The 72089-nt window shown below is 41.4% G+C and overlaps 1 protein-coding gene and 2 long non-coding RNA genes across 4 annotated transcripts in view; 2 read left to right on the forward strand and 1 right to left on the reverse strand.

Annotated features, from left to right (window-relative positions):
- Positions 1 to 10229: 10229 nt before the first annotated feature.
- On the reverse strand, positions 10230 to 24044 carry LOC115296102. Its single transcript, XR_003910726.1, has 3 exons — positions 23686 to 24044; positions 22638 to 22744; positions 10230 to 10331 (listed from the first exon to the last, which is right to left on the reverse strand). It is a non-coding gene; the product is annotated as an uncharacterized LOC115296102 (long non-coding RNA).
- Positions 24045 to 63821: 39777 nt separating this feature from the next.
- RFPL4B (ret finger protein like 4B) lies at positions 63822 to 65000 on the forward strand. The gene has a single exon (XM_029945523.1). The coding sequence runs from the start codon at positions 63845 to 63847 to the stop codon at positions 64655 to 64657; it is 813 nt and encodes a 270-aa protein (XP_029801383.1). The 5' UTR covers positions 63822 to 63844; the 3' UTR covers positions 64658 to 65000.
- A 2832-nt stretch (positions 65001 to 67832) lies between these two features.
- The window catches only part of LOC115295460, a 5249-nt gene continuing 992 nt past the window's right edge, over positions 67833 to 72089 (forward strand). Inside the window, exons 1-3 of one of the 2 annotated variants that reach the window (XR_003910408.1) lie at positions 67833 to 68016; positions 69498 to 69675; positions 70841 to 70975. This is a non-coding gene — a long non-coding RNA (uncharacterized LOC115295460). The remainder of the gene's footprint in view (positions 68017 to 69497; positions 69676 to 70840; positions 70976 to 72089) is intronic. The other variant, XR_003910409.1, reaches the window with a different exon arrangement.

Here is a 72089-nt window from a genome sequence, read left to right on the forward strand (position 1 = left end):
TCTCAGACACTGGGCCCTGTCTTAGCTTCACAGATGTGTGCCTTGACCTTAGGAAGAATGGTTATTGCAGAACTGAATGATGGTTTGCATGAGGAAATTTAAAAAACAAGTCCCTGAGCATGACTGCTGCAGCACTTTTTACAAGGTACAGAACTGAGTGGGTGATAGTGGCCTTCTTCCCATCTCTACTGAGAATACAGAATCTCTGTATACAGCTGTCTGTGGCCTGGCGAAAAACTCTTCACTTTGGGAGCAGGAGACAAGAGATTCTTGGCAAAATGATCAGTGGTCTTGCAGAGTGTCCAATAGTCAGGGCTAGATTGAAATGCTATATAAATCAGAGGTCAAGAGCAAGGGCTAGAGGAAGAGTGTGTTTTTTTTTACATGTTGGCCCTCTACTTACCTTGTGCATGCTCCGGACATCCTTTGATACTCAATTTTCCCATCAGTAAAGTGAAAATAATAGTACATACCTGTAACTTACCATGAAGATTTAATAATAATATCTGGTAGGGTAGAATGTATAGTGCCCAGCCAGTAGATTTTAATGCACCCTCTTACTAGGTACATGGACAAAAGATATCAAAGAGAGCAAAGACATTTGGTCAGGTCCCTAGAAAGGCCATAAGAGGTGCAACTGAGCGGGGACTGTTAACACACAGGGACTCTGCCTCCTAATACATGGCAACCAAGTCAATATCCATGATCAGATGGGTCAGTTTAACAAGGGCCTTCATTCTTGAGAGAAAGTTAGAAAGGAAATGAGCTAACATAGAGAAAGAAGGGGGTTAGATGGTGAATTTTTTAATAAAGGCCTGGGTCATTAAAAATTAAAATGATTCAAATGTCCTCTTTTTATGAAGACATAGATATATGCACATATTCAAAGAGTTCCATCCAGAAAGGATTAACAGTCACACACAAACAAAACTGGTATTTAAAGTGGTAAGTTTACAACTATTCCCACAGCTGTGCTCTGCAGAAGGCTGGCTTGATGGACCCAGAGATGGACTCTGTTTTCTCTATAGCACATCGGAAGCCCACCAACATCCATTCTGGGTGTGATCATGGCCCTGAAACCCAGTCCATTTCAATGCATTCGGCACAACTTCTTCTGTGAAGGCTGCCGGAGATAAAGAGCTACATGATAAGCAACAGCAAAGTTAATTAGCACACGCCGTGTACTATTTTTTTCCTGGGGATTATCTGTGCTTTTCTCGTTTGGAATAGACTCTTTTTTAAAAAAATATTTTTTTATGTTTATTGATTTTTGAGAGAAAGACAGTATGAGAGGGGAAGGGGCAGAGAGAAAGGGGGACACAGAATGTGAAGCAGGCTCCAGGCTCTGAGCTGTCAGCACAGAGCCCGACGCAGGGCTCTAACCCATAAACCATGAGATCATGACCTGAGCTGAAGTCAGACACTCAACTGACTGAGCCACCCAGGCGTCCCTGGACCAGACTCTTTAATCCAAGTTTTTAAAAGGATTTTACTTTCTGAGTATACTTCCGGATAAGTCTCAAGAGTCAGCACATTATGCAAAGATCTAAGGAATTGACATTTTGCACTATCCAAAGTAGAGACAATGCTTTGTCTTTTTACCTCTTTCTATAATTTTTGAGAGTTTTATTTTGAATTTTTTTTCTTAATGTTTTATTTATTTTTGATACAGAGACAGAGCATGAAAGGGGGAGGGGCAGAGAGAAGGAGACACAGAACCAGAAGCAGGCTGCAGGCTCTGAACTAGCTGTCAGCACAGAGCCTGATGTGGGGCTTGAACCCACGAACGTGAGATCTGACCTGAGCCGAAATCGGAGGCTTAACCGACTGAGCCACCCAGGCACCCCGAGACTTTTATTTTGAAGTTATGACAGCCAGAGCAGTCCTCTAGACCTCTGGAAAGAAATGTTTCTGCTAAAATAGAGAGAAAGGACTATAGGATAAAGAGAATGAGGACCATGTAACCAAGATTCAGCTCTTGGTTAAGTCCTTCCATGTCCCCACCCTGTGCTGCTCCATCCCTTGTGGTGGTGGGGGCGGGGGGAGCTGCTAGAGCAAGGCCCTGTCCCTTAAGCGGACTTAGCCTGTGGCTTGGCAGCTATTTTTCCTGTACGGCACATTTGATTTACAGGATTTGGGACTAAAGTTCTATCTTTTCTCTTCTCCACCCAGATGAAATCATTTCCTTTCACCATCCTGCAGCTTAGTTCTTATGGAAGAGAAGGGTTTGGGTGATAAAAAAGATGGGGAGGAAAGGGCAAGGAAGGAAGAGGCAGCTTATACTCTTGCCAGGCTTTCGTATGTGAGCTTGAATGACAGGACAGCTCACACTTGCAGAGAGACAATCAATGGTGCTTGAATGTCTGAACTCGCTGCCTTGCGGAGGATCACCACTCCCATCTTTGCTGAGCCAGATCCTGGAAATCGACCATGTCATTTCCTGAAAGGAATCCTTGTTAATTAGCTATATTTTGTTGTTTCTTTTTAGAAATGATTAGGGCTTTACCACATCAGAACCTTGTTGGGAGTCAATGGCCAGTTTTCAAAGTCATAAGAAATCTTGGGATGGAAAAAATACTCCCTGATCCTCATAAACTTTCAAAAATGGAAAATGGCAAGCTTTGTCTTTTCTCCGCAGCACATGAAATTTGAAAATAGCACGAAGACTGTATCCAAACCCTCTCTGCCCTAAAAATGGCATAGCAATCTAAGGAATGAGTACATGTAGTGACATATGTTGTCAGCTGTCTCAATAAAAGGATGTTTCCATAACATGATGTTATTTCTTCAAGCCACATTCAATATTCTTGGCTGTCAAATGACAAGGAGAGAAAGAACAAGACACTTTTAGGGCAAAGGACAAAGACTCAAGGACGGGGGGAAGAGGAGGGGAGTGAGTAGGGGAGGAATAAGCAAGTTTGAAACTTGGGGCTCCTCTATCCATCCTATTTAATTTTTGAGATGGGTGGAGAAGAGCTACATAGGAGTTTGGGGAAGACCAGTTGCCTCAGTGCTCATAGTAAATGGAGGATATGTTTATCTATGTATCTATTTATTTATTTAATTTTAAAAAGTTTATTTATTTTTGAGAGAGAGAGAGAGTGGGAGAGGGCCAGAGAGGGGAGAGAGAGACAATCCCAAGCAGGCTCTGCACTGTCAGCACAGAGCCCGACATGGGGCTCAAACTCACAAACTGTGAAATCATGACCTGTGCAGAAACCAAGAGTCAGACGATTAATGGACCAAGCCACCCAGGCTCCCCGTTTTATTTATTCTTATACTGAATGCTCAGTTAACCAAATGGTCCAAGCTGGGTGAACGTGGGCTGATGGCAGGAGAGAAAGGCCCTGCTGCTCCCTGGTCGTGCTCAGGAAACAGCCAGGGTTGCTGTTCTTCTAAGAGCTGGCTGCTCCCAGAGTTAGCCTCCAAAGAAGGCGGTCATGAACGCAATGATTATTGGCTTAAGCTATTTAATAAGGGCATGCTATGAGCTCTTTGGTGCTGTAAGCAAGCTCTGGTCTTTCTCAATTTGTGTGTGTGCATGAGTGTACCCCCCCTCGCCTCAATTCTGGTTAAGAGAGTATTGTTTGTAGTTCTCTTATATCAAGTGCCAAAGGGGAGCAGCTTGAGAAGCTGGCCCACAGGGCCTTTTTCATATCCCCTTCTATTCATTACAGACTTCTGAGCCTTCAAAGGAGGTACAAATAGCTGGTGGTAAAAAAAAAAAAATTGTTGAGGATATAAATTCTTATCCATGGTTCCTACGTGTTCAAAGATCATTATTCCTTCGGTCTTGTCTTCATCTGTATCAACATGGTTTAGATGTAAGTCAGTTGAGGGTAGGAGCAGTGAATATGTATGCCCTAGATTTTCTAGATAATCCTGATTTCAGATGTTCTGCTCTGTGGTCTCTAAAATACCTTCAAATTTATCAGAAGATCGTCCCATAGCTGCCCAGTCTGAACATGGCCTCATGTTCAGACAGGTTGTTGGTTAAAGTTTTGTGGTGAAAGCAGTGGCGCCAAGTCCTGATTCATGTAGCTGGTGTGTGGTGACATCCGGGCCAGGGTCTCCTCTTGCAGAGCTGCTCCCAAGAGAGGGCACCATGGCTTTACTCTTTTTAGAGCTCCAGAGGAAGGAGAAAAGTCCCTCTATAGCATGGGGAGAATTGTTATTTAAAATTGTGAGCCCAAAACCGTTTTGCCTGATAAAGTGAAATTTACTCCAGCATTGGCAGTCACTGTGTGACTGTCCTATTTTCAGGAAATGATCTGTAGCTCATACATTTTGCCAAAACATGAATAAAACTAAAATATCCCTAAGTGAACTTAAATCCGTTCTGGAACAGAAAAGCTCCCCTGTGAGATGAGACTTGCATTTTTCTTCTTTTTTTTTTAATCTGCGAAAATAAAATTTTTATTTAATTTTTTCCCCCTCCACTTTTTCTTGGTTACTTTCTCAGCGGCTCAAGTGCAGAATCTGTTTCCTTTTGATTCCGGCGCAGCAAGTCCTTCAGTTCGGATCCCCCGTTTAATCCCTCCTCTGCCCCCGTCCCTACCCACCCCCACCCCGCACACGCGCACACCGACACGCACGTACGCACACGTACACACTGCTGGGAGAGCCCCTTCTGGGAGCCGCCAACCCCAGGAGCACGATGACATCTGCTGTGGACACTCAGCAACACAATTGACACGTGTTTGAAAAGTGAAGTGTTAGTGTCACGTAGAGAGCATTTCCTCCGTCCCAGATGAACCCTTCGATTAAGAGAGAGTCCTTAGTTCTCATGGGAGTTAGCATCTGAAATAAGTGTCAGAGGCAAATCTCTTGACCCCTAAGTTGAGGTCAACCACTCCTGGGCAGGGTCAGAAGCTTAAAAGAAAGGTTGTTAATAGAGTTTAATGGGGTGAAGGCTCTTTCCTGCAGAATCTTCAAAAGCCCTTCAGGCTATAATTAGAATTTACTGTTTGCTTAAGAAAAATGACCCTACCCATTCAGAGTCATTGATTCTTATTTATTGATAGTACTTTATTTGCAACGTTAAGTTAATATACTTAAAACATTCAAACATCCCATGTTTATCTTTATTCCTTTCTCTTCCTGCTCCAGTCATACCAAAGGTTTTTTAATTTTCTGAGCAAGCCATATCATTTGGTGTCAGACTTTAAACATGCCGTTTTCTCTCTTAGTGAAACTCTCTCCTTTCCTCTGCCTCTCTGCCTGGCTAATTCCTCCTCATCCTGCAAGTCCTGAGTTGCATCTATCTCTGTACCTGGGTGGGGTGCCACTCCTGTGAGCTTCCCAGAGCCCCCATGCTCACCCAACCACGTCACACTTGAGCTTGTCTGTTCGCACCTTTCACCTCTGCACCAAACGCTATTCTCTTTACTGCCTGGCACATACTAGGTTCTCAATTAGTATTTGTTGGCTGAATGAATAAGTGAAGGCTAGAGGAATGGACAAATAAGTAAAGCACTTTGCAACTAGTAGAAGTATAGTGTCTTTTATTTAGTTAATTTTTTTTTATGTTTTTTATTTATTTTTGAGAGACAGAGAGAGACAGCGTGAGCAGGGGAGGGTCAGAGAGAGAGGGAGACACAGAATCGGAAGCAGGCTCCATGCTCTGAGCTGTCAGCACAGAGCCCGACACGGGACTTGAACCCACGAACTGTGAGATCATGACCTGAGCGAAGCTGGCCGCTCAACCGACTGAGCCACCCAGGCGCCCCTATTTAGTTAATTTTTTAAAAATTTATTTATTTTGAGAGAGGGAAGGAGAGAATCCCAAGCAGGCTCTTTGCTGCCAGCATGGAGCCCCATGAGGGGCTTGATCCCACTAACTGTGAGATCAGGAGCTATGCTGAAATCAAGAATTTATTACATAACAGGCTAAGCTCCCACCCCTCCCTGGGTACCCTGGTGTAGTGTCATTTCAGGGTCATTGTGCATCGGGATCACTTGAAGTACTTGCTAAAGAAGCACATCCTCAGGTTCTAGCTGCAGGGATTTTGCATGAGACATAGTACATGTGGTGAGCTACAAAGAATTCGTTACTGCCAGAGCATAAAATGTGAGGCAGAGGTGGAGGCCAATGAAGCTGCAAGAATGGGCAGGGAGCAAGATTCGGAGGATGTGCCAATAAGTGTGAATTTTATCTACAGTACGGGTTATGGGCAAAGGGTTTTCAGTATGATTGGATTCCTGTCATCTATAGACATTAGATTCAACACTGGTTCTCAACCTTGGCTGTGTATTAGAAATAACCAGGTAATTTTAACAAATAAGCAATAATGCCTGGGTCTATCCTGAGAGATTTGAATTTAATTGGTCTGAGGTGTGGCCTGGGCTTTGGGTGGTTTTAAAGCTTCCCCAGTGATTCTAATATAAAGTCAAAACGGAGGCCTACCAAAATAGAAGAGAAAATTTGTCCATACAATTTGGCCATCAACTATCTTGCAACGTCTCTTAAAGTGTAGCTGTGTATTGACGAAAAGCAAATTAAAAACCACAGTGAGATATCACTGTACACTTACCAGAATGGCTACAATAAAAATAGTAGTAAGACTAGTTTGTGGGGAGCATGCAGAACTTTTGGCTCTCTCACACATAGCTGGTGGGAACATGATGCAGGTGCTGGGCTCTATGGTGATTTCTTACAAAGCTAATGATGCAGCTACCATACAGCCCAGAACTTGTCCTTCTGGGTATTTACCCCAGAGAATTGGACACGTAACAAGAAAATCCTTGTATATAAATGTTCATAGTGACTTTAATGATAAAAGCCCCACATTGGAAACAATGCAAATATCTTTCATGGGCAAATTAGATAGATTAAATAGTTAAATAGATTCTGCATTGTCCATTCTGTGGAGGACTTCTCAGCAATAAAAAAAGAACAAACTCTTGACACATGCAGCAACTTGGATGGATCTCAAGGGCTTTATGCTTAGTGAAAAAAGCTAACCTCAAAAGATTACATACTATATGATTCTACTTCTTTTTTTTATTATTATATAGTTTATTGTCAAATTGGTTTCCATATAACACCTAGTGTTCTTCCCTACAAGTGCCATCCTCCATAACATTTTCTTGAAATAAGAAAACAATAGAAATGGAGAACAGGTGAGTTGTGCTCAAGGACAGGGATGGGACTGGATGTGATTACAAAGGGGTCCCCCTGTGATGGCAGGATAGTATCCTGGTTGTGGTGGTGGTCACACAAATCTATACAGGGGATTAAATTGTATAGAACTACATGCACACACAGCACATGGTTGAGTGACAGATAAAAACTGATGAAAACTGAATGAAGTCTGTAGTCTAGGTATCAGTGTGGTATCAATGTCAAATCCTTGGTTATGGTATTTGTGCTACAATCATATATGGTAGCATCATGGAAGTTGGGAGAAGGGTTCATGGGACTCTATGTACATTTTTGGAGCTTCCTGTGTGTTTGTTACTATTTCAAAAAAGTGGTAACTATGTAATGTTATTCATTCATTGTATTATTTAAAATTTCATGCATTTATATTTTCTTTTTTAAAAATATGTACTTATTTTTGAGAGAGTGAGAGACAGAGCATGAGTGGGGAAGGAGTAGGAAGAGAGGGAGACACAGAATCTGAAGCAGGCTCCAGGCTCTGAGCTGGGGCTCAATGTCACAAACTGTGAGATCGTGACTTGAGCCACAGTTGGATGCTTAACAAACTGTGTCTATATTTTAATTCTTTAGATAAGTTGGAGATTTAAGTATAATGGCAGTGTATCATAATTGTCCTAATTCAATCAATATAATAGTTCAATGCATTTAAATTCAATTCATTCCAATAAACATTAGAGGGCCTACTCGACACAAAATTAATGTTTTAGTCTTCTCACCCTTAATATCATACTGCCCATCCAGCCTATCACAGTGATGTGAATACAGTGAAATCTCAAAAAAATGTAGCTTATTAATTTTTATGGTGATGTGTGGTAGATCTCTTCTCTACATAAACACTGTTATTTTCTTTCTCTGAAAAGATGAAACATACTGTTAGGAAAATACATTTTCCAAATTAATTTCTGGTATTTACATTTTTAAGCCACAAGCACTGGTGACAATATTTATATGATCCATACATTTATTTTAGGTTTTAAGTTGCATGCATGTCTTAGTATATTGTCTCACATCCAAAGGCATAATATACATCTCTATCCTTACCTTGAAATCAGGACAAAACAGCTTACGCTACCAAATGTCATTCTTGGTTTTATTTTTTTTCTTTAATAATCACTAAGCTTAAATTTGTGGGAGGAGTGCAATTTTCTTAATGTTTTCTACTTGTTTCAACATTCCCAGACAGCAATTACAAGCCAAATATCATTTCAGTAAATGAGAAATTCTTGTTTTCATGTACTGATTGGCTTTATTACACATGAAGGTTAATTGGGAGGCTTCTGGAGCTTATCTGGGTAATGATGAACAGCTGCAACAGATTGCACCTCCCCCCGCCCCCACCTCATTTTGACCAAACTGCACCCAAACAAAACCTCATGCAATGGGAACATCATTAAACTACACTGCAAACCCGGCTTGCGGTTGTATCTGCGTGAGCGGCACAGGAAGCCAGAGGGAAACAGAAAGCATGAGAGGAAAGGCTCAGTTTAGCAGTGGTTCCCCGCCCCCTGCCCCCCACCCCAGACCACTGCAGGATTTGACTACAGGATTTCCAAAGTCCTGTGCTTAACTTGATCTTTATCCTACACGATGAAGTGGGGCCACTCATGCATGTTACACAGGTGCTAAATGGCTGAGTTTTCTAGCTTCAACATGAGAGTAACATTGTTGATTTCAGGAGCAAGGAGAAAGGCTGCCTCTGACGTCTTTGAAGACCTTATAGAGTACATTGCCTGTCTCCTAACCTCTTTAGTAACAACAGCTCATGTGGTTGAGCATTTTCATGGGCCAGGCATTGTACTAAGCGTTTCGTCTGTATCACCTCAGCTAATGTTCTCTATAACCCTAGGATAGATTAATTGTGTGTGTGTGTTACAGATGATGCCTAGAGTACCCGTGAAGCTTCTCCAAGGCCACAAAGCCAGTAGTTGTTTGAGCCGGGACTTAAGTCCATGTCCATCCTTCTCTAAGACTCACTCTGCTATCCAGAGAGCTCACTGAGAGAAAGTTGCTCATTGAGAGAAGTTATCAGGGCAATAGATATCTTTCTAGTTTAGTTACTAATAGACCAAGTCACTGAGTGGATAGCTAATACTCTCTCTGCTTGTCATCTGCATGTGTATTTGGGGTGGCCTGCTTTCTACTGCGTGGTGTTGTGACACTGCAGTGTTTGTTAGGGAGTGGAGCAACTTGCTTAGTAATAAAGGAAACGTTTGTCAGTAACGCTTTAGATGGCAACTGGATCTATGCCATTGATGCCCGCTCTTGCTGACTGGCTTCCCCTCATCCAAGGCTCCTCTAGCCTGTGCAACCCTTCTTTGACCTCTTCTACACAGGTTAGTCCCACCATGATCGTCATCTGAGGCATTAAGAGGCTTAGTAAACAATCTTTCATCCCACTGTCTGTTTTTAAAATGATTCCTTCTACCTCTCTTATCTCTTCAGTTTATGACAGCAAGGAAGTAGAGTAATAGCTGAAGAGGGCAGGTTTGGAATCCTACAGACCCAGGTTCAAATTCCAGTGTAGGCACTTGATGATATTTAGACACACAGTTTCAGTTTCATTGAGTCACTTAATTTCTCTGAGCTTCCGTTTTCTTGTCTGTAAAATGCGAGCAATGACCCAATATTTTGGGGTGGTTGTGGGAATTACATGAGATGATTCATGTGAAGTCCTCTTCCCGGCACAATGGAAGGGTTCAGATGTTAGCCACAAATAATTGTCAACAATAAGAACACTTCAACCCCACCCCTTTCCGATCCATTATACCTGCTCTTCCGATCATATGGAGTTGCTTTTCTCTTCACTAATATCTGAGCTTCCTTAGGCTCAATGTGCCAGTTAGCAAACATCCAGACCATGCATATGTAGATTTGTGCAATTTCAAAACTTACATTGCTCTGTGTTCTAGCTGCCAAGCACTATAATAACCACCACTTTCTTAATTTTTCTTTCCCTGATACGTTATTTAGCACCTGTGTAAACCTATGCAGCTGTGCTCAGCTATGTATAAATGTTTGCTTACGTGCTTCTGTTATAATTATTTATGTGATTCTGTGTACAGCCAGTTTCTCCATTAAATTATAAACTCCCCAGGGCCAAGGACCACATTTTCTGCTCTTGCAACAGGTCTGGGTGTCCTTCCAAGAAGAGATTTCAGGAAGACTGAAACTAAAACATATAGTACTACTTTAATGAGCTGTTAGTGGAAAGTTTCCAAATGTGTTTTTATCTAGGGCACTCTTTCTTAAAGAAATGTCAGTATGAACCAGCATTCTATAGAAATGCTCAGCCTGGGGGCCTTCAGTTGGTGACTTCTGACTTGAAAAATTGAAAGAACAGTCTACAATTTGAGAAATAAGTCATCATTGACAAATAGAAAAAAAAAGGTTTTGTAGTTGTTACTTTCAAGAAAACTTTAGACCATATTTCCTTTGATCAGTGAAGTGATTGATACATTGGATTAAGAAAATGTCATCATGCATAATGATCATAATTGTAATAGCTGCCTTAAATTTTTAAAAAAATATTTATTTATTTTTGAGAGAGAGAGGGAGAGAGCCAGCATGAGCAGGAGAGGGGCAGAGAGAAAGGGAGACACAGAATTTGAAGAGGGCTCCAGGCTCGGAGCTGTTAGCACAAAGCTGGACGTAAGACTTGAAATCACAAACCATGAGATCATGACTTCAGCTGGAGTCAGACGCTTAACCAACTGAGTCACCCAGGTGCCCCAATAATAGCTGCCTTTTAGAGCACTTAGTAGGTGCTGGTGCCTTACTAGGAGATTGTCTGGCTGTCTCTTCATGTATAGAGAAACTAAGCTTAAGAAAAGTTAACCCATCATCCAGAATGCAGCCAAAAAGTGATGGAGTCAGGCCATGTTGACACTAAGTATACTGCCTCCTTCACGAGACCAAGACCGGGGTTTTACAGTTGAGCTATAAAGATAATTCCAACCTTCCTCTCTTTGTCTTCTTCCATACCACCACTTCCTGCCCCTTCCCCCCACCAACAAAGGGAAAGAAAATTCTATTAGTATATTCATGATTACTTAGTGTAAATAAATAATGACAACTGCAGGAGTTTTGGATGGTATGCAAGAAAAACTGAAGAAAGAAAAAGAAAACTCTCCTGGGTTGTTTGCCTTGGTATGCTCCTGCTCCCCAGTGGGCTGGCTCTCCATTCACCGCCTGCTGCTGAGTCCACAAGACACCCCACATCAGAATGAAGCCATTAGGGACACTGCCTCACTGCCTTTCAAGAGGACAGACAGGAAACGTCTTTTGCTCTCTTTCTTTTACTCTTCTCCTCTCCCTTTTCCTTCCTCAGCTCTGTTCTTTTGGAATAAGTAACAGCTAACTTCACCAGGGCATTGGGTAATGTGAGCACACTCCCTACTCCTCCACCCACCGGGGCACAGTCTGAGAACTCTGGCTCCAAACACACACACACACACACACACACACACACACACACACACACACACGCACACCCCCGTAGGCAGCTGCTCAGGGCCCTGCTTTCTGGCAGCCTCTCCACTCTCATCAGCTCCTTCTGGATCACAGGACGCAGTGGTTACAGAGCCGGCCTCTGCGCCTGCACGTAACGCATGCTTTAAGAATAAAAACATCCAGTTGGGCTCTTCCAACTTCAAACATTCTGTGAGTCGCTCAGCCTTGAGTCCTAGGGGATCCAAGAACCTCTCATTGGAGTCAGGGCTATGCTGTGGCTGGTTTGTGAAAGAATCCTCTCATTTGTTGTATTTTACAACAAGGGTACTGAGAGAAGGAGAGAGAGAGAGAGAGAGAGAGAGAGAGAGAGAGAGAGAGAGAGAGAGAGAGAGAGAGAGAGTTAGTTTCCAAGCCACAACAGCACGGTATACATACATGACAGTGGAGGAGGAGGTCGAGGGGGAGCATCGGGCTCCTTAAATTCCTGGATTCTGCACGCCTTCTTCACGGTTCTGTGCTCTGTTACGTAGAGGGCCTCCCAAATTATACAATTTTTAGGCCACTTGAAACTCAGATCTGCCCCTGGCTGGGTGACTTTTTGAGCAGTGGTTCAATCTCTATCACGTTTGACTCAGAAAGTTTAAACCCTTGAAGGTTAACTATGAAAAGTGCAAATAATGTGAACAACTAATATTTCTTGAGTCTTTACATGTATTAGGCTCTCTTTTAAGTATTTTTCTTATATTAAGTTCTTCAATCCTCACAAAAATCCCGTGCAGTAAGGTCTACAATTAGCCCATTTTTTAGGAAGGGAATATTAAATTACGCACCCTAGCGTTCCAGCTGGTTAGTAACAAAGAGCCTGGGCAGTTCGCATTCAGAACAGTGCTGTTAGCCTCTGTGTGCTGCTGTGTGAACTGAGTTTCTATTCAGTTCTTTTTATTTTTTAATTTTTTAATGGTTATTTATTTTTGGGAGAGAGAGAGAGAGCAGGAGGAGAGCAGAGAGAGGGAGACACACAATCTGAAGCAAGTTCCAGGCTCTGAGCTGTCAGCAGAGCCCAACGCAAGGTTTGAACTCAGAACCCATGAGATTATGACCTGAGCTAAAGTTGGCTACTTAACTGACTGAGCCACCCAGGCGTCCCTACTCGTGGCTCTCTTGAGGTCCTTGTTCTTGCGTTCAGTAAGTCAGTGAGGTTTTTTTTGCCTTGATTTCCTCATCAGATTTTCTCTCTCTCCTTTCCAGGGATGGAGATGGATTTGTACATGTTTGATACTGGAGATTGAAATCAAAGAATACACAAAATGTACTTCAACCAAAGTCCAGAGAAGGCAAGTGACTTGACTTGCTATTTGGCAACAACAGTGGGGAGGGAACTTCAAGGCTGTATTTCTCACTCTTCATTGTAAAGGTTCTTCTGCAGAATATACTTAATTGTAATAAGTATAGAGTATAATATAGTGTAGTTGTAAGTACAGAGTATAGAATAGAATTTCTATCTGTATTCAAAGTTTGATGTAAATCAGCATCCTTATCTTAATTTTCAAAATTAAAAAAAAAAGTTCTTGGAGCTCCTGGATGGCTCAGTCGATTGAGCTTGCCAGGGCTAAGAGGTCATTGTCTCATGGTTCATGAGTTCAAGCCCCACCTCAGGTTGGGTTCTGTGCTGATAGGTGGAGCCTTCTTGGGATTCTCCATCTCCATCCCTCTCTGCCCCTCCCCTGCTCATGTAATCTCTCTGAAAAGTAAACAAATAAACATTTACAAAAATTTTAAAAATTCCTCTTATTGTACTTGTAAATAATCCTATCTTTGTTCACATCAAAAGAAATTCCAGGTCACATTACAAAAGGAAGCTGTTAACTTCTGCGACTCACACTATCCTTACTTTTTAAAAAGAGCCATTCATTCAATAAAGAGTTCCTGTTCTGGTTCAGTGTTGTTTATGTTTGCAATACATTCTTCTACAAAATCTAGCATAAATATATGGTGAACTTGTTTGTTTGGAGGAGCCCCAAACATTTACTTTTACATGAGGAAAGAAATGTAGGTTTTTCTTTTGAGGTTTAGATGTTTCTTACAGTATTATGTGGTTAACCACAGTTTTGTGCATACTCAAGGTCACTACATATCTTCAACCCTCCGGAAACACATTGTATTATTGTTCTGGAACCCCTTAGCATTATAGATTGATTGAGTTTTTAAAAAACCATATACTGGATAAAAAGAACAAAGTTGTGTGATTATGGTTGACTTCATGGAATGCCAGAATGTTTAACTTTGCTTTCAGTGTGTAAATAGCTCTCTCAAACATCACTTTAAACAAATGACCTCTATTATTTCTTCTTGCATTCTCTGTGTGTAACACGTGAAGGCTCACAAGATTCTCTGCCCTCACCAAACCCATATTAAGAATTTCCACTCTTCATATTTTGCAATAATTCCTTACTAAGCCTTTGGGCTAGAAAGGTAACTTAAGTGACAGGAGACCCAACTTGCTCAGTCAGACATCTAAGACTTCTCCCCTCCAACCCCTGGGTCTGTCAGTCTCCCCACTCCTAACTAAGGACAGAAAGAGAGGAAGCAATGCCTCTCACAGGCTCTAACTTCTTAAGAGACTACGCTGTTTCTCTCTCTCTCTTTTTTTTTTTCACTTTCACATGGTTGGAAAGAGATTTGACACTCAATGCCCTTGCCTTTCTCAGACTTTGGACGCCTCCTCATCTCTGTGACTGGAACACTGAGCCGCTTGGTCACTCCATTTTCTGAACTCTCTCCACTCTTTATGTTCTAGACACTATATACTTTTGGTTCTCTTCTTACCTCCTGGCCCACTTTTCCCCTTCTTTGTCCCTTTTACTGATTCCTCTTTCCCTTCTCAAATCTTAAATGGTATCTAAGTTTTCAATTGTATTTGTTGTGCCTTTCTTCAGCTTTACAAATCTCTCGAAGTGATCTCACCCAATCTCTGGGCATAAAGTCTGTCATTTTTTCCTCCAAGTTCTGCCTCCTCCTGCTCAATCCTCTTATCTCACCACCAGACACAAACATCCAATTGACCTTGAACTGCTCCAGCTGGAAGAACTGAAGCACCTTAAGCTCAACATGTACAAAAATCAAACAATCATCTTCTCTTTGCTTTGTGTTCTATATGGACATGGGTGAATGCCATCACTGTTGATGGATCTACTCGTCTTAAAACGTCGGAGTTCTTCACCTCCTCGTCTACCTCACTCCAGTAGCCAAGCATCGCCAAACTCTTGACAATTCTATCTTGAAATGCCTCTCCAATTCATTTACCCTCCTCTATTCCAATTGTTGTTCTTTTAAATGCGTCACATATGAATAATAATAATCTCTTAGTCTAGATAGTTCTATCTTCCCAGCGAGTATTTCTGATTTCAGTACCTCCCTCCTTCCTTTCACCTCCACTGTGTTCTCTGTAGGCCACCAGGATGGTCTTCCCAAATATGCATCTCATCAGGAGATATCTCTGTTTACAAACCTATCATTCCTTAAAGTTCCATAGCATTAGGTGAAAAAAAAAGCCCATACAGCATAACATAAGAAATAATCCCCATATTAGTAAAAATAACACAAAGGCACACACACACACTCACTATATCAAAATGTAAGTAGCGCTTCTCTCATTATTGCTGAGTCATGAAACCAGGATGAGTTGTATTTTCTTCTCTTTTGCTTGTTCTTATTTTCTGTACTGAGCATATGTGACTTAAGTCACAAGGCAAGAATATTATTTAAAAATAAACTGATGGGGCACAAAAGGAGCTAACTTAAGTAACTTTGGAAAGTAATGTTTTAACTAGATATTATAAGGCTCAAAAATCAAAAGGAAGGGGCCCCTGGGTGGCTCAGTTGGTTAAGTGTCTGACTTCAGCTCAGGTCATGATCTCACAGTTTGTGAGTTCGAGCCCCATGTCAGGCTCTGTGCTGACAGCTCAGAGCCTGGAGCCTGCTTCTGATTCTGTGTGTGTGTCTCTCTCTCTGCCCCTGCCCCTTTCATGCTCTCTCTCTCTCTCTCTCTCTCAAAAATAAATAACAACAACAACAAAAGAAAACCCCAAAAGGACTATACATAAACACTGTCCTCTGGCTGGTAAATTCATTTCTCACAGCGTTATGGAATAGCAATTCTGAAACCCCACAAGCACACAAGGGCTGGATGGATATGTAAATAAGTTGCAGATAATGGAATCCAGGTTTCCCACTGTCAAGGTTAGAAGTAACATGTAAGGAGGTGGGGAAGACTAGAATAAGCTCTGTGGTGCAGGACTGGAATAGGAAACATCAGTTAAAACTCACATTTAGTTTCTTATTTAGACAGATCGATAGCTACAGAAATATTATAGGTATGTGTGTGTGTGTGGTTGGTATACATGCATATATCTTCCTGCTCTGTCCTTAGAGAGGACCTAGAGCAGTAAAACAGTCATTGCAGCAAACATACCCAGCAGCTAGAGCTTGGATTCCAGATGTCATTTTCCAACAAAAAGAGCCAAGTCTCCTTGGAGAAATGTCTGATTTCAGTCCTGGGTCAGGGAAAATCCAAGGTGAGCCTGGGGCATCTGTGGTGCCAGAATGAAAGGAAATGCATTTTTTAAAAAAAGATGAAGCACGTCCAAAGGACATAGGAGCCAACTTGAAAGAGCTTGAAATGGCCAGAGGTGGAACAATTTGAGAAATAAAAAAACACTAGAATTGGATACAACTTGAAAAACCAAACCAAACCAAACCAGGTTCCATTCTAATATAAATAACTGATTGATTGAATAAATAAATAAGAGAGAAGAGGCAAATCTTTCTTAAAGAAGAATTCCAAGTAATATATGTGGATGCTCCTTCCCTCTTGGGGGCTGGAGCGTAACCCACCTCTCCTTCCGTGCAGGCTGGACTTAGCAACTCTCTTCTGATGAATTGACATGACTCACAGGCTTCTTGTGAAAACTGGAACACTCTAAAGTTATTTCAGGGACATGGCAATTGATTAGAACAGGGGAGAAATTGTCCCTGCTTCATGGAGAACCCTGGCAGACAGCACCTTCACCAGGCTTGACACACCACTAGTGATAAGCAATTTTGACAAACATGTCCCTCGATATGATGTGACGAATGGGGCACGTCACCTCTGAAGAATTCTTTCCCAAATCATGAGAAAATCTCAGACAAACCAAAATCAAGAGACATTCCACAGAACACCAGACCAGTGCTCATAGGTCTAACAGGAGAAACCTAACAGAGGACCATAGGGAGGGGAAGGGGGAAAGAGAGTTGGGGAGAGAGAGGGACACAAATCATGAGAGACTATTGAATACTGAAAAGGAACCGAGGGCTGAAGGGGGAAGGGGAGGGAAGGAAGGGGGTGATGGTCATGGAGGGGGAGGCACTTGTGGGGAGAAACACTGGGTATTATATGGAAACCAATTTGACAATAAACTATTATTTAAAAAAAAGTCATAAGCAAGGGGAAGAAACTTTGACAGATTAGAGACTAGGGGAACACAATGATTAAACCCGGTGTGGCATCCTGGATTGGGTCTTGGGACAGAAAAAGGACATGAGTGGAAAAAAGCGTGAAATTGGAATGAAGTCTGCAGTTTAATTAATGGTACTGTATCAATGTTAATTTCCTAGTTTGGACAAATGTTCCGTGGATATGTAGACTGTTAAGATTATGGGAAGCTGGGTGAGAGGTATATGGGAACTCTGTATACTAACTTAATAATTTTTGTATAAATCAAATATTAATCCCAAATAAAACAAACAAAAAAAAGGAAAATAAAAAACATGGCTTCCCACGGTTTATGCAGGGCTCGTCTTAACTCTTCTTGGAAGTTTTTCAAAATCGCATGCCTGGGCTCCGCCTGGAGGATTTTGATTCACTAGGACTGTCACTGAGCCTGGGATGCCATAATGTAAAGTGGCACAGGGGACTTTCATACATTCCAGGTGTTGCTGAACCACTCGTCTGTGGGACAAACAGCTGGCCAATAACTTGTCCCCTATGCAGACTCCAACATTTTTTATAGTCAGCAATTGCTCAGAGACTAAAGCCAGAATTGCCTTCTACAGTTATAGTTAAGAATATACTGGGACACCTGGGTGGTTCCGTCGGTTGAGCATCTGACTCTGGATTTCAGCTCAGGTCATGATCTCACAGTTTGTGGGATCGAGCCCCGTGCTGGGCTATGTGCTGACAGGATGGAGCCCGCTTGGGATTCTCTCTCTCTCTGCCCTCCCCTGTTCACATGCACATGCTCCCTCTCTCTATCTCAAAAATGAATAAACATTAAAAAAGTAAAAAAAGAATATATTAATTAATAAGACATACATGATTCTGAGTATGAAGAATACTATTAGTAAATTGAATTTTTACTCAGAGAATTTTATGAATTCTGTGTATTTCATTTTTAAATATAGTATACTGTTAAGTTTGCCACTTGACAACCATAAGCCAAAAGCCTATTAAATATTTATGGACCTATGGGGGCTCCTGGGTGGCTCAGTGGGTTAAGTGTCTGACGTAGGCTTTGGTGATGATCTCACAGTTCATAGGTTCAAGCCCATATCAGGCTCCTTGCTGATAGTATGGAGTCTGCTGGTATAGTCTCTCTCTCTGCCCCTTCCCCATACTCTCTTTCTCTCTTTTTCTCAAAATAAATACATAAACTTAAAAAAGTATTTATGGGCCCAGGAATTATTTCTACATCTTCATTTTGCATTCTATTTACTTTGAAGTGAAAATTTACACATGATAGATTTCCAGCAGCATTTTTATCTGGCTGTGCTGTTCTTACGAACTTTTGGTGAAACTGAAACACTCTGAAGTTATTTCAGTAAGGGCGCCTTGGGTGGCTCAGTTGGTTGAGACTCCAACTTCAGCTCAGGACATGAGGTCCCAGTTTGTGAGTTTGAGCCTCCTGTCGGGCTCTGTGCTGACAGTTGAGTGCCTAGAGCCTGCTTCAGATTCTGTGTCTCCCTCTCTCTCTGCCTCACCACCACTTGCACTCTGTTGTTTTCTTTCTCTCTCTCTCTCAAATATAAACAAACATTAAAAAATAAAAGTTATTTCAATAAACAGAAATAACAACAACAAAGCAACAAGAACAGCAAACCAAACTGATTTGGCAAGATGTAGGGGAAAGTTTAAAAAAAATATACTGGTTAAAAAAAAGTTTGAAACAAGATTAAATCCAGAAAGGCCATGTAAATTCAATCTCAAGTGAATGTACATGCCTTTGGAGTATAGTGTGCATGAAGCCTCTTACTGAGGTCCACGAATACCCAGAGATTCATGAAGAAGTATCAGGGGTTCATTGGACTCTTTGAAACTGCAGGAGAATATATGTATGTACATTTCCTGGGGATTCTCAATGAGGAAATGAAGACAGTGAGCCAAAAATAATGAAGAGACACTGACCATGGAGGTATTCTTTGAGAAATAATAGCATACTTACTTCTATGCTAATTAAATTACACTTGTAAATCAAATAGTGAAAAAAATAGATGCACTGTGATCTAATCTCATAACAAGAGCTATTGTTAATGTAGATAATCTCTTTTTCCTAACAGAGAGTTGAGAAAAATCTTAGAATGTCATGAACGTTCCCCGAACATTAGAAACCTCAGTCTAAGGATAGGTCGTTAATACGTCCAATGTTGGCAAAGCTTTACTATGTGCCAGACACAGTGGTAGGGGTTTGGAATACGCCCAGTGTGGAGCTTGATCTCATGAACTGTGAGATCATGACCTGAGTCGACATCAAGAGTCAGACGCTTAACTACTGAACCACCCAGGTGCCCCAGGGTTTACTTTCAAGTAGGGAAGATAGACATCAAAGAACAAACAAAATAAGTAAATCACATAGTATGCTAGGGAGTGATATAAATTGTGATGGGAAAAACATTGAGCAAGATGAGGGGGGTTGAAACTGCTAATTGGGGGTGGGGCACAATTGGCTATTAAATAGAAGATGGTGGGAGTGTGCCTGGGTGGCTCAGTTGGTTAAGGGTCAGATTTCAGCTCAGGTCAGGACCATTCTCACAGTGTGTGGGGTCAAGCCCGCATAAGGCTGGCTGCCTTCAGCACGGAGCCCGCTTCAGATACTCTGTCCCTCTCTCTCTGACCCTCGCCCCCTGCTTGTACTTTCTCTCTTTCTCAAAAAGAAAAAATAGAAAAAAAAATAGCGTGACAGGGAAGCTCTCATCAAAGAGGTGAGATGTGAGTGAAGATGCTAAGGAGGTAAGGGGTCAGCCAAGTGGATCCTGGAAGAGAACTTGCCAAGCAGAGAAAGTAGCACAAAGGCCGTGTTTGGGGAGGCACAAGGAGGCTTCTGGCATGAATGACCTGAACAGCCAGACAGGAGGGGAAGGACAGGGAAAGGGGCAGTGGGGGCCTTGCAGCCACATAAGGACATAGATGGGAGCCACTGCAGGTTTTTCTCTCCCTTTTGCTTAGATGTGTTTTCACAGGTTTTTAAGTAGAAACCTTAATGGGTGTACCTTCCTCAGAAGTTGATAGATCAAGCCAACACAGAATATGGAAGGCTAGAGAGCATTTGAAAAGCCAAATTAATGTATTACCAGCTCTAAAAGCAGTAAATGCATTTGCTTTTTAAACACACAGGAAACAGTTATAAACAATGTCCATGTATTAGATCACAAATGAAATCTTAATACATTCAAGAAAGAAGAAACCTATACTAATGTGTCATTTCACAACAGTGCAAAAACAAAAGAACAGGCATTAACAAGAAGACTAATTTTAAAAATATATATGCATTTAGAAATTTAAAAGTACCCTTTCAAACAACTCTAACAAGGATATCAAACCCAATTACAAACAAGGGAAGAATTAATGACAAGAAAAACACTGTATATTGAAACCCAAGTGATACAGTCCATATGCTACCTAGAAATAGTAAACTAAACTCAAATCCTCTTGTGATCTCTTATATTGAAGTTATAGCATTGACTGGGAAGTAAGAGGACCCTAAAATCAGGGATAGAAACACGCAGGTGGATCTAATGTAACTGAAGAAATTGGGGCTCTAAATTCTGCTTACTTTGCCAGTAGAAGGAGCTTTTCCTTTCTAATCAAGAAAGCTCGTTAGCCTGAAGAACCAGCCCTGTGGCCTCCCCTGAAGTAATTGTCTTACAGGGAAATACTAAGAACGACATGACTCTAAGCAGAGAAATAGCAGAGCTTATGTTTCAGATTAATTACTCTGACCGTTGTGTGGCCATGGACTCTCAATGGCAATAATGGGTGCCAGAGACTATTTAGGGGGCCATTATGATAATTCAGATGAGAGTGAACAGGGACTGCGCTATTCTGAAAGCAGTGCAGGTAGAGAGAAGTGGTCAGAGTCTTGACATATTCTGAGGGTAAAGTCAGCATGATCTTCTTATGCTGTATGGGGGATGTCAGGGAAAGTAGAGTCAAGGATGACTCCAAGGCTTGAACAAATAGAAGAATGGAATTTCCCCCCAAAATATAGAGGCACCTGTGGGTGGAGAAGGTTTGGGGAGAAGGTCAGAAGGTCAGTTTAGGATCTGTTAAATTTGAGAGGTTAGATATCCTAGTGAAGATATGGAGGAGGCCGTTGACTGTAGGAGTCTAGAATTTGGAAGAGAGGTCTGCCTTGGAGATCAACATTTGGGAACCATTGGCATATAAATGGTAAGGTAGTCACAGGACTTGGTGAGGTACTTAAGGGAGTAGCAGTAGATGAAGAAGAGAGGGGCCAAGGACTGAGCTTGAGAAGTCTTCAGGAAGAAGTGCAGAACTAAACAAGGAGACAAGGAAGGAATGACCAGTAGGGAAGAAGGAAGACTGGGAGTGTACCGACCTGGAAGTAACTATAAAGAAACTGTGTTGGGGCACCTGGTTGGCTCAGTTGGTTGAGCATCCAGCTTTGGCTCAGTTCATGATCTCGCAGTTCGTGGGTTCGAGCCCTGTGTTGGGCTCTGTGCTGACAACTAGCTCAGAGCCTAGAGCCTGTCTTCAGATTAGGTGTCTCCCCCTCTCTCTGACCCTCCCCTAATCAAGCTGTCTCTTTCTCTCTCTCAAAAATAAATAACATTAAAACAATTTTTTAAAAAAAGAAACTGTGTTGAGGAGGAGTGAGTGATCTACCTTAACACATGCTGAGCTGACAGGCAAGTAGGATGATCATTGAGAAGTGGCCATTGGATTTAATAACATGAAATTGCTGATGACTTTGTCAAGAGCAGTATCAGTGGAGGGGTGAGGGCAAAAACCCAACTGGGTGGATTTGAGACAGACTGAAAAAAAAAAAACTGGAGATACCCAAGCAATTTGCTGCCAGGGGGAGCAAGAGAAGGAAGTTGGTACAGAAAGTAGGGTCAAAACAGGTGCTTTTTTTTTTTTTTTTTTTAAGATGGGACATATCATAGCAATGTTTGAATCCTGAAAGACATGATCCAACAGGCAGCAAAAAATTAATGGTGTGCTAACGCTTTGGTTAGGCCAGAGTGATGGGATCTAGTACACAGAGAGGGGCTGACGCTTAGAATGGAAATTTCATCTATGGAGGAAGTGGGAATGCAGAGTATGTGGGTAGATATTTTGGTAGAAGCCTGTGGACATTTTCTTCTAATTGCCTCTTTTTTTTTCTCAGTGAGGTGAGAATTAAGGTCAGGAGCTGAGAGCAAGGATAGTCCATAAATTCTATGAAGCTACAAACATGTCAGAGACTCGTTACTTTTGAGCTCCTTCTATTAGGCAGTGTTGACTTGCCCGAGTCTCACTTGAATGGAATCAACAGAGGCAAGCCTTCAGTTTGGTACGTGCCGTAATAATGTGTACAAAGAACATGGGCCATGGACAGCCATGTGTCCATGTTTGATGTAGAACTCAAAGTGATATTCTTCCAGAACTTGGCACAAGTGGATGAAAATTGCAAGGCTTCAATCCCTTGGAACATGTTCCAAAAGAAGGGTAACCCATGGTAACTGCTCAAACTGCTCTTAGATAACTCACCAGAGAGCTTACGAGTGGAAATCCCATGGAAAGAGGGTAGATGGATTCATCTTGACTCCAGAGGTCTGGTTCCATCCAAGGTTAAAGTGTCTTTCCTCTTCTGCACCCTGAAGCAAATATTGATGATTAGCCTCATTGTCTCTTCCCATTTGGCTGTCAGGTCCATTTATGTAGGCAAAGCCACTCAGTTCTCACTGCCTTTAAAATTGGATGGCTTTCCCCCCCAGCTTCTGTCTTCTGAGATGCCTCACAGCAGTGCGCCTTTGTGCACACCTTGGAACAGGGGACCTCCTGAGAGAGCGCGGCACTTCTAAACAGAGAAACACATTAGGAGATGGACCTCAGTCATTGAATCATTCATTCCTCTAATGTTGGGATTTAAGAGTCCCTTCACTTACAAAGGAATTTTAAGAAGGGAGTGTTAACAAATTGTTTTAAAAAAGAAAAAAGAAAGAACACCGTAGCTCTGCAACTTTTATTTCTGTCTTGGATAGTTAACCTACAGAGAAGATTAATTTATCTTATTAATAATGTGTGTGTGTGTGTGTGTGTGCGCGTGCACCTATGTGAGTGTGTGTTTGAAAATATGGGCAGACCATGACCTTTACTCACCTTCGCATAAAGGACAATTCAACATGATCTTAAGTTGGGTCTCAACTTCTGTAGCCAGTCTGGCTGGTATGAATCAACACTTCCATCACTATTCAAGGTTAAGTCTTTCCACCCCCTCTTGACTGACTGGGAACTTACTGTTGAAGGTCAGGCTTCTGCTTTCCCCACTCCTCCCCAGGCTGGCTGATTCCCTCAGGGTGGAGGAAGTGCAGGAGACCTGGTGTGTTAGACAATGACTCTCATTATAGATTATTATAGCTGATTATTCTAGATCAGGAAAATTATAAGCAAGCTGTTAAACTGTTGGTAGCTTGGCTTCAGTCATGGTGGGAGTCTCTATACCACAGAAATTGGCAAATACTATAAATCAGGCCTTTACCCCCTCTGGGTAGCTGTTTTGCTAATGCCCTACTGGGTTAGGGAATGGGGGACTCACCCGGGCTCTCAGTGGCTTTGAGCTCTCTAGACTTGTCACATGGTTCACCTCTCCTCCTTGACCTGCGAGTTCCTCAGAGACTCCCTTCATCATCGGGTACCTCTCATGTGACGTTGTACTTTGGCAGGCCACTGACGATCCTCAATCAACTTCTGGTTTTAGATGGTCACCCTGCAGACTCCTGTTGGGGGTCCTTTTGTACCCGGGGAAGGATCCTTTCTGATATATTAGTTTTCTATGGCTGCCTTAAAAATTACCAGAAACCTAGTAGCTTAAAACAACACAGATTCATTATCTCAGTTTCCAGGGGTCAGGGTTCTGGGTCCTCTGCTCAGGGTCACTTAGGTTTCCAGGTAAGGTGTCTAATGGACTGTTTCTTTCTGGAGCTCAGGGTCTTCTTCCAAGCTCATATGATTGTTGGCGGAATTCAGAATTCGGTGGTTGTTAAGACTGAGGTCCCTGTTTCCTTGCTGGCTGTCAGCCGGGGGCCTCTTTTAGCTCCCAGAGGCTACTTGAGTTTTTTGTCTTATGTCCCCTTCACAGGACCTTTGCTAGCATGGCGGCTTACTCTATACATTTTTTTAGCAGTTTAATGGGTATATTTTAGAGTTTTCCATTTTGTATGGAATTAGATCCTCCTCTTCAAGTGCTATAATTAGGGGCACCAGATTGACTCATTTGGTTAAACGTCCGACTTCGGCTCAGGTCATGATCTCATTGTTTGTGGGTTCAAGCCCTGCATCAGGCTCTGTGCTGACAGTTCAGAGCCTGGATCCCGCTTTAGATTCTGTGTCTCCCTCTCTGCCCCTCCCCTACTTGTGCTCTATCTCTCTTTCAAAAATAAATAAACATAAAAAATTAAAAAAAAACATAAATGCTGTAATTATCATCACTTAAAGTAAAACTTAAACAAAATGTTGAAACCTCAAAAAAAACCCCAACAAAAACCCAAGTTAATGCTCTCTATCCAGTTTGCAAAGAGAGTCTTACGTGCTATGATGAATGTGAAGATGGGGTGGGGGAGGGTGACTATCCCATCATCTTTGCTTAATCTAGGGAGTGACATTCCAATACTTTGCCACACAGAACTGCATCACCAGGGGAATGCCATCTAATCATCTTTGCCATATTCTGCCAGCGAGAAGCAAATCACAGGTTCTGCCCACATTTGATGGGAGGTGGTCGTGTAGGATTGTGACTCACTGGAGATGGCCTTAGGTAGTATCTGCCTTACCACTATATGCTCTTCATCTGACCCTGTGTTCCACAGACTTTTGACCCACTGTCAGAAGGGAGCACAATTTCCTCTCAACAGAGTCTCAGCTTTCTCTCTCTCTTGCCACCAAAGCAGGCTGCTGGCTTCTCCTTCCCTCGGGATTTTCTGGGCAGGAGTCAGAGACATTTCTACTGTGTTCCACTGGAGGGAAGATGGGTGTACTTCTTTGCTGGTCACTTGGAAGTCCATTGTCTTTGGACTTGAAGTATTTTAGAGCCAGACACAGATATTGGAACAATGTCCATTACTTGGACTATATATGATTACATTTTCTACTAAATATCAGTTCTCCTGAAGCCAGCAAGCACATATTTGAAAACAAAATGCTTGAGGGAATGATACTACATTCATCTCACACTGGAGTTTGATGTTTCAGTGTACCAAGGGGGAACATACATTTTGCTGTGCTACTTCATTCTTTTTTTATTTTTGAAATAAACTGGGCAGACTGCATGCTGCTTCCAAACCGCTGGAAGCTCTTAATCTTTTCTCAGTGGCATTAGCAGAAAACTGTTGTCTTATATGGGACATTAGTGCGAGCACAATGCCATCTTTCAAGAAGAGGCATGCTCTTTATTTCATGGCTCTACACTCCCAGGTTAGCTCTAAAGGAAGAAATTAGTCTCCTTCTCTCTCAACCTCTCTCTCTCTCTCTCCCCCACGTTTCCTCCCTCCCCACCCTCTCTCTCACCTCTATTTCTCCTTCCTTGCTGTCTTCTTTCTTCTATTCCCGCATTGTTGTTTTTATCTTTCCTAATAAGATAATGGATTCTCTGGTTCTTTGTATTAAATAAGACTAGAGACTTGTAAAAGAAACGTAGTTAAAATTCTATTATTCCAGGTCATAAGAAAGCTCTTTTGAGTGTAGCAACCTCTATGGTTTCTGCTTCATGTTTTAAATGTTGTAAATCTGCAGGTTATCCCTGCCAATAACATTGTGTCTGGACAGCTCCACCCTTCTGTGGAGTCTTTTCTTGGTGGCCTTGTGTCCTTTTACCAGGTGTCATGGATCATTTAGTTCCTGTGAGCAGGCACTTACACACTCAGGTTGCCTTCAGACATTTATTTTTTTCTTTCATTCAACCATTTGCTGATCACCTCTTACCAAGGGAGGAAAGATACATCTATAAATGGGGAATGCATCCTCTAACTGCAGTGACGTACTTAATAATGACACTTTAACAGTAATTCTTGAACATTCTCTAGGACTCCTTCCCCACAAAATTGAATATTGGGAGAATGGCATGCTAATTCCACTTTAAAAAGCCATAAATGAAGACTACAAACTCAGGGGCTAGAATTACCTTTATCTTCTCTGCCCCCCTTCCTCTCTTGCTCGCTTCTTCTCTTCTTTCCTTCTTCCTTCCTCTCTTCCTTCTTCCCTTCTTTCCTTTCTTTAAAAAAATTTGGACTGGGATCTCAGCTGACAGCTCAATTAAGTGAAGCAAGCAAAGATTTCCCAGCTGTTGCCAATTCAAAAGGAGTTATATCCAGAAAGAAATAGCAGTCTTCCTAACCAGAAAGCACAAAAGATCTTGAAGATACGCAGCACGCATCAGGATAATAACAGGGACGGACAAGGAGTCAAGAATTTCTCTACATTGTGCCTTTAGCAAAAAACTGGAAAGAAAATGTCCGGCTCACAGAGAACTTCTACTGAGTAATGAAGTATAACCCCTGCACAGTGCTCAGCGCAGAGCAGGTGCTCAGTAAATACTTATTTGCTGAAGTAATGTTTGATTTGAATTGACTCTAAAATGTCTTCATCTGACTAAGTGCAGTCTTACATCAGCTTTCGCAGAGTAGTGTTTTCATACAGGCAAACCTTCCAATCCCCAGTAAAAGAAAACATTACATAAATATTCAGTAACTTGAAGTTTTAAGTAAATGCCCAACATCCTACCTCTAAACATGTCTGCAGATGATCTTGGTTTGCTCCTTGGAGAAGAACCAAATACTTTAGATAATGGGGGAATATTCTCTCTCTATGCTTGTATAGACCTGGCCTAACTTAAAAATAAATGTTTAGTCAAGATGATCTCCAGTTTGACCTTTCTGAAGGCACAGGAACCTGGCTTGAGCGTAGCTGTCTATGGCTATAGATTGGAATGTCTGAATGTAGGTGGAGCAGTGTTCTTAAGCAAAGTTTTTTCTCATTTACTAGCTGGTTATGTTAATACCCTTTGGTATTTACCTCAGTCTTCAGCAAGTCAAAATCTGTGGGGTAATATATACAGTCAATAATTCTTCTCTTAAACCAACATAACACACTGGGATGCTTGTAACTGATGAGTGAGTTAGGCTTAGCCTTCGGCACTATGATTAATCATATTAATTTGTACAAGGGACATAATGGTAAGTCACTGAGATAGACTGATAACTTTGCTTACGGAATGTGCTTGTTCCCTGCTATTTTCCTGGAATCTTTTAGCTCAAATGCTTTTGGGTTATGGATAGGTAAATTGCATCTATCAAGAATCAGTGGAAGAAGTATGATGTTGGTATTTAAATCTCATCTCTCATTTAATATTGGGCAAACATCTTCCTTTCTCCAAGAATTAATTTCTTTAGCTTGTAACAGTGCAACATCAAGGGCTGAGTGGGGATTTTTTATGTCTCAGAATCCTCAAAGACTCAAAGCTGAATAGGTACCACACCTACTGAGCCCTGCTATCTCCTTGCAGGGCTTGACGAGGATTGTTCCAGCAGACTGGGTGTTACTACTCCATTACCTCTCACCCCCTCCTATTTAAAAAAGAAAAAAGAAACAAAACTGAGAAGAGAGCGTTTTGGGGGAACAAGGTGTTCATTTTCTCTCTTTATGTCTTCCATTGAAGGAAAGAGAGGGAGGTCCAGGAGAATATTTTATGAACTTGGGAGTGGCTAAGGAAAGGCAGATTGACAGTGGTTGAATATCTGCTCATAGAGCAGAGCTGATGAACTACTGGGAGCTGTCGGGTGTGTATGTAGGGTGTTTACAGAGGTGAGGTACTTGCATTTGCGTGTTGGGGAGGGGACTGTCAGGTGGAGATGGCATAAGATTTCTCATCACTTGCCCCAGTTGACACGTGCCCCTTTCCATGATATACTGAGATGGTGCCACGTGTACTTGTTGCAAATCTAGAAACTGGCCAAGAAAAGTAGATGAGTTTGGGGGCAACTGTCTCTGGAGGAATCCTGAAGTGAAGGACAAAATCAAGTGACATGATAATGCTAGCTGGGATCAAAGGTGTGGACAAATTTAATTAGGAACTTCCTGTGTCCAGAGTTGTGGGTTGGAGGGGGCATGTTGGAGAGCATGAAGCACGTTGGAGCCACAGGCAAGCAGGGAGGTATGCAGCCTCACTCTGCCCTGCTCCAACTCTGGAGGAGATACTTCTGGAAAGAGGAGAAAGAGGGATCCTGGTAAAGACCATGCCTCTGGCTGGGGCAGGGCGGGGAGGGAGAAGAATATGATGAATTAGATGTAACATTAAGACTTAACCAAATAAAGAGGTTAAACCCATGGACTAGGGCTAAGATGTGTGTGTGTGTGTGTGTGTGTGTGTGTGTGTGTGTGTATGTGTATGTGTGTGGTGGAGAGTTGATCTAGCATAATTGGGGACAGTTACTGGAAGAAAATAAAAGTTTCATATTTGTAGTCTAATGAGTTTAGATTTTTCAATACCCCTATTTGCCTTCTTGACCACCTTCATCCTGCCAATCTCAAAATACAGTCTCTCTCACAATCCGATACTGTTCGTAACATATGTGACGCCACCTCCCCCTTGCATCTCAGTTATATAGATCCTTGAGATTTGTGTCAACTCCTGCCTCTTTCCAGAAGTCTTCCTTAACTTCCAGAAGTCTTCCTAAACAACTCTGGTCCCGTTTTCCACCCAACCTCTTCTCCATTGCACTCTGTCATTTTGGCTTTTTTTTTCTCCCTTGGATCCACCCTGGCTTTTCTCATTCTTTTCATTCCAATGGACCACACGGTACTTCGGGACCTCATGTAAGCTCACCTTCAGAGTATTGCCACATATTGCCCAAGCACAACTGGCAGAGCCCCTGCTGAGTTTGGTGAGCCATGCAGTCTGAAACAGCACGACAGCAGCCCACAGGAGTCTGTTTTTCTAAATTGCACAAGGTCTCTGTCAGCTCACCAGGTGTGTGAGGTCATGAATACTGAGCTAGAGCATCCTTTTCTAAGTTGTACAAAGGTGACGCTGCACTTTAACCATCCCTTGCCCCCGCCCTAGTCTCTTTTCACTTCAAATTATTTGGTACATGGCTGACAAATCCATTTTTTTTTATCTTCAGGAAATTTCTTTTTGTATATAAAAAAGCCACCCTCGGGCACCCCCCAGGTCACATATATTGGGTATTGCTGAAGAAGGGCTGAGCAGAGACACCTGGACATGCAGTGAATAAAATCTTCCTAGCACCATGATTCTCGAGCTTTAATGTGTATACAAATCACCATCAGATCTCATTAAAATGCAGATTATGATTTGGAAGATCTGGATGGAATGTGAGAGTCTGCATTTCTAACAAGTGCTTAGGTGGTGCTAATGATGCTCCTCTGAGGACTACACTTTAGCTAGCAAATCTCACCAACTTCTCACAAAGATCCCTATGAGGTTGGTTTTATTGTTTTTAATTTTTTTAAGTTTATTTAATTTTTTAGAGAGAGAGAGAGAGAACAAGCAGGGGAGGGGCAGAGAGAGAGGGAGACATGCAATCTGAAGCAGGTTCCAGGCTCTGAGCTGTCAGCACAGAGCCTGGCCACATAGGGCTGAAGCTCACAGACTGTGAGATCATGACCTGAGCCAAAGCTGGACACTCAACTGAGGGCCACACAGGCCCACTGAGGTAGGTTTTATTCTTAATCCTACTTTATGAATGACAAAACTGATAATCGAACTGACTAAACAATTAGTTCAAGCTTGCATATCCTATAAATAAAGGAATAAGGACTCAAATTCAGTTCTGATTTGAGCAATCTCTCTTTTTTAAAGCTTATTTATTTCTGTGTGAGAGAGAAAGAGAGAGAATGAGAGGCACAGAGAGAGAATCCCAAGGAGGCTCGGCACTGTCAGCACGGAGCCTGACATGGGGCTCACACCCACAAGCCAGAAGATGGTAACCCCAGCTGAAGTTGGATGCTCAACTGCTTGAGCCACCCAGGCGCCCCAAGCAAGACCTCTTTTAAATCACCATGGTGGATTCTTTCTAGAAGGGTTGGACAGAAGAGAATTAACTTCAGGAAAGACTTCTAAAGTTCAGAAAGTAAAACAGGCAAACTTGGTAATGGATTGGCCTTGAACTTCTCAGTTGAGTGGTCAGGGAGTCACGTGCTACAAAAAATGGAGAACAGGGCAGCGGGAACAAGAGGCTTGGGAGTTTGAAGGGTTTAGGGCAGCTGCAATGGGCCATCTGTTGTGGGATCAGCAGGAGGTCAAGCCCAGGGGAGGCTGAGTAGATTGAATTTGCCAAAGTACCAAATTAGTGGTTCTTAAACTCCATATTAGACTCACCCATGCATGTTTTAAAGCTTTCAAAGCTAAGGGCATCCCCCAGACCAGTTAAGTCACAGACTCTGAGACTGGGAGACAAACATCAATATTTTCTGAAGCTACCCAGTAAATTCCAAAGTACAGAATTTCGGGAACCACGGCTATTGACCATTTGCTTCTAATATGAAAGGGGCAAAGTCTTTAATTATTCATAAAGAGCCCAAGAAATGCTAAATAATGGGTTTGGGTTTTGGCATAGTTCAGGGTTTGGCAAACTTTTTCTGTATAGAGCCAGATAGTAAACAAATGCTTTAGGCTTTGTGGGCCAAGAGGCAAATTTGAGGATATTATGTAAGTAATTATGTAACAAGAAAGAAAAGAAATTTACACAAATTTTCTGATGAAATTCAAAGGTTTATGAATGCTAAACTTGGAATTTCATATAATTTCTATGTGCTATAAACTCTTATAGTTCTTTTGATTTTTCTAACCATTAAAAAATTTTAAATTATTCTTACCTCGAAGGTGGTACAGAAACAGGCAGCAGGCTGGATTTGGCCCCTGAGTTGAAGGGTTGAAATTTGCTGACTCATGGTATAGTTAATGATGTACCTTGATGAAGCCAAGCAAGTCATCGGACATGTGTATTTAAATAAAAATATCGGTATTCAAATGAGTGCCGTACCTGACTAGCAGTAAAACTAGCCTTTGAAAAATCGTGATCCTTTCCAAGGACAGCATACAAATCAAATGACAACATTTTGAGACAAAGTTTATTTATTCTGTTTTTCATCATAAGTTAAAAATAGCTGGTTGAAAATATAGCTATAGTCGACTACATGTTTTGTATGCTTGGTAAATGATTCCAATACTTTATTTTTAAAATATCTTTTGAAAAATATAAATAAGATTTTAATTTGATTTAAAAACAGCTCGGTGTTTAACCCAATGTCCATTCTTTCCAGTACCTGATTTGCTAAAGGACCCTAGTTGCAGAGTAGAGCCCTCTAGGGGGCCGATTTTGTGTATTTGGATACAGGGATTATAGGTCAAAAATTGCCATTTTATGGAAATGTCTGTGTCATGAGACATGACACAGACATGAGAAAGTCTGAAATACATTAGAGGTTATAAAAATCACTCTTTTCTTTCTTTCTTTCTCTCTCTCTTTCTTTCTTTCTTTCTTTCTTTCTTTCTTTCTTTCTCTCTCCCTCTTTCTTTCTCTCTTTCTCTCTCTCTTTCTTTCTTTCTTTCTTTCTTTCTTTCTCTCTCTCCCTCTTTCTTTCTTTCTTTCTTTCTTTCTTTCTTTCTTTCTTTCTTTCTTTCTTTCTCTCTCTCTTTCTCTCTCTCTCTCTCTCTCTCTCTCTCTTTCTCTCTCTTTTAATCCCTAAGTGAATTTCAAGGATTAGTTAACTCCTCCAAAGTCACACATCTGGTAATGATCAGGGAGAAACTTGAGCCCACATCATCTGCCTCAGACTGCAGATTTTTGTGCTTCGTCCATTGCAACCTTCACACTTTGCAATATTCTGCAAAAGGAAAAGCCAAGCCCTGAAGACACCACATGTTAGAAGGTGCTGTGCAACTGGTCTGCTCACTCCCAGCACCAGAATGTTCACCATGTCAGGGGTACTAACTGGCTTAAATAGAGCTATCTCTCTCTCTCCTTAATGACCCAACCCACTCATTTCTTTTATTTGTATTTATTTTTTATAATCTGATTTCTTTTTCACAATAATTACTTTTTCTATCAATTCTGAATATTAAAACAAAATATGATGAATTAATAATTATATTTACACTTCAGAATGTACTATGTCCATTTTCCCAGTTAAATGTAAATACGTATAAATAAATTTAAATGCAACATAAAAACACACAAATATAGATATGACCATAGTGTGCTTCTGATGTTCATTATCAAACCCTACTTGTGTCTCCTTACATGTTTTCTGTGTTATTCATGGGATATTTCCCATGAGTCATTATCAGTTGTCCTTCAAGGGCAGCAATGTGGTTAAAAATGGTCATTTTGTTGCCGCACCAAGGTTTTATAGTTTAACAGTGTCATTTCCACTTAAATAAAAGTTATGTGTAAACTGGCCAGGCTACTTATTTCACACTGCTTTGTTTTTCTTAAAGTTTTTTTTTATCTTGAAAACTAGCCCAAGGAGTTAAGTCACAATACAAAAAAGTGATTTTAAGTGAAGAGACATTACAGTTACATAAAAAGAACATTTGGAATGTGCCTAAATTTGGTTAAGTACCTATATTGGTTAAGTACCTCTACTCATAGTATCGAATATTATGTAATTATTAAGAGTTATGTATACAAATGAATTTATAATGGAATATGAAATGTTTTGTTAAAATATAGATTATTTAAGCAAGATGAAAATTATAAATCCTACACATAATACAGTAATCAATCTGACTGTATATTAACATGAAAACAAAATTATACATAAAAGAGACTGAAAAAAATAGACTAAAATATTAACTAAGAATATATCTGAGGGGTAAGCTTACTTTTATTTTTCTTCTTTCTATTTTTACTTATTTCCCATATTGAGCATGTATCACTATTGTGGAAATCTTTACATTCATTTTAAAAGAAATCCTATCAGGTGATTATCACAATTATTAATACTTTATTATTCTGGGTTGTAACTTGCTGTTACTCTATTACCTTGAAGCATTTTATAATAGACCACCCTGAATTATTGCATTAATAACTTCAGATAGTTTCTCATTAACAAAAAAAAATACAGTTAAAAAATGTAAAGAACAGAATCTTAGGACCTGAAGTGCTAAAAATTATGTTTGTAATCCAGTTATTTTATTTTATCTTATTTATTTATTTAGTTGTTTTTTTTCCCCTTGTATGTCTGAAAATGTTTAAGGCTGGTAGAAGTTACCAGAAGATAACGTCCTCCCCTTAAGCGTTTGTCTGCCTTGAGAATTTGCCAGGCGTTGAAGGGAGCCCTCTGCTGTTAGTTAGGTTTATTACAGTAAACTTTGATTTATATTGTTTTATGTCCTTCCTTGAACCCACTCAGGTTTTTAATGTTTCTGTTATGATTGTACATTTCACATAACAAAGAAAACATAAGTAGCACGATGCCAGCTGGCACAGTTAATAATCCGTCAATTCTGCCCTTTTTGAGCTACACCGCAACATTGGAACATCTGGCAGTTTCCAATTTCCATGTTAGAGTGGGGTTTTGACCTCGATTTCACTTTCAAATGGGTCTCTTCTGCAGAATAATTTTGCTTTATCCATTAACTTCACTGCTCACACTCTTGACAGTGCACGTGAGGCTTTACACCTGATGTTTTGGGAGGTACTGCGCACTTGTCAGAGGAAACTACCGTTCGGCTCTGCTCCCTTAATCGCCTTTGTTCGTTGCTCTTATCCGTTAACTACCAATGCTCCTTGACGCTTTCTCTTTGGGCCTTTAGTTTTTAAAAGCAGCTCCCTCTGTTGCATCTGAAGGCTCATCCATTTCCACAAGCTTAGTTATCACGTCTGAACTAATTACTTCAGCATTGTCCTCTCCAGGGCCCTGGAAGAGGAGCAGGCAACAAGGGGCCTTTGGGTGCCTGGTCCATGAGCACAGTGGTGTGTGTGTGTGTGTGTGTGTGTGTGTGTGTGTGTGCATGTGTATGTGTGTATGTGTGCATGAGTGCATGTGTGTGCGTGCGTGTGTATGTGTGCATGGGTGCATGTGTGTGTGCATGTATGTGTACATGCGTGTGTGTATGTATATATGTGTGATGTGTGCATGTGTGTGTGTGTATACACATAAAACAGATAAAAAATGGTAGAAAAATATATATTCTTGCCTATCTCCCTTCACTGGCATCAGGTAATCAGTCGCTGGGACTGAACTCTTGGGAAGACGTTTCTTCCCCATCTGTGAGTCCGAGTCTGCCGCTCTGCTTGTCTAACCCCCACCACCATCAGGAAGACATCTCTTCACATCTAATGGTGGTTTATCTCCTTTTTTCTAGCCTCTCACACTGTTTCTTTCTGTTTGCTCTGCATGTTCTCATCACACAAGTCTTTCTAAGAAACACATCTTTAACCATTTCCCTCTCCTTTGAACATATCTGTCATGCTTCTCTTTTGCTGAAAGGTTTGTTCAGTTTCAAATGTTTCAGCCTGATATTATAGGCCTTTTAAATTTTGACTTTACTTCTCCAGTAAAGTATCCTGCTCCTAAAAAGGCTATTCTGACTGTACTGTCTCTGGCATTTCTAACCCAGGTCTACCATTCCTACCCAAGTGTTTTCTCTTTTCATTCCTGTCCAAAATGCTTTCTTTCATTAAAAAAAATCTTTTTTGTATTTATTTATTTTTGAGAGACAAAGAGAGACAGAGAGTGAACAGGGGAGGAGCAGAGAGAGAAAAGGACACAGAATCCGAAGCAGACTCCAGGCTTTGAGCTAGCGGTCAGCTTAGAGCCCAACATGCGGCTCTAACCCAGGAATCATGAGGTCATGACCTGAGCTGAAGTTGGATGCTCAAATGACTGAGCCACCTAGGCACCCCTAAAACACCTTATTTCAATGTACTTGTCTTAATCCAACTCCCATTTGAAATACTCATATTTCCACCAATTTTTCTCTAATAATCAGGCAAGATTGATACAATCTTTTCTCAGCTACCTGTTCAGCAGTTATTATGAATTCCATGCATTATAGTATTTTCTGGTATTTAATTTGATACTAGTGTGTATTCTCTTGGGTGCTCTTAAGTTTTCCTTTTATATCTTGTCTTACAAGACATATAATCTATGCATAACCTGGTATTTCACAGAGAAGGACCATGATGGGCTTTATCAATTGCTTAAACTCTGTGCAATTCATTCTCTTCTGTAAAATGGAAATAATGATGCTTCTCTACCTATCCCTTTTTGACATTAGAAGCTAAAATGAAATAATTAGAAGAAATGCTTCAAAGCTTTCAAACTCAAGTATTACCACAATTATGATGATGCATAACTTCCTTTCACCTCCTGAAATACCACAGGGCATGGAGTTTCCTTCTGAGGACAGAGTTAAGCACCAAAGAAAGTCACAGCCATCATGAGGAACAGACATCGTCTCTCTGAAGGTGTAGCAGATCTGCCAGAATAAAAGACTGAGGTCAGGAACTTCAACTCAAGTCTTCATGTTTCCCATCCATAGATGTTGATAGTATTTATTTGCATTTACACCACGGTTCTTGTAATATTAGTCTGTACTTACTGTTTTATACTCTAGCAATTAGGGGTCAAAACTTATAAGTATACAGAAATTGCTTTCTAAAAGTGACCAAAGACATCCTAATTATTTGATGAATAGCTGCTCTTCATCCTTATCTTCTATTTCCATCACATTAGATGCCATCAAGTAGAGTTGTAAAATAAGGTTTGAAAACATGAAGATGTTTCAATACGTGAGATCCCAAGGGGGAAGACAGATTTGACTGATTATAATGGAAGACATGTCTACATCAATAATTAAAAAAACAAAATGAAAAGGAAAACAAAAAACTTGGAAAGTATTTGCTTTATATTTGACCACCCTATTAATATCCTCAGATTAAAACCTTAGGCAACATGGGAAAAGATAAACACTGTAATAGGAAAGGGGGCAAATGTTGCAAAATACAGATCACAGAAGGGAAAATATAAATATTACCCGATAATGCTCAACTTCACTAATAAAGTCAGTGGCTAGTTTTAGGTCCCATTATTTTTCCTCTTTGAAATGTTGCAAAATTATAAACTTCTTTTGAATAGACTCTATAAAAAATTCTGATTAACCTGCTTGGAGTTCTTCATGTTCAGCCCAAAATGGTGGGTCTCGTCTGCACTGTATTTGCCTGAGGGAATCAGTCGGGCACAAGTTTTCCTTTTTCCCAGAACGTTATGGCCACGTGCATCCTAACACCAATCTTGAAAAGAGCATCAGCTTGCAAAGCGTGTTTATATCAAGTTATGCTTTTAATAAAGTGTATCTTCCATTTCTCCTCCAATAAAGAATAAAATCTGAGAATGACTGATAAAATCATGTCCGGTCTTGTTGAAAGAATGAGGGATGGGTTGTTTAAGAAGGCAAAAATAAAAAAGGAAATTTCATGTCCATCTAAACTGCTTTGTATCTATACTGTAGGTTTGTATCCTTGGTTCAAGGTTACAGATCTTCCCAATGATACATTAGCTGTCAAATATAAAGTCTTAGCTCATGTTGCCAAGAGCATTCTTACTGCCTTGAACATCATTCTTTTTCCCTCTACTATATTAAAAAATACGCTATGGGACATGGGTCTGGAAAAGTGTTCCTTTTTTTAGAGCTACTAATTTCAAATGGAACGGACATTGCAAAGATTTTACAAATATTCTCTGCGCTCACAAATTAGTCACCATTATCAAGTATAATGTGCCGGACACTTTACATACACAATTCATTTAATATTATGACAATGCTAGATAGAATAGGGTGTTTTTGTTTTCTTTTTGTTTTTATCTTTTAAAAATTTATTTACTTATTTGTTTGTTTGTTTACATTTTACAGAAGAGAACTAGAATCCATGCCTCAGTTAAAATAAATAACATACTTAAAGTTTAAGCTACTGAGAGGCCTCCTCTCAAGCGAACTCAAGTTTGTCTGGCTCCAGAGTCCATGTTTTTCTACCTAACCTCATTTTGTGATGCTTCTTTCCAATTCTGTAACTTTCATACTATGTTTGGGTTAAAATGAACACAAAGCTTATCATGTATCCTCAGTGGTAGTTGATTGGTGTTCTGTTTAAGGTGCCTCGGAATTCTGTAGATTGTGAGATTTTGTGATGGTTTCCACTGACCCTATAAAATGATTTACCTACTGCATCTGGAAACATCTAGAAGTTCTTATCAATCATGAAAAAGTTGAAGAACTCCCATTCTGAAAAGAAGAATAAAATAGAGCTTCTGTAGGACCTTGTAAAGCAGTGTGATTTTAGGCTAGTTATGGTCATAGCAAGATCGCTGTTATAAAATTTATTTTTATCTTCTGAGTTCTTGGGGGGTTTTTATAGCAAGCTTGAACAGAAGTCTTGTTAAGGAAGATTCCTGTCTGGCCATCCATGCAATTTATTTTGAACACTCTGTCTTGACTGTCCACTTGGGAGTTATCTTTAGTGTATGTATTCCAATATCATTTGATTTAATGACATTTGGACATGGTGGGCTGCCTAATCAGGATCAAGTAGAATACAAGAAAAAATTTCTTCCTTTTTCAGAGCTCACAATTATGGCAGGGAATATACCTCTCTCCAGGTTCAAGTTTTGGCTTTGCTACATGACAGCTAAGTGATCTTGGCAATTCAGTTGACTTCTCTGAGCCTCAGTCTCTTCTTACCTTGTGTAATAATAATAATAATACCCATAGCATTGAGTTGTAAAAGATATTCAGAATAATAAACATAAAAGACATTTTGTAAGCTTTAAAAGTATTTTACACAGGGGCACCTGAGCGGCCAGTTGGTTAAGCATCTAATTCTTTTGGCTCAGATCATGATCTCGTGGTTCTTGAATTCAAAACCCACATTCAGCTCTGCACTGACAGTGAGGAGCCTGCTTGGGATTCTCTGTCTTTCCCTATCTCTCTCTGCCCCTGACCCCTCTCTCAATAAATAAATAAACTTAAAAAAATAAAAGTATTGTACACAAAGATAAATAATTCAATTTAAAAATGGACAAGTGGGGGTGCCTGGTTGGCTCAGTCGGTTGAGTGTCTGGTTTTGGCTTATGTCATAATCTCGTGGTTCATGGGTTCGGGCCCCATGTCAGGCTCTGTGCTGACAAGCTAGCCCAGAGCCTGGAGCCTGTCTTCAGATTCTGTGTCTCCCTCTGTCTGTGACCCTCCCCTGCTCACTCTGTCTCTCTTTCTCAAAAATAAATTTAAAAACATTTTTAAAAAATGGGCAAGTGATATGAATAAGCATTTCTCTAATGAATACTAAAAATGGCCAATAACTACATGAAAGATGCTCAACATCATTAGTCATCAAACCCACAATGAGATGCCACTTTACACCTATCAAGATAGCTATAATAGATGCTCAGGGCTCGCTCCCAGCATGGATCCGCTGCCTTGGTAAGGTCTGTGAGCCCGAGCTTAGGCCCGGCCAGCCTAAGCCCGTAATAAAACCGCCCTTTGCTTTTGCATGCGTGGAAAAAAAAAAAAAAAAAGATAGCTATAATAAAAAAGTCAGATGAGAATAGGTCTTGTTGGGGATGTGGAGAAATAGGGATCCTCATACATTGCTGGTGGGAATGTAAAATAGTACATATTTTTGGTAAAACAGCTTAGCAGTTTCTTTAAAGTTTAACATAGTTACCACATGATTTAGCAATTTTTCTTCTGGTTATATACTCCAAAGAAATAAAAGCACATGTCCATACACACACACACACACACACACACACACACACACACACACGCACACTCACAAACTTATATATGAATGCTCATGGGCATTATTCATACTAGCCAAAAGGTGAAGACAGCTCAAATGTTTATCAGCAGATGAATAGATAAATAAAATGTGGAATATTCATAGAATAGAATATTACTTGGTAATAAAAAGAAATGAAGTACGTGTTATTACATGGACGAAATTTGAAAGCAGGCTAAGTGGAAGAAGCCAGTCACAATGAATCATATGCTGTATGGTTCAACTGGTATAGAATGCCCAGGGCGGACGAATCCATAGAGACAGGAAGTAGGTTGGTGTTTGCCTATGGTTGAGGGTGTTGGGGGAAAATGAGAAGTGATAGCTGATGGATATGGGGTTTCTCCGTAGGATGATGAAAATCTAAAATTGATTTGTGTGATCGTTGTACTACTTTGTGAATACACTAACAACTATTGTACATTTCAAATGGGCAAAATGTGTACTATGTATGTGAATTATAGCTAAATAAAGCTGTTATTATAAAAGTCTTGTACTGTATAAGTCATTGTTACCATTTATTCTATTTTTATATTTGTCCTTTATCACAGCCATAATATACTGATATTCTCAGCTTTTGGCTCTAAGCTAGAGACAAAGTACACTATACATTTCTTGTGAACTCTCATATCAAAAGTTTTTTTTTTAATTTTTAATGTTCATTAATTTTTTAGAGACAGAAAGAGATGAGCATGAGCAGGCAGGGGCAGAGGCAGAGGCAGACACAGAATCCAAAGCAGGCTCCAGGCTCTGAGCTGTCCGCACAGAGCCCGATGTGGGGCTCAAACTCACGAGCTGTGAGATCATGACCTGAGCTAAAGTCGGAAGCTCAACTGACTGAGCCACCCAGGCGCCCCTCAAAAGTTTTTCTTAGGTAAAGTAGTTCACAAAGGAATCTCACCAGCTTAGTTTTACTGTAAGAAGTCCTGGGAAAATCCTGTAAACATTGCTGTCTGTAATTTGACTATAGGATAGCATCTGGCTATGGAGCCTTAGGTCAGTTCCTCACCTGCTTAGTCCACACTTAGTATCATCCCATGGAGTCTGTTCCATCAGTACAAAACAGCGTCAAGGTAAACCCTTCCCAATTGTCAATTTCTCTAAAATAATCTGCCATGGTTCCTGGAGAACCAATCTGTTTTATGTCCAGGATTTTGCTCTTAGAATCTATTTTGCTTGCAGGCTTTTCATTTAAACAAAATGTTATCCTCCCAAAAAACAAAAAACAACTCTGGACTATAGCAATTTGTTCACCAGATTGTAATACATTTTTATTCATCTTCTCTTAGTACATTACATGGTTCGCAAGGATAAGAAGTTCTGTTTTATTTAATTTTGTATTCCGTGGGCTTGACACATAGTCAGGGCTCAGCAAATGGTTTACTGAATGATGAATCAATAAATGAATGCAGAAAACAAGGTGAGCAGAAATATGGACATTTACCTGATACGTGGGTCACAAAGACAACCACTCCGATTCGGGGGAATATTACTCAGGGCCTTGGAAGACTGAACATGGAGATTTTTGTTGTTCACAAGTTACCTTTTCAGACCATGGAAAGTAGACGTTTGTAGTCAATTTGAATTTCATAGGCTTTGACAAAGGCGGGATTGTGGGATCATCTCTTAGCGAGTGAGTGAGCCTAACTGGCCCCCATCAAGGGCATTTAAAGTTAGTTTGCAAATAGCTACTTAGCTTCTCATCCAAGAAAGAGAGGGGAAATAATTACTTGCTGTCTTCCAGAATTTGAAGATTCTAGAAGTCCTTCAGAAGCATCCCTTGAGAAATATCCATGACCCACATGGCCAAGAATAATATTAAAAAAAGAACTAATGGAGGGCAAATATAAAACTGGGATTGGGCTAGAATTGAGTAGATGAGGAGAAAACGACCTAGGCAGGCTGCTACGAGGCAGGGTGCTCCGGCCTCTGGAGAAGCCACCAGCACTTTGCATCACTGCTTTTACTTGGGTTTACCCAGCTCTGTACCCCGCCCCGGGGCCATTGTCCGCTGTACCACCTCCAATCCGCCACCACCAGGAAAGTCTGCAACTTGGTCCACAGAAGATCACTGAAAAGGGTTAAATCCTAAAGGCACACAAGTCTGGCAGTAAAAGGACAACTTGTAAAGCAGCAAGTGACCCCTGCCTCTCTCCTCATTTTTGCACCTCAGACGGCAGGATGATGTGTGAGGATTTCTTTCTCTTTAGTTTCCCTCCTCAAGAAAGAGCAAAGCTTTATCTTACATCCTGTATTACCTGGCTCGGGGTTTATAGATAAGGCCAGTGTCCGCTCTCTGCAGACCCTCCCAGGCTGATTCTTTCCTCGCTGTACATCCTCACTGATGGTGGGGGAAACCGGATTGTTTACTCTCACATATCTTAGTCAGATCGCACCTACTGTCCTAGTAACTTATTTACCCGTTGGCACAATGAGGAATTTGAGTTTCTCCAACATGGATTCTGGTTTATTCCGTTATAAATGCCTAAATTTTATTAGGATGTATGCTAGGCAGCCTAGTTCTTTGATCATTTCTTTCTTATTCAGAGCTGCTTCTCACTGAGCAGGGAAGCCCAAGCCACAGACTGGAAATTAGGACGTGTTTGGATGGAAGAGATGCCGAGCGCAACCGTCCGTCTGCCTCATCCTCTGATGTAAGAGAAGTTACCTCAGTTCCATTAGCTGAAGTGTCCATTAGCTAATCGAGAATTTAAGCTGAGTATTCCAAAGAGTGGAGACACAGGCACGGCTGGGGCAGGACCGGATCTTATGTATCCATCACTCAACAAGTGTCTGCTATCTTCCTAAGCACTGGGAATACCAATTAAGAGTGAGATGAATTTTTTGCCCTTGAGTCATCCGTAATGTATTGGGGAAGACAGACGAAAATCAATGAGTGCCAGGTGCCGTGAAAGAGGCAAGCTGTGAGCACTGACGGGGGCAGGGGTGGTCTGGAAGCACCTCAGGCTCCAGATCCGGGAGACTGAAAGGGGGGACAATGCAAATTCAAAAAGCCCCCACCACCATTTGGTGGTTAAGATGCAAATCAAACATCTTTAACTCAAGCTTTAGCATTTGGAGATATTGCAGACTTGATGTCCTTGAGGCTCAGAGGTGAAGCCTTCCCAGCTGATTCAAAGGAAGCCAACTTGAACCCCATGAAGCCTTTTGATGTGGGGAGCAATCACTGTTTGTTTTCTCTGTGATCGTAAAGAATTTAAGCAAAGCCTTTTTCAGAACAATAACAATAGCTATTCTTTTAAATACTCCCTTCCTTTCCTATTCTGTTAGGTCCTTGGCATATGATTTTTATAGAAACCGTGTAAAATAGTATTTGTTTACCTATTTGGCAGAAAAGAAAATAGAGATATAGAGACGTTAACTTAATAAATTAGTCGCTCAGATAGTAAGTTTTGGAGCAAGGGTTTTAGTCCATGATGCACTGCCTCTAGAAATCCCCGTGTTTAGTTATATCAAATCTGCAATTTATAATCTTAATCTAATTTATCAGTGCCTGCAAATACTTCCTGAACGATGTCTCTAAAAGGCTTTAAAATGCTTATTTTTAAGTTTTTAAGAAGAAGACTCATTAAACAATTCTAAAGAGAGGAAGCAAACAAGAAAGTCCTAGCTGGAGGGACAGCAGGCTATAGGAGCAGCATTCGGCTCTCCTGATTCTTGTTACAAAATACTTTACCTCCTTGAACTGCCGTTGCTTTATCTGGAAATGAAAAGAAGTGAATTAAATGATCTTTTACCTCTCTGCTAACTCTAAGATTCTCTCTCTCTCTCTTTTTTTTTTTTTTGGGCAAGGACATGTGACATTTCTGCCACTGATGTGAACCAAGGGAGGTCTTGTTAATGTCAGAGTGATTGTCAAAACTGGACACAGTCTTAGCTGTGACAGTCAGGGGGAGAAATTCTTTTGGAGACCACACTACAAATATTGTTTGGAATTTGAGTCATAGCCATCCATTTTCTCTGCAGGATGCATAGAGGTTAGTACACATTTCTTGGTTTCTGATGTTTTGCCGTAAGGTTCTGATTTAAAAGTTCATTTCCTTACACACCAGGAGCAGTGTTTGTAGGTCAGGCTCCCATACTGTGAAATACTTGAACTCTCTAGGAAATATCCTGGGCCTGTGATTTAACTTTTGGCTGACTAGGTTTTGAATGGGAACATTGGAAAACAGGAAACAGGGAGAGAGGACCTCCAACCCCTGGTACAGGGACCTCATTTTATAATTGGCCTGGATGGCATAATTAATAATCTTCATGGCTTTTTGGCAGTCATCTTACTTCTTGATGACGACATCCTTTCACTGCTTCTGCACAAAGATAAATCCGGAGTGGATCTGCTTTCTCTGTTCCTACGCTCAGGAGAGTGAACACTCTGGATGAAAAGCCATATTACCTGCAGATTAGGGACACTGCAGACAGTTGGTCTCTAGTTTCAGCTGGGTCCTCAGAAATTCTTGTCAGTGCTTCTACTTGTTCAGAGTGTCCAGGTCCCTAAAAGATTCCTCACACTCACCAAAGTCTTTCTGACCCCCTTTAGCGCCCTCTTCTTCTGTCTCAGCAGATGACCCTGCTGTCCACACACTGTGGACATTTGGGTCTCGGGGAAGCCTATCATCAGTCAGCAGCTGAGTACCTAATGCTTCCTTCCGTTCACACGCACCACACAGGTTCCCAAGATTTGTCTTCTGGTCTCAGAGAATGGCTCTCTCCTTTCTCAAGTCCAGGTCCTCTAGGACACTACCTATGTCACTGCCCCCAAGTCACTCGGAACTCTACGGCATCTCATTTCTAAGTCATCGTCCTACTCTTCTGCCTCTCCAGCCTGGCCCTCCCCAACGCTCCTAGAAAAATAAACTGGTCATTCCCTCTTCAGCCACCATCAAGGCTCTCTCTTCTTTGAGAATTCAAATGTTCAAGGGAGTGGGCTCCACTCCTAACTTTGCTTTCTTGCCTCTTACAGGTGTCTGGTTTTTGTCCCCACCATTCCTTACCTTCTCTCACTATGTCACCAAAAGTCCCTCATGGCCAAGATGCAACTGACTTTTTTTGGTCCCACTTTTTTTGGGCTGTGTGTGGCACTTGGCTAAGCTGCCTACTCCCTCTCTTCAGAAGCATTCTAAATGGTTGGTTTCTCCAACACCTTATCCTTGTGGTTTCTCCATTCCAGCCTGGTTGTGCTTCCTTCCATCTTCATCACTTAAAGGTCACTGAAGGTAGCATTGCATGGTACAATAGTGAGAGTTTCTGAATTAGAGTGTCTCTTACTATTTGTGCTTCCATAGATTTTTAACCCCTCTCTGTCCCAGTTCCCTCATCTTTTACAATAAAATTAACATTATTTCGCATCGTTATGAGGATTGAATCAGATAAATGCCTGTAAAGTACTTTGTATAGATTTTTTCATTTCAAAAAGAAAATTCAGGTGCTATGAGCTAACTTAATCATATTGAGAAACATTTCAAATAAAATATTAAGCTTTCCAATCTGCAATAGCAGCTCATCAAGATTCCATCATGCTTTAGGATTTTCCAACTGTAAATGTCCTAAGAGCTATTTGGACAATGAAAGGTGCTTTTCTGAATTTGTCGTGATAGAACCAACTCAAATTTTCAGTTATAAGGAAACACTTAGCAGGATTTCAGAGCATCTATGACTGTTATAAAAATAACTGTATATCTAGTTTGGGTGATTATCTGAGGCTTTTTTTTTTTAAATAAAGCTCTTATTACTAAAAAGAAGATTCAAAAACCACAAAAATCTCCAAAGCATTTTTGGAATCACAAACAAATTTTGTTTAAACTGTTTTAATAATTAAAGCAAGCCATTATTAAATTTTTGAAAAAACAGGTAAATTCAACCTTTCTTTCCAATAAATCAATATAATTACCAGAGATTTATTGGCTCTTACATACAAATATGGTTGATTTCAAACCTATGTGTGGAGCCCATAATAAAGTAGCACCACTAAAATGCTCCTAAAACTTGAGATACATGAGTAACAGAAAAATCTGATAGTTTTGACCTAATATTTCTTCTTTTTTTATATTTGACTATATCAATATTCCAGATATCTGAAATATTCAGACTTATTTTCTGTAAATATCAGCTTAACTATCTTTGGTCAAAGTTTACAGATTCTCCTGAAGGTGCAGTAACCATTTAGAATGCTAAGATATTGTTTAGTGAATTTTTTTTTATTCCTTAAATAACAAGTATTTGGTTCTCTGGATTCTTTGATCTTGGAACATCAGATCATTTGGATGAGGCCAAGCATTCCATATTTTAGATGCTATGCACATTTTGGCCTTACTAGGATGACCAATTATCTTGATTTGCTCAGGGCAGTCCTGGATTTAGCCCCGAAAATCCCTTGTCCTGAGAAATTCCTTAATCCCAGCAAAACCAGACCAGGGGGTCACCCTAGGCTCAGCCAAACCCTCCACGTCGTCTGAGCAAAATTTTCTCCTTGTTTCAAATAACAACAACAATGATGACAAAAACAACCATCACCAGAAGACAAAACAAAACCAAAAAAACCCCTGTACTTTTGACTCGCTGTCGGTAATGAGAAACTATAGACATCGATCGCATGGTGCAAACAGCTCAGCCGGGTTTATTTATGTGCTTTATTTCATGTTGCTTTTTCTTACAACCTGAAGCTCCATGTTATAAGTAAACATTCTCAGATCAAAGTGAATCAAGTTGGGTCTACCGTTTTTGAGCATCAGATGTCTGAGCAGATTCTATGTCTGTATAAACAGCACTTTCATCTTTTTCATCCACTCAGCACTTAGAAATTGGACTTCCGATTAAAGACTTGTAAGCATCCTTGCATCTGGTGATATAAGGCCACAGTCCTATGAAAATAGGTACAACTCTTGACTTTTTGTGGGAAGACTATTCACACTTTAGTTGATTTCACTTACAGCTTATTGATCACTGAAGGGTGCATCTTTTACTCCCCCTGGAGCAGACCAAAAACTGCCTCGGCTTCTAGGACATCCCAACAGAGGAGACACAGTGAAAGCTGGCAGCAAGTGGCAGGGCTGTTTAGTGACTTCCTCCAACCATCTCTGCCTCGCAGTGCGATTTAAGGTAGATGAATGGTTCCCTCTGGGCTCCGGGCCAGCTAACCGGCCGCGGGAAAATCATTCTCAGCCCCACACTTGATGCACATACACCCTGGAACTCTCCTGCCTGCCCTGCAGCCCCCCAGATGGAATCCTTCTACTCAAGGAAGCAGCAGGTCTTTCATTGCCGTCTCTGGGCTACAAGAATCAAAGAGCAAAATGGATGTTTTCCTCTGAGAACTGGCACTGAACAGAAGGAAGGAAACGACTTCTCCAATTCAAGCATGTTTTAATCTCTGGAGAAGTGGGGACTGGGGAGGGGCAGAATTGGCTGAGGAATCAGTGGGAAAGTCATAAATTTTGTCTCTTATCCCGGTAACTAAGATTCTTCCTTTACAGTGCCTCCCACTCCTTTTTCTTTTTTCAAAGAGTTTGGATAATGAACAATCACTTTCTAAATTCTCAAGTTCAAAAATCTCTCAGTGGTGGAAAAACAGGGAGGTTTTGAATAAATCTCCAAAGGCTGGATGAATCCTTTATAAGCATGCTTGGAAATTTCAAGATTCACAAACACCTCATGAATATACTGCCTTAATCTAATCTATAAAATAAGGCACCAAAGCAGGTCAACAATTCTTTACTTCTTATCTTTAGTACTTTAAATATTTTAAAAGGTCAACTTATATTCTTTTTTTCTCTTAAAGAGCATTGTTCAAAGATAGAGTGACCAGCAAATACTGTTGCGGTCCATTTTTAAAAACAATGGCCCAATTTGATCTGAACCTAATCATGAGGATGCAGTTGGACAAATCTAGATGGACCAACTGTCATGGACTTAACAAAATGTCAATGTCCTGAAAAACTAAAAAAAAAAAAGCGGTGGTGATAGGCTGTTCTGGAATAAAGGAGATTTAAGAGATATGACAAACAAATAAAATGTAGCCTTTTGCACCTTGATTTTTTATTGTGGTAGTGATATGGTGATTATGAAGAATTCCTTCACTCTTAAGAATCACACACTAAAGTATTTAGAAGCAAAATGTCTTGGTATCTCCAACTTATTTTTTTTAAATCGGTAAAGACAAAGACAAAGAAGGAGAGAGAGAGAAAAGGAGAGTGAGAAGACGAATGTTAAACAAGCAAAGAAACTCTAGCCTAAATATTGATTTGGAGCTCACATTGGAAAAAAAAATTGCTCATTGTTCAAGGCCCGGCATGTCCATAAGGTCACCATTTGGTTGCCGAGCCTCTTCTATCCCTGTGTGTTCCAAAGATCTGCCTTTAGTCTGGCTTCCATTCAAGTTCCATTCAAGCTAGCAGGAAGAGCTTTACTCTGAAAAGGTGTGTCAGAGCAAAAGAATTTCTTACAGATGTCCCTTATGAAAAGATTCCAAATTCGTTTCTCTCAATTAATTTTTCAATTTCTACACCCATCTCATTATATTTTTAATTTAATTTGCAAATAAAATGGCATTTGCATTTTCTTGAGTAACCTTGTCCCTTCAATTACCTCTCATTTCCATTTCTAGAATCTCAATTGTGTTATGATATGACGTGCCACAATAATTGCATTGTAAAAAGTCATGAACCATGATAATAGGGAGGCTATTCATGAAGATATTCCTTCACTGTCTATTCATGCTAAGGGCTTGATTCATAAATTTGAAAGAAAAATTCCATGATTATGTGAGCTAGTGGAGAATCTTTGTTTTAATAGGTCAAATAGCCCAAGGTACGGGGCACGTTCATATGTGGGAGTTTTTCAACATGGTTGTTAAAGCAAGCCTTTGGGGCTTCTTACTTTAAAAAGATATCAAAAGAAGTTTGATAAAAATTCACTTAAAAAAAATAAAAGACCCTCAGTCATGAATCTGACCATTCTATTCTTTTTTTGACTCATCATTTTTGAGCACCTGACAGTTAGTACATGGGTCTATAAAGACTGATTTGCAGCAGCTCATTGGCAAGGTGGACAATTTCAAAGTTTTGCCCCAATTCTTTAATACTTTTGAAAGACTCACCTCTTTATGACTGAGTCTTTCACCAGTTGTGAAAGACTTGAAGTACCAGTACTTGAAGTACCAATATTCTTTTCTCAAAATCCATTCTGTAATTCAATTAACTGCAGTCGGAACTTTAGCATTGCTACACTGTGCACTGTGTTGCACAACCTAGGGGAGAGATGGAGGAGGACAATGTGCTCTGTTGGCTTCTGAGGAGAACGTGACCAGCAGGGAATGGAAGATCCATGTACACGCTATTCTTACCGTAGCTGTAGTATGGTATGTTGCATATGTGAATTATAAAAAAGTGTTGTCCTGGCTTTCTTTCATTACTCCAGCATATTTAAAGGCTTCTTCCTCATGAGTCAAATGCTTTCCACCCTTCACCAAGAGTAGTGCACATTATATTGTGGTTAGTTGGGATACCAGCGTAGAGTGTGAGTTTCTTGACCTAATTTCATGACATTTAATTTAATACTTAATACCTATCAAACTTTGCAGTATATAGTACAGCCTTGAAAATTGTTGCATAAAAAGAATGGATGGATGGGTAAATGATCTTCAGGGTTTGGAGGCTTTTGATTTCAATATGTTTCTGATATTGCTTTGGGAACCCAGGCATAAATTCACTATGGTAAGGACAATGAAAAAAATTCAATTGTTTCATCTATATATTTTTTACCACTACTTTTCTTCACTTGTAACAAATTGAATACTACAAAAGGCTTCAGCTCTACTACCATGGTTTTAGAAATTAGCTTATATACCTCGACTCTGTGCTTGTTCGATTTCTGGTCCAGTTTTATAATTCTCTCACAATTCCCTATAGGACAAGCCCTATCCTAGATCAACAATTCAATTCTGGGACCACAGAGTTCTTCACTCACCTCTAGACATTTGCAGCTTTAGGAAGTAGAAATAAGGCCTAGATTTGATGGACATACTGTCAGTGCTATAAAGGAAACATTGAAATGTTTTTCAAACATAAAGAGCTTTAGGTCCATCTGATTCTTTGGACAGGAGAGGGAAGGAAGGATTAAATCACTTTCAAACTACCTGAGTTAAAAGTAATGTTGTTAAAGAGCGTAATGTGTAATATAGAGATAGCTTCAATTAAGTATCAAGAAGTCAACACTATAAAATAACTTATAAATCCTAGTACTCAAAACACTGAATGAGAGGTAAAGAGAGCAAGAAAAATACATGTTTGCCTACTTGAGAAGACAGTAAGGAAATGGAAATGAATATATAAATGCTGCAGGTGACTTCTGCCTCCCCTTGGCCCTAGACATTCAGATGGTTTGAGTGGCAATTAAATGGAAGGTGCTTTACACACGTAATCTGTAATTCTCCCAGAACTGCCATGAGGCTCTATTTCCCCTACCTTACAGGTAAACAGAGTCTCAGAAAGGTTAAATGACTGGCTTTAGGGAGACACATCTCGAAGTGAAACTCAGATCTAACTCAGATCTATCACTCTTTCCATGAACTCCATAAAACATCTACATGAACTAAAGAAATTCTTTAATGAAATAAATGTCTGACATTGATCTAAGTATGGCATTTAGTGGTATACCAAGCTTGACGGGTGGTAGTGTAGCTTCCACATTGAACCAGGTCTGTCTTCAGCATTTCCAGCTCCAGGATGGTCTTCAGTGTGAGAATGGGCCACTATGCTTTCCACCTTTCCTCAACAAGTCTGCTTAGTGAAAATCACAAAATCAGATCTATGCCCCTGAGGGAACTTAAGTTTTGTTTGCTTGCTTTCTTTTTTTTAAATCTCAGTGCCACTGGAAGCTTTAGCTTTCCTCTAATTGTTAGTAAATGTTTTAACCATGTGACAAGAATCTCTGATGTAAGTTAGTAAGAGACATATATTATTTTGGAGATCCTTCCTACTGCACATGAAATTCTCCAGGCTATATCTTTTGTGAGGTTAGATGCAGAGTCGTTCGTGTGTTGATTCTTTTCTGTATAATTATTCACCGGAGATGTATTTATTACCTTCTGTATGTCAAACATTATGCCAGCTACAGGATAGGCTACATTATTTGCAGGTCTTGGTTCAAAATAAAAAATTGTCCAAAAATTAAGAGTTTTAAGATAACAACAGCAGAACATGAAGTCAGGCGTAAAGCCTTCTCAGCCTTCCATACAATTGCATAGATTGTACCTCTCTAAAGCTGACCCTGGCTAGGTGCTCAGGATATAGAGGTGAGTAGACTGTTCTTGACCTCGTGGAACTCACGGTCTACTAGGAGAGACAGATTAGAAACAATCACATCAAATATTTTGGTTATTTGGTAATAATAAAAACAGTATGAATAAACATTTTATATTAAGTACTCCAAAGGGGGGGGAAGATTCAATGAGATAGTTTATCAAAGATAGTTTATCAGTGGGACTTGGGCCTGGGTTCTGGGAAAGCTTTACAGAAGTAATGTTTCAAAGATGAAGAGAAAAAAACTAGGGATGAGGTGATGGAGGAGTCCCTCAGGCAGAAAAAAGTATTTGGTCAGTACTTGCTCAGGCACTAGGGGGAGGGACTTGACTCATCCTAGAGTTGGATGAAGGGCTCTGTACATGGGGGTCAAGGGAAATGGTGGTAGGAGTTAAGACCATAGAGGTAGATAGTTTTCAGATGCTGGGCAGTACCTGGCCTCTCAGGCCTGGGTAAGGTTTGGTCTTTATCTTAGGGACAATGGAGATCCACCAAAGGGTTGTAACCAAGGGGCAGGCAGTAGTGGGTCTGAGTAACAGAAAGACTGGAGAGAGGACAACCAGTTAGGCTGTGGTGGCAGGTGGGGCCAGAGCAGGTGGTGGTTCAGCCTGGGATCATGGCTGAGGTGGTGGGGAGACGTGGCCGGCCTTTAGAGGTAAGGGTTTGGGACAAGCATGTGCAGAAGGGAGGGTGTTCTGGCTGAACTTGCATGAGCATGATACTGGCAGACGTTTAAAATTAGGGGCCCAAATGACATTTTGCTTGGCCTTGCTCCTCCTAGAAACTGTTCAGAAAAATGGGATAAATACATATTTGGAGCATGAGAAAGGATGAAGAACTTCCCTCTTCTACTAACCCATCAGTCTCTGGGGGAGAGAAAAATTGGTGACTTTGTTTAGTCTCTTGAGTAGGGAGAGCAGTGGGTGGTCGAAGTTAGAGGTTTGAAGCCTCCCCTGGGTCTCCAGAAGTGGGTTTGTTCAGTAGGGTGGGACTAGTCCAGACGGGGGGCGAATGGCTAGAAGAGCTGAAGCACAGAATTTTTGCGGTATTCTCCCTTACAGCACGACAGCAGTGCCTTTGCAACTGTCAGCTCTCCTTGAAAACGGGGGTCCGGCCATGTCTGGAAGTTTGTAGAGATATAAAGGCAGGTCTTTCTTGCAACAGTTCTTTAATTAAAACTGGCTGCCAAAACCCGGTACAGAGCAAAACAAGCCATTTCTTTGGTATAATTAATTTTTAAAAAATCATAGTGGAGCCCTCTCAGTCTTTTGGACTGAAGAGCAAGAGGGTAAGAACCAATACTGGACATAATCAGAGCAGGGATCCTCTTTTGAGCCCCTTTGCTTTCCTCCCGACTTACTTCTGGGATTCCTATTTCTTTTCAAGTGCTCCTTTCCCAGGACTGAATTCTCACCTGTTCGAGGAATCATCCTACAACGTATTCTCCCCAGCGTCGTTTTTACAAGCCCGTGCTTGTTATGGTAGGGATAAATGTATTTGGAATTGTGGCATTTCAAGCTCTCTGCCAATGCACAGTGCCTTCAGCAGTTTGTCAAATCCTTGCAAAGCTGGTCGTACTGCAGGTCACTGGAATCAGGTACTCGTCCTGTGCCAATCTAAGCAGAGACTATAATTACTTAGTAAATCCTATTAAATTGAAGCCCGCCAGTATTCATGTAGTAGTAATATTGGTAGTTTGACAAACTACATCCATCATGAAATCCTATTTGAGTTTCACAATCTTTTTCCCCACTGACCTATTGGAATGGCTAACAGGCTCCAGTAACAAGCCCATGAGTGACAGGTCAGTGTTATGCACTATTTCCTTTCCTTTGGCCTCGCTTGCAGAGAAATGAGCAGAAGTTAGATACCAAGGTGAAAAATAAGAGAGGATGGAGCAAATATAGCCTTGTTGATCTTTGAAAAATTGATGCCTGATAACCCTGGAAGACCAAGAAACTCAGACCTGCACGAATATTTTCTTTTCTTTCACGTATACATCATTCAGTCATCTTAATCAGAGTTGATGCTTTGGGATTTATTAAAAGACACAAGAATTCCTGTTGTTGTGTTCTTTGTGATGCTGAGGGAAGTGACTATAAATTTTATAAACTGATTTCCCCTCTGTGAGACACTATCTTGGCTAATTTTACTCCACTGTTCCTAATATCATCAGCCTACAAATATCAGTGGATCTAACCACGTAAGGGTGCATATCTCATTTGCATATATTTCTAATATTCATACAACTTCCCACAAGCAAAAGGAAAGTGATGCCCACTGACTGGTTTTCTGCGGGCCATCATCAAGGCTGGGATTATGAATAATGAAGGCTCGGGCTGCAGTTCCCACAGAGACCGGTAGATGGCAGTGTGCAACACGGATTCCCGAGCTGCTGACCTCGATCACAGGGCAGATGACTGGGAAGAGATTGAATCTCTGGACAGGAATGTTGTTTTTTTCCAGCCCAGTGAGAGGAAGAGGTTGTCCTCCTAGGAAATGATTTCTTTGCATAAACTTGGTTTTGCTGAATCAGTAAACTGCAGTTATTTTCACTGCCTTGACCCCCAAGAATGTAAAGCTTCTTTAAGTCTGTAAAAATTCTGAACTTCAAATCTCTTCTTCAATGCATGGTGTAATCTTTTAGTTATATGATGTGCTGACCTTCCCACGCTTCATCTTTTATTAATCCCTAAAACAAGTTCACTCTGGGCAAGCCATAGATAAGCCCTCTGGACATTTCATAAGTACGTGCTGAGTATACCAGGACTTTGTGGTTTGACTTTTCAGCATCATGAGGAGACTAATTTGAGCATTCAATGTCTACCCTGAACACATTTAATTAGGTGACTGTGTTTTCTTTGGTTATTTTAAAGAATTTATATATTTTTGCATATTTCCCCCCAATGTGAGGCTCATTTTTCAATAGTGCTAAAAGGTACTTAAGGTAAGTTAAATTTTTGATTACAGACAAGACAGGCATCTAGTTTTGTGGAAGATTTAAAAACTGTGATTGCTTCATTAATAAGCAAAGAAACCAGTTCTCATACGCTGTTCATTATTAAACACTAGCAAAGGAGACCTTAGTTGACATCAGTAACAGATATTTTTTAAAAGGGCACTTCCCTAGAATAGGAGCTCCTAGAGGAAAGGAGAAATGGTATATGTAAATCACGTACAGCACTTCATTACACTGAGATTTAATAATTTAAGTAGACATGCACCCATGCTCGTGCTTTCCTAACCTTTCCTTCTGTCTGGATTTGTGTCCCGGGATTGGGGACTTTGCTCCAACCTCTGCTTTGCAGCGTGGGTGGCCTGCCTGGCCTTTCCCACCTGGACAAATACGCTACATCATATTTATTTTTCCAGATTTTGTTGTCCATTTAGATTTCAGACCTCCATGGTCTCCTGGAACACCTAGCTTTGGCTTTTCCTGGCTTGACCTCCTCTGCGCCCCCCTCCCCCGCAGCTGGAATGCTAGGTATTCTCAGAGTTGCCCGGGGGCACCCAAGGTTTTTGGATTACAGAATCCTGTTGCTGATTGCAGGGGTCTCTTTCCTCAGGGGCTTTGAAATAATCTCTTTCGGGGATTGCTTTACTCCTTCCTCTAAATGCTGGTGTTTCTCAGAGTTCTGCCCTGGGCCCTCCTTCCCCACACCGTTTGGCTGTCAAGGGCAATCCCAATCACTTTGCTGTCACCCAGTCATCATTGACACGTACCACATGCATACGAATCCCTTCCACACCCATGTCTGTAGCCCAGATCCTTCTCCTGAGCTTCAGAACTGCAGAGACACGTAGATGGCTTGCTGGCACCGACAGTAGGGGGATGGGGGAGACTAGTTAGTACATTATTTGGGGTAAGACTACGTGAATCAGTCCATAAATTCATTACGAACTATCAGTCCACAATACTTGCAGACACTGTCCTGTGAAGAGTCATAAATAAATGGAATTCTTTAAGGGTGGGAGGAGGCCTTGGTTAGAAAAGTAAAGCTACACAAATTACTTCCGCTTCATTCACATCGGGTGCATGAGCTGGCATCGCTTTCAAAGGCCTTCGATTTTTTTATGTTTATTTTTGAGAGAGACACACAGAGCACAAGCTGGGAAGGGGCAGAGAGAGGGAGAGGGAGACACAGAATCTGAAGCAGGCTGCAGGCTCTGAGCTGTCAGCACAGAGCCCAACTCGGGGCTCGAACTCAAGCCATGAGATCTTGACCTGAGCCCAAGTTGGACACCCAGCGGACCGAGCCACCTAGGCGCCTCCAAAGGTCTTTGATTTTAAGAACTCAGCATTAAATGGTATGAGGGTTTTGAAAAGAGGATGTCCAAAAACAGACCAAAATAAGTTGTCCTTTGTCAGCTATATGGAAATGTGGTTGAAAAGATATATGTGTGTCTACACACCACGGAGTGCCTTGTTCACTTCTCGACATTATTTACCTTTTCGCATATTTGTCTTACCTCCTTAATTATGTTGTAACATATACACTGTGAGCTGAGTCAGCCCATGTTTTGGATCCTGTTCGTATTTAACAGAGTATCTTATGCTAGTAGATACTCTATCGACCTTTGTGTGCAAGGCTTTAGGTGTTGCTGGCTCTTCAGAAGCAGGACTGGCGGCTTGCTTAGTTTCTCTGGATTTACCTCATGACGGTGGGCAGAATCCTGCGAAGACAGAGTGCTGTGTTTAAATGATAGTCAGTTGAATGATTTGACTGCATAATTCATTCTATGTTGCGTTCACAGGACTGTGCTGACTTTGCTGATTAGTCATTGCCATTTCTTGTTTTGCAATGATGCCATGCCAAGGAACTCACTAATAGAATTGTAGAAAACAAACAAAAAGCTAATGCCCAGGCATTCAAGTAATAATAAGGGCATTTAGAAATATAGAAGACCCCATGAGTCACATCTCTCTCTTCTGTTAGGTGATAAACTATCAATAAAATGCAAAATGTGGCAGAAAATGTAGATAGGATCCCGAATTTTCAATCCCTAGATCAGTTATGATGAGTTACTGTGACTATCAAGACAGCACACATTTGTAGTCCCAGGCGCTAAAAGAATTAGGTTAGTGGCTATTTTAATCAGACTTCAATTGTATTGGATTATCTGCATAAAATAGAAAAATCACAAAATGCTGATTTGAACAGGATTGATGTCATTTCTGTCTTCTATGAAAGATGACTAGTGTTAGGCAACCCGAGAGCCTTAGTAACACACTGAGGGGACATGACTTGATAGAGTTGTTTTTTAAATTTTTTTAATGTTTTTTATTTATTTTTGAGAGACAGAGACAGCGTGAGCAGGGGAGGGTCAGAGAGAGGGAGGTACAGAATCTGAAGCAGGCTCCAGGCTCTGAGCTAGCTGTCAGCACAGAGCCTGATGTGGGGCACGAACCCACAAACCGTGAGATCATGACCTGAACCGAAGTCAGACGCTTAACCGACAGAGCCACTCAGGTGCCCCTTGATAGAGTTTTAAATTCATCATCTGAGAGCTTAACATGATGACAGCACATGCCTTCCATAGAGTTCAGTGGATATGATTTAGTAAATGTGAGGGACCCACAGACGAGTCAAGTGACCACATGAATAAACGCAGAACTCCCTCTGTGGTAACGCCTGGAGGAAGGATGCAGGAGGGCACTACTGGAGGATAAAACAGGGGCTTCCGACCTAGTCTAGAGAACACTCCCCTCTAGAACTGGCACCCCAGCTGTGTCTGAATGATGAGTGAATAGGTGTTGGCAGAGTGGCTTGATGGGGCTGGTTCCAGTTGGAAGGAACCAGGCGTTCTGAACTGTGGAGGAGCACAGGGAAGGAATGAAAGAAGGCTATATGTCTACCTTTGAGAGGATGAGGCTGGAGAGGGGCAGAGGCCAGGAAGCCATGGTGGGTGGGGGCTTGGGTGTGTATCTGAAGCACGATCAACGGCCCCCATAGAAGACGAACGGGTGGAGGAGGGCGTTCCCACACCTGTATCTCTGCGTTGTTTCCTGGGCCAGACCCGTAATCTCTGACCTCTGTGAGGCTGATGAGCTAATGCAGGACTGCAGGCAGCTGGCCTTGATGTACCTCTACTCCCAGGGTAGAGGGTGAAACACAACTTGTTTTGAGAAATCTGCAGGCTCCATTTCATAATACATTGAATGTCAGCTAATTAGGTGGAAAGGAAATTTATTTTGACTCAGACTTCCTCACCTACACAAAAATATTTTGACAGTCTGAATCTGGAGGAGAAAACATATGGATAATCTGAAAACAGAGTTGGCTCTGGAAACCACAATGGATCAACAGTTCAAGGGGCAGGGTCACATGTGTGTGCCTGCTCCTGCACACTCACCGCTCACTCACATTCACATGGTCTCCCTCTAGCCTTTGCTCAGCATGTGGGACAGACAAGCTGAAAGGAGGGTGGGCCCATTTGGGGTGACTAGACACCCTTTTTCTGAGGGTGGGTGGCCTAAGGCCATTGACACCTAGAGACCCAAATTAGTGCTTGTTGATTTCACAGGCAATTTGCTGCAGATAAAGACCTCTGTTGCCAAAAAACACCTCATGAACACAACGCATGAACATTCATTTTTTCCTCCCAATTTTGGACAAATAAATAAATAAATAAAATAAAAACATTTCAAAGGTACAAAAAGTAAGAGGTCCATTAATAGGTTCAGAGTAGGGATTACATATCAAATATATTAACTATGGAGTCTAACGTTCCCTGGTTTTTTTTGTAGTCTGTTCTTGAAAATTCGTGCAGAAGTGGGACAGTCCACATACAGGTCTCCCCCTGCTTTAGGAAGGTTCATGTTACACCACTTCACTTTTGTAGAAGACCTACCTTGGTACCTGTGTTTGCTAACTGAAAAAATCCGAAGAGAATTTGCACTTCGACCAAAAAGAAAAAAAAAGAAAAGAAAAAGTGAAAGGGAAGATAGCTCCAACATTTGTTTGGCGGGAATCATTATAGAGGCGGCACACTCTGGAGCAGCAGAGTGGCGCCACCAAGCGCCTTACCCCGGAATTACACTCAGCATCTCCGCGTCCGGCTGCCAGAGCTTTGAAACCGTCTGGTAGCATCTATGCTTTTTCTTGATATATTTTCTGCATCCATGAGCAACATGTATCCTAAGGTATCAGAAATGCCTAACAGGTCATTTTTGAGTCTGGGGACATTCAAAAAATTTCAGTCTAAATTAATGAGAATTGTTTCTTCTCTTTACACCATTTCCACTTAGGGAAGTTTTCATAGAAACTTTCTACTTTTGGATCGTGAGGGGAACCTGTATTCTAAGCGCCACAGATATTTCTTTATAGGGGTTCTGTAATAGAGGCCCCTTTTGAAGAGGAGAGCGTGGGAACTCTATTAGCAAATTTTGGTGACATTACTAATTCAAAGATGTGACCTCCATCTTCTTCCATTTAGACAGATGGGTCCCCGTTAATGTGACCAGGCAGCCAAAAGCAAAAGAGGAAGAGGTTTGGCGAGAAGAGGAGGTTGCAAACCAGCGAAAGCCCCGCACCATCGGACGGACGCTGACTGTGAACAGCCGACCCACTGTCGCTGCTGCCTTTTGAAAAACACAAACCGTGTTTGGAACAAATACATCTCCTTGCAGGGATCTTTAACTCCAGATAGGGCTGACTGTGCCCAGCTAGCTCCCCCATCGGTGGCTACATTGCATCCAGTAGCATGTGTGAAAGTCGATTTCTTTTTTAATCAGGGAACTATGGAAACAAGCTTATTTTGTGATTTAATCTTAACTCATGGAAGCACTAATGATAACTAAAAATGACTCTAAAACTTAAAAAAATTATGCACATTTTTGATATGTTGTCAGGAGAGTACTAAGATATTACACACAAGGGGCTTCAAGTATTTCAGCACTTGAACATGAAAAATGACATTTCTTGCTAAATTCAGCATTACAGTCATAATGAGGAATCTGGGAATTAAAGTATTTCTGGGGAAGAAATATTTCTCCCAGCAGATAAAGGCTTAGCAAGAGCAATGGCTGAAAAATACACTCACTGAGCAGTGATGCTTTTCGTGATACATGTTCTGTTGAGGGCCAGGTAGATGTTAGTGATAGAGAAAAACCTGATTTGGCATCATTACCGCCGTTAAGTAGTTTAAGTAGAAAAAAACCGAAAAGAACCTTTCTATGATTGGGGAAGAAAGAAGAAACAACCCTTCATATTTAGCCACATTGTGTGAATGAGTCCGGAGACTCCAGAAGCCGCAGGAAATAGATGGTTGGGTTCATCATTGAGGTTTTCGGTTGCCAAGAAACTAAGATTTGGAGCTGCTACTTGGAGCTATGAAATTTGTTGAGAAGCAGTGGACTTCCCTTTTCCAATTCAATATCTGGGGGAAGCCAAAGAGTCTTCACAGGGTTCAAGCAAAACAATGTATCGCGCCAGATCACGCAGATGTGAGAAGGCAGCTGTATTTGTTAGTTGGTAACTGGAGCGGTTTGCAAACACGCAAAAGCGTGACACTCTTCGAACGAATTGTATTTCTATGGTTGTTTTGGAAAATATTTATTGATTTGTTACCATATCATAGTTTTGTTATTTTAAGAAATGTTTCCCCCCCTCAAAAAATGTTCGCAGGTTTCATTTGTAATACTGTAGATACGGAGAAGTATACTTTTTATAAACAGAAAGCTTTGGGGGATTTTCAGTTATGTTTAAGAGCGGGAAGGGGCGTAGAGGAACATTTGTTTTTAATGTAAGCCCCCCACCCCCACGGTAGGTATTTAACTCATGGAAGCGGAGACAGAAACAGGGTAAAAAGAGAGAAAACCGCTCACTTGGTTTTGCAGCAAGAGCAGGAACCCTGAGCCGTGGGAGGTGACGCCGAACGTGTGCATCTCAGGCGGAGGGTTTATTCTCACTTGCCCTTCGCTACCAGAATTCATTGACCTTTCAACTCCCTTTTTTGATGATTGTGTCAGTTCTCCTTCATTATGACTTTTACTGCTTCTTCTACTTCTTTTTTTAATTTTTAGAGAGAAAGAGAGTGTAAGTAGGAGAGATGGGCAAATGGAGAGAGAAGGAGAGAATATTTTTTTGTAAGGACACAAATCTGAACCAAACTGACTCTAATCATTAGACAATAGAAGGGCACACGTTGCCCAAGGCAGGAGGGACCACCCTTGTAATACCCTTAACATTCCTAAGGGCAGGCCTAGAAATAGAAGCTATAGGTAATCAGTTATTGCTTAAGGCTAGTTACACCCTACGTGAGGGTCCTGGGTCCTGGGTCTACTCTGTGATTGGTTAACACTCTAAATGTTGTAATTGGATAAACTTGCTGTCAATAATATTGTATAATAATGATTGGATCGCTGTACCTGTGTCACAATTTCCTGTATCTCCCCCTTCCCAAACTCTTGAAAGCCCTGCCCCCCGTTTGTTCGGGGCTCTCAGCACGGATCCACCACGCCGGTAAAGCCTGTGAGACCAAGTTTAGGCCCCGCCAACCTAAGCCCGTAATAAAGCCCTTTGCTTTTGCATGCGTGACTCGGTCTCCCTGGCGGTTTCTGGTTTGGGGGGATGATAAAGAAATCTTGGGTATTACATTTTCTTTTTGAATGTTTGTTTATTTTTGAGAAAGTGAGAGAGTTTGCCTGTGGGGGAGGGGCCGAGGGAGAGGAAGACAGAATCTGAAGCTGGCTCCAGATTCTGAGCTGTCAGCACAGAGCCTGGGGGGTACGGAGGGGGGAAGCTTGAACCCAGGGACCTTGAGATCATGACCTGAGGCAAAGTGGGATGCTTGACAGACTGAGCCACCCACGCGCCCCAGAGTAAGAATCTTAAGTAGCATCCATGCTCAGGGCAGAACTCAATGGGGTTTGCGGGGAGGGGGCTTGATCCCACAGCCCTAGGATCATGACCTGAGTTGAAATGAAGAGTCAGACGCTCAACCAACTAAGCCACCCAGGCACTCCTGCTTTTTCTACTTCTAATATAAATGGTATATAATTTATTGTTTAAAGTAGGGCAAATTTGGAAGTAGAAGGGGATCTTACTAGTGATTATGGTGGGGCAACAGGCTTACCTGGATGTTATCTCCCAACCTGCTCAATCACTGTCCCCCAAGAGCCAAATTACTGACTCAAAGGATGTGGAAACTGTTTTAGATTTTGTTCTCATTCAAAATAGTTTCAGAGATAACACCAATAATTACATCAGCCAAGACATTAGATTTCAGCAATGCATTTTTGTGTTTGATCTCCAAAATATTTTGTTTTTTAGAGTTGAGCTCTCTTTTAAATTAGAGGATCTCATTTGCACGGCAGTAGGTCTTTTAGTTTAACTCTAAGAAAATAACTACTGGAAAATTCTGAATGTGGCTTCGAGCCAACATCCTACAAGCAGGAGGAGGGTTGCTTGAGTTTGTTTAGTTGGTTAGGTTGAGCTAATCCAATCTTTGGGGTGGAGAAGATGACCCTGCTGGTGGGTGGAGACTATGTCCCAGGAGCTATATAAGACCAGAGTCTCTGCCCTCACTCCTTTCAGAGAGAAAGGAAGGCTACAGGAGCTGGAGGTGTAGACTTGGACCTTCAAGACGGTTGCAACATTCCAAATGAGTGTAAGTAGCGTCTTCTGTGCTCTTTCCGCTGTCCTCCGTCTCTCTTTGGCTACAAGTTATCTTTTAATGCTTTTATCTTTAGATATCAGGAAAGAGTCAGTTTTATCCTGTGTTGGGGAACATTTCCCCCTTCTACTCTGTTGCTAGTTAAATTTTTACATATTAACTTCAGGTGGCTTATATGCATATGTTTTTTATTAAAGTTTTTTTGCATACATATATATTCTTAAAATTTACTTATTCTGAGAGTGAGCACACCTGAGCACAGGTTGGGAAGGGAGAGAGAGAATCCCAAGAAGGTTCTGGCCTGTTAGCATGGAGCATGGTTTGGGACTCAAACTCCAAACCTCAGGATCATGACTGGAGCTGAAGGCAGATGCTTAACCAACTGAGCCAACCAGGCACCCCTGCATGCATGTATTTTTGTGTTTTCAGTTACAAATGTATGTGTTTTAAAAGGGTTCCTTTTTATTTTCTAGCATTATTTCTTAAAGACTTTTTTGGGGTTTTTACTTAAATATATTTATCAATGTTTTTTTTTTTCCAAATTTTTATTTAAATTCCAGTTAGTTAACATACAGTGTAATACTAGTTTCAGGTTAGAATTTAGCGATTCATCACTTGCATACAATACCCAGAGCTCATCACAAGTGCCTTCCTTAACCTCCATCACGTGTTTAACCCAGCCCCCCCCCCTCCCGCGTCCCCTCCAGGAACCCTCAATTTGTTCTGTTACTGAGGGTCTGTTTCCTGGTGTGCCTCCCTCTTGTTTTTCCCTCCTATGTTCATTTGTTTTGTTGCCATTTGCAATGGCGTGGATGGAGCTAGAGAGCATTATGCTAAGTAAAATAAGTCAGAGAAGGACAAATACCATATGATTTCACTCAAATGTGGAATTTAAGAAATGCTACTTTTAATAGCTGTATTATAAGTATGGAATCATATAATTAGACTTTCTGATTGTTTGGAGTCATAGATAACACTAAAAAGGACATTTTTACAAATGTAGCATTCTTTTTCTTTTGTAAATTGTTTTCTTGCATATATTCCAAGGTAGGTTGGGCAAGCTTTTTTAGATTGTAAGCACCATATTCAATTTGCCTTAGAAGGTCAGGTTTTTGGGGGTTCCTGGGTGGCTCAGTTGGTTAAGTGTCCCACTTTGGCTCAGGTCATGATCTCATGGCCCATGAGTTTAAGCCCCATTCCGGGCTCTGCGCTGCCAGTTCAGAGCCTGGAGCACACTTCGGATTCTGTGTCTCCCTCTCTCTCTGCCCCTCTCCAGCTCATGCTGTGTCTGTCTCTCTCTCTCAAAAATAAATGAACATTAAAAAAAATTCAGGTTTTTGGAAAGTGATAGAGGGTTTTAAAGAGGCTTATCTTTCTGTTTTTAATGTTTATTTTGAGAGAGTGTGAGAGTGTTTAAGTATGCACGAGTGGTCAAGGGGAAAAGAGAGGGCGAGAGACAGTCCCAAGCAGGATCCTCACTGTCAGTGCTAGTATTGTGGAACCCATCATGGGGTTTAATCCCATGAACTTGAGATCATGACCTGAGCTGACATCCAGAGTCAGACGCTTAATCATCTGAGCCACCCAGGCACCTCCGGAAGGAGTTTGTCTCTTATCACTCAGCCAGGCCTCATCAGACTGGAATGCCATCCAGGAACTGGAGGGTTTTTAAAGACTCCAAGTTCCTTGCGGGGAGATGTCCTGCCTATTGTTACAATATCTGTATCCTCAAAGTCTAGTGAAGGGTGGGAGTGCGGGAAGCTCCTAGTAAGTATCTGTTGGATGAAGATGAGGGAATACGTTCCGGGATGTTCTAACAACAGGGTTTTCTGGGCTAGCCTCAGGAGTGCTCATTCCCTCCTACTCTGTCCCTCTGTGGTAAGAATGACAGGGCTCATCTTTTTGTCTCTGCTTGTCTCACTTCAGCCACAACTGGACGTGTGCTTTGTGAATTCTCAGGAAGTTCTGTTAGTTGTTACTTAGTATAGCCCCCTTTAAAAGAAGAGCCCTCCATTCGCTCCATCTCACCGGCACTGGCTGGCCTTAAATGGGGCTCTCTTTGGGTTCGGGCCCCAGCTTGTTCCAAGACCCCACTCAAAGTACACAACCTTTGTAGGAAGGCCCAGGAGGTGTCTTTTGGAAGTAAGCTTTGGGCAGAGCGAGTGGATGCTGTAATCGGAGGGCATTCTCCTTATCATCAGGAACACCTTTTTGGCTTGTGTTCAGACATTACTATTTTAGAGAAGTTGGTGACAGTGGTTATATTTTTATTCACACTCACTCACACCTTATTTGTTTTCTAAGAGTGCTTTAAAGCATTTCATGTGAATGACACTTCGTCCTTAAAATGGATTCTGTAATGGGTGTCTCCATTTTGCAGTGGTTTTCTCTAGTTTTACTCACCTATGGTGGTTTTCTTTGAAATACTGAGGACCTCTTAGAGCCACTTTTCTGTGACAGCTCGAGTTGGATTGGCTTTATTTTTACGGTTAGATTTAGATATGGAAATTATTTTTCTTGAACTGCAGGTGACCTACAGAGATACTGATTAGAGGCAGAGGCTGCACTCCTAGGTCCTGTTAAAGATCTCACTGCACTCAGTTCCCACAGAGAAACTGCAGTCAGAGCAGAGAAGACTTCATCTGGGTGTCTCCACACCAGGACAGCTGCCCGCCTGGAAAGATAATGTCCACTGTCCTGTCTTTCTCCATGGTGATCACCTAGCTTTTCTCACAGATATGTGATTCCCTGTTTTTCTCACAGATAGTGCTTTTACGATGATTCTCTGGTGACTTAGTGCTGCTTTCCTGTGTAAACTGCAGAAAGATTCATGCTATTTAATGTTTGTATTGGATTTAGATACATCCTGATCGTTGAAGAGCAGATTGTGTACTGAAAGCTCCAGATCACCTTCAGAAGCTAATAAAGGACCACTTCAGCTCTGCCAAGGAGTGACCCTTCAGGGACCATGGCCCTAAGTCTGCAAGAGGAGTTGACCTGTCCAGTTTGTCTGGAAATTTCCCTCACCCCAGTTTCACTCTCCTGCACACACATTTTCTGCTTTCCTTGCGTGCACAGATGGATGCTAGAAGACTGGGAGCTGAAGGTGACCTGCCCCGTGTGTCGAGAGGAAAGCGACAGCGCCCCCGCGGAGGACTTGATAATTGGAGGAATATCCTTGCTGTTCACACAGCACCGTGCCCTACTGAAGAAAAGCCTGCACGTAAGCAGTGAGTTGCTGAGGTTCTGCGAGGATGTGACCCTGGATCCCAGCACTGCCCACTCCTTCCTCGTCCTCTCTGAGGACCTCAGGAGTGTTCGGTGCGGGAATGTCTGCCACAACCCCCTGGAAGATCCCGAGAGGTTCGCCTACCTGGCCTGTGTCCTGGGCACCCCGTGCTTCTCCTCGGGCCGCCATTACTGGGAGGTCGAAGTGGGAAAGGCGGAGGAGTGGACCCTTGGGATCTGCAAGCAATCAGTCGACCGAAAGAGAAAGGACGGTTTTACCTCTGAGAACGGCTTCTGGTTTATCAGCAAGAAGGCAGAAACCATCTATACCGGCTCCATCCCAGAAACCAGCCTTCCTGCAATCCCTGAACTGAGGCACTTAGGAATTTTCTTAGATGTTGAGATGGAAGAAGTCAAGTTTTTTGATGTGCAAGGTAATACCCTCATCTATACACACAGTCATCTCTCATGTGTGGAGCCTTTGCGTCCGTTCTTCTGTCCTGAGCTGCCTAGAGAAGGTGATAGTGGAGCCTCCATGAAAATCTGCTCATGAGAAACTCAGCACCTCCTGGAAGATTTGTTAGAGGTGAATGAGTCCTTTGGCCCGAGAAAGGGCAGAATGACCCGGGGAGAGACCATGTGTTGTAGTAGTACAAAGGTTTTGCAGATTTTTAAAATAGATTTTGCAGACTTTGCAGCTAAACATGTTTTAGGATGTATTTTGTAGACCTTGTAGCTAAAGAACTATGGGGTTTTAGGGGATGTTATTAAGTGCTAAGCCCCAGTTTTCCTAGTCTTCAAGTGGGAATAATTATATCTTTCAGCCAAGTAGCTGTGATGATCAGAGACAATGTTGTGCATTTATTTTGCACTAAATACAAATAGGTCATTTTAGTTTGGAAGTTAAATAAAATACTTTGTGGGTAAAAACAATGCCTTTTTCATTATTTTATGCCTTTTCTGTAATTCCTGATAATAATGATAGCTCTCTGGCAAAGAAGGAAACAGCCAACATGAGATATTTTGTCATGAAGTTTCAGTGAAAGACAAAAGTACTGGGAAAGAACATTTCTCATTTTTGTTTTCTCCCAAACACAATTGCCTTAAGTTTTCCTGAAAGACAAAACTTTGGGGTATCTCTAGTTAATGGTGATTTATGTTTGTTCTAATGGGAATCGCCCTTTGCCCATTTCAAGAATTCGTCTCCTGTGTGGATGTCAAAAGGGTAAGGTATTGGGGCAGGCAAAGAGGTGCCAACTGGCTCAGACAACATCTAGCTGTTACGATTCTGAACCTTCTGGAGTAAAGAAGGTGTGGGGAATGAGGGAAATGAGTAATGATGGACGTGGTCATTGAGAAGACATACTTGGACCCCTGGCCTTCCGACCACCGGGTGCACTAGTGCATGTGGAATTCTTCCTTCTGAGTAGAACACCTCCCAGCAAGCCTGAACTTCAGGCCCCCACTGCTGATTTTTGGTTTGTGAGAATTCTTATCAACCACATTAACTCGTGGACAGATATTCACCAAAAACTGTCCTCCAGGTTGCTTCTGAATTCATTTTCTGATGGGAGAATTTTAGATGTTTTGCAGTGAAATCCCTGAAACATTTGATGTTTTCCTGTATAGTTGTGTTTGGTCCTTTTCTGTTCAACCTGAAGCTTGCACCTCTCTCCCTCCCCACCACCACATTCACAGTCTCAGATGGCAATTTCTCATACTAGACTCTCATGTGCTCATGATGGCTCCCTTTCAAACCACTCAGGTCCTTTAGGGTTGCGTGTTTTTCTAATTTACTGAGCCAGCCACTTCTGAGGTTACATCTGCTTTGGAAGTGTTGGGTTGGGACACGTTCAGGAATCTGCTTTTGACCTCATTTCCAAAGAAACAAAATAGTCATCTTCCTTCTCTTCCCAACTCCACTGGAGTGGGGAGACAGTCCAGTTTTGGAATTTCCCCCCCTTATTTCCTTTTGATCCCTATGATTTTAATTAAGGGGTCTCCTTGCCCTTTTCTAACTTGGGGTCTGCATCCACCCTGATCTACCTTAACAGGTCCCGGTAATGTGGAAACAAAAGTTTCCTGAAATGGCACTTATGATGAGCAATACACTGTAATTTTCTTTTATTATATTTTATTAGGAAAAAAATGCTGGGCTCACCCACATTTGATTTCACAACTGGTCTACAGGTTAGGAGCTGTAGTTTGAAACCCTGGGTTGGGCCCTAGGTTTCCAGTCCCTTCCTGTGTCTCAGAATGCCAAAGAAAGGGTAGCCTCAGTTTCCCTAGGACTGGAGGTAAATATTTGTGTTATATTTCCATATTTCAGGTTCTCTGAAAGACTATTTGCTTTGAAGGACTTTCAGTCTCTTTCTCATGGAGGTTTAAGTTCCAAGTTCCCTTCATCCTAGCAGAGAGACCTGAATGATTTTTTTTCTTCATCAATGATGAGGCGAAAATGCCAGTGGCCAGTGATTGGCCTGGTTCCTTTCTCTTGTCTGACTTAATATTGTGGCCAGGGGACACCTTGATGGGGACTTGGTCACAAGCTTATTCTGTTGTCAGTTGGCATTTACCCTTTGCAAAACATTTCACATATCCAGCTTTTTAAAATGTTTATTCTTGAAAGTGAGACAGACAAAATACAAGCTGGGGGGTGGGGGCAGAGAGAGAGACATGGAATGTGAAACAGGCTGCAGGCTCTGAGCTGTCAGCAGCCCGATGCCGGGGCTTGAACTCATGAACCTTGAGATCATGACCTGAGCTGAAGTCAGACGCTTAATTGACTGAGCCATCCAGGCACCCCACATATTGACTTATCTTTGTAATACAATGATTATTTGTTTTTACTTAGGGGTTGATACAAGAAAGCATCATGGTGTGCCCATCCCCTCACCCATCTGTGTAAGTTACTTTCCTCCTCTTCCCACTTCTCAGCCACCCCCTCCACCCTGCCTCCAACCTTGAACTGTAGTGTGGATATGAATGTACGTAGAAAGGTTTTAATGGTGATGGTTGGTAGAAATGGAGTCAATTTGGGGAACAATTCTGGCTGCCTCAAAAAGCAATAGCAGTACGGGAATACATTGTAATTCAAAATCATTAGTATAACAAGATATTATTCATTATTACCACCCTTCCTACCTCTCTTCCAAGAGCTCTCCACAAATTTCAGGCCTTCTCAGGCCTCAACCCATCCTGTCCCCATCTGGGGTTCCTTTAAAAAGAGCCTCCCCACAGCAACTTCGGAGCATCATAAGCCCTGCTCTTGTTCACATCCGCCTCTGCCTGTCCCACAATATCCATGTACAATGTTCTCTCCATCACCGAATTCTTGGACTAAACTCTAATAAGTACAGATCCCAATCTGACTCATTTGATACAACTGAGCTGAACTGCAGGTTAGGTGGGAAAGAACTAGGAAAGCCACGGAGACACAAGATGGAAGGTAGATGGGACCTGGTGGGATACCTCCCCAGGCTAATGGAGTCTGGGCAACTTGATCCTCCTGACCCGGGTCAACGGGAGCTTTCAAGGGGACAGAGAAGAAACGACTACTCTTGAAATCTTTATTTGGGAGGGACATGAGTCCCCCACAATTCCTAGAATGTAGTTGCTTTGAGTGGCTTTATTTGGCCATAAAGGCCCAGAACACTGAAGGGGGCTGGAGCCACGGTTCTGAGTCCTGTGTTCTTGTAGTCTCATGAGGAACGTTCAAAAATCCCCACTCCCAAGACCACATTCCAAACCAATCCAATCAGAGTCTCTGGGGATGGGATTTAGACAGTGGGACTTTTCCAAGTTTTACCGGTGATTGTAATGTGCCGCCTGGGGGAAGGATCACTGGACTGGAGCATTAGTTTCAAAGGTTTATTGTAAACCAGATCCCTTGGATGAATTCAGAAGGTCTGGGTGAGGACTGAGAATTTGCATTTGTAATAAGTTCCCAGGTTATGTTGGTGAGGACCACACTTTGAAACCAGTGGACGTGAAGACATGATGCATTTTGATTTTAATCGCTGCGTTAAATTATTCATCCAACTAATTACATTTCAATTAATTAATTAGTTTAAAGTTAATTCCAGGGGCGCCTGGGTGGCTCACTCGGTTAAAGCCTCCGGCTTTCGGCTTCGGCTCAGGTCATGATCTCACGGTTCGTGGGTTCCAGCCCCGTGTCGGGCTCTGTTCTGACAGCGATCTCAGAGCCTGGAGTCCACTTCAGATTCTGTGTCTCCCTCTCTCTCTGACCCTTCCCTGCTCATGCTGTCTCTCTCTGCCTCTCAAAAAAAACAAAAAAATGAAAAAAGAAAAAACCCAAAGAAACATTAAAAAAAATAAAATTAATTCCATTTAAATTTAAGTTTAATTTTAACACCTGCCTTTAAACAAACAAACAACCCTAGAACAATGAAGAGAAGAAAGGGAGGTTGAGTGATTTTAGCTAGGATTAGTGTATTAACAAAACCCTTAAAGGCATTCTTGCCTAGTACCCTCCACCCCTCCCCACCCACATTTTTTATCCCAAGATTTCTGTCATCAATTCTACCACCCTGATGATACCCAAAACTGTATATAAAAATAACTGCTCAGGGGTGCCTGGGTGGCTCAGTCGGTTAAGCCTCCGATTTCGGCTCAGGTCAGGTCTCACATTCGTGGGTTCGAGCCCTGCGTCAGGCTCTGTGCTGACAGCTAGCTCAGAGCCTGGAGCCTGCTTCCGGTTCTGTGTCTCCTTCTCTCTCTGCCCCTCCCCCTCTCATGCTCTGTCTCTCTCTGTATCAAAAATAAGTAAAATATTTACAAATAAAAAAAAGAAAAAAATAACTGCTCACTATAGTGTCCTAAGTCTGTGTTTTTAATATTTGCTTTTGGAACCCTCTGTAAGAAGAAGGCACTTATTAAAGCCTTGCTTGGCCAGATTTTTTTCCCCCTTCATAAAAAGCATCTAGGAAAAAAAATGGTATAATCTTCTGCTTCTTATGAGGCTACTGTTTTTGGACAACCTATAAATACTGGCTTGGAGTTAGGCAAAAGCTGAATTTGTTTGTCTGTCATCGGTGGGAGATTCTGCTCTGGCTATTCAATGTGCTTAGAGGTGTTACAGGCAGCCTGGTTTCAGACTTCCTTGTGACAAGCTTCTGAGAACTTTCCTTAAGAACCAGCCTCTCTGCCCACTTTTCAGTCTCTTCCTCCATTCTCTTGCTTCAAATGCAGATGCTACTCTCCTGGACCACGGGGCCAAGGGGCAGCTTCAAGGCCCGAGAAGCCTGGACCTCCGAAGGCTGCAGAGACACCCTGTTGGCCTTGGGACACGTCCCCTCACCTTCATTGGAGTGACGCAAACATAAACAGCTTTTCGTGTTAAGCCACTGTTATCTTTTGTGTTCTCTTTGCAGTTGGACTTACTCCTGACTCATTTTCTGCTGTGCCAACATTGCTGTGACATGGGGTTGATTTTTGGGTGTTTTCTAGAAGACTCCCTTCCCCAAATGCCTTTCTGGAGACCCACAGAGCAGCCCCGCAGCCTCCCTGTATTTGGCCTCATGTTCCCTGGTTCCAGCCATTGGAGCTTTGGTGAGTCTCCCAGGATTCGGTCTGCTCGCAGCCTTCCCTCAGCTTCCTTCTCCTTCCCTTCTACCAGCAGTGTCAGAAACTAAAAGACGATGTACAAAACGTGCCACAGTTTCTCATTTAATAGAAAATCCCAAACATGTACAAAAACAGAGAATAGTATAAGGAATCCTCACTGGGTTTCAACAATTATCAACAAATGCCAATCCTCCCCGCCAGATTATTTAGATGCAAATCTCACATATCATTTGACCCATAACTACTCAATAAATATCTCTAAATGAAAAGCACATAAGAAAATGTAATTATGATATTATTATCATACCAAAAAAAATGAATGATTAATATCAAATATTCAATCCATATTCACAATTATTCCCTTGTGACTCAGTTTTGAGAATTTCACTTCAAGTACCCCTGTTATCCTGGTCCAAGATTTATTTGCCTACATTTGGGAGTACCTGTGCTTTTGTATCAACATTTCCAACCTCAAAACAGGCAAGTGCTTTTTTCCCAGCCATTTTGTTAGGTGCTTAAGCAAGCAGGGCCTTCCTCACCTCCAGCCCCCGAGCCCCTGAGGCCCGACCACTATACCACTTCGACGCCTGCGTGGGGCACAGTGAGCCTGTCATAGTCACTGACGTGTGGTTTGTGTTCAGGGCACCAATGATCTTAAAGTTCCAACTGCCAGATTTATATCCATCAGAGATATTTTTCACATCTTGCTACTTGTTTTACATATATATATATGTATATGTTCTGTGTGTTATATAACACACATATATGTATATACATATATATGTATCTATATTTTAAATAAATGCACTTGGTACAAAGTTCAAAAAGGCACATAGTGAAGCTGTCTCATGGCAGTCCCTTCCCCGTTTACCTCATTCTCCTCTAAAACAACTCACGTTGCCAATTGCTTGGAAATTCCTCCAGAGGTCTTCTGTGTGTATATGTATATATTTTATCTAAATGTTCGTTTAGGAGGTACATTGTTCTGTTCCTTGTTTTTTTCACTTGAGACTATTTAAGGAGATTTATTTAAATGGTCTGTTCCCAGGAGTCAGATAATGAGGAGTTCTGTACTGTGCAGATCCACCGAATCAGTCAATTTTGTGAAAATGGTTCTCAATCAGGTTTCTAAGCGTAACATTTCTTTAAGATTTTCCAGGGAATCGTTGATGTTTCTCACTCCAAAATGCATGACACCATGACTGCCATCAAAGAACTGCTAGAATGTCTAATTACCACAAAGTAGCAGGAAAAACAGACCGACCTCATGCCCTGAATCTTTCAAGTAAGAAATAATTTTATTTTTCAAGTACAGGTTGCTGCGTAGAGTAAACAAAGGAGGAAGGCAGGAATAATTTCTTAGAGAAAAAAAATGCAGATGCTTCACTTTACCAGGCTCAGAAAATCCAAGGTGTTGCCAGAGGAGAAAACCTAGAAGATGCTAAGGATCCTGAGTTAGCCCTGTAAGCAAAACAGGGTGCAAGTTTATCATAAAAGATGTTGGTATTTTTATTTAAGAAAAGTTTTTATTCAAGTATAATTAGCACACAGTGTTATATTCATTTCAAGTGGATAATATAACGATTCATCAATTCTATACATTACTTGGTGCTCATCACAAGTCAGTGCACTCTGAATCCTCTTAATGTATTTCACCCATCCCTCCACTCACCTCCCCTCTGGCAACCACCATAAAAGATGTTGATGTATGTATGTAGGTATTTATTTATTTTAAGTTTATCTATTTATTTTGGGAGAGAGAGAATGCACATGCCTGCAGGCACATAAATGGGAGAGGTACAGAGGGAGAGAGAGGGAGAGACAGAATCCCAAGCCGGCTCCATGCCATCAGCTCAGAGCCCGATGTGGGACTCAAACTCACAAACCATGAGATCATGACCTGAGCTGAGATCAAGAGTCAGATGCTTAATTGACTAAGCCACTCAGGGTCCCTAAGATGTTGATGCTTTTAAAACTTGGCTGGGGTGTCTAGGCGGCTTAGTTGGATGTATGACTTTGGCTCAGGTCATGATCTCACAGTTTGTGAGTTTGAACCCTGTGTTGGGCTCTGTGTTGAACAGCTTAGTGCGTGGAGTCTGTTTCAGAGTCTGTGTCTCCCTCTCTCTTTGCCTCTCCCCTGCTCATGCTCTGTCTCTGTTTCTCTCAAGAATAAATAAAGATAAAATTAAAATAAATAAATAAAATAAATAAAAACTTGGCCTGGCTGGAAGGTCCTCAAAGAAGGCAGAAGAGGTGGGGGCTTTTGGCTTGTTAATAGTTAGTCTAGGCTCACATACAGATACTCGAGACAGCTTGAGAAGAGGAATTTTGAACACATTTATACAGATCATTTTAAAGGTGTGTCTACCCACTGTTTCTGTCAGCAAAGATTTAATCAA

The sequence above is a fragment of the Suricata suricatta genome, chromosome 7 (genome assembly GCF_006229205.1).
Source record: "Suricata suricatta isolate VVHF042 chromosome 7, meerkat_22Aug2017_6uvM2_HiC, whole genome shotgun sequence".
In the NCBI taxonomy this organism is placed as follows: domain Eukaryota; kingdom Metazoa; phylum Chordata; class Mammalia; order Carnivora; family Herpestidae; genus Suricata; species Suricata suricatta.

Coding starts and splice junctions, on each gene's coding strand:
- RFPL4B (XM_029945523.1), top strand. CDS start 63,845: ATGGCCCTAAGTCTGCAAGAGGAGTTGACCTGTCCAGTTTGTCTGGAA.